The sequence below is a fragment of the Platalea leucorodia genome (assembly GCF_965183815.1).
Source record: "Platalea leucorodia genome assembly, chromosome: 1".
NCBI lineage: Eukaryota > Metazoa > Chordata > Aves > Pelecaniformes > Threskiornithidae > Platalea > Platalea leucorodia.
The window spans coordinates 56,562,987-56,623,934 of record NC_138823.1 but is presented as its reverse complement, the minus strand read 5'-3'; the positions used below and the strand labels follow the sequence as shown (position 1 = coordinate 56,623,934).

General features: G+C 40.5%; 1 protein-coding gene across 1 annotated transcript; it reads right to left on the bottom strand.

Annotated features, from left to right (window-relative positions):
- Nucleotides 1-577: 577 nt before the first annotated feature.
- NDUFV2 (NADH:ubiquinone oxidoreductase core subunit V2) lies at nucleotides 578-14,969 on the bottom strand. The gene is made up of 8 exons (XM_082316230.1): nucleotides 14,785-14,969; nucleotides 13,063-13,128; nucleotides 7,068-7,130; nucleotides 6,867-6,983; nucleotides 5,070-5,238; nucleotides 2,602-2,711; nucleotides 1,624-1,700; nucleotides 578-713 (listed from the first exon to the last, which is right to left on the bottom strand). The coding sequence occupies exons 1-8, from the start codon at nucleotides 14,899-14,901 to the stop codon at nucleotides 620-622; spliced, it is 813 nt and encodes a 270-aa protein (XP_082172356.1). The 5' UTR covers nucleotides 14,902-14,969; the 3' UTR covers nucleotides 578-619.
- Nucleotides 14,970-60,948: the final 45,979 nt, after the last annotated feature.

Genomic DNA, 60,948 nt, shown 5'->3' with positions numbered 1-60,948 from the left:
TGTTCATTCTTTTATTAGAGTACTACTGGTACCTGGGGGGTTTTTTTGGTAACATAATAAGAAGATAATTTTCACATTTTTCCTGGTCACTGAATGGTAGTAAGAAGAATTAGACTCAAGAACAACCACTTCTTACTGAACCTACCAGATTTTTTACATGACACAGTTTGGGTCACCCTTCCTGATTGTTTTGTTTGTTTCTTTGTTTTCAAATTGCAATTAAAAGTAACGTGATGAAGTTTTGTCAGATAATCTCCTTTCAGTTTGTTTCCTTGTGCATTTGCCAGACTTTTAATTTACTCAGTTTTGTTACTTCTTCAAAGAACCTTAGAAAAAGTTGAAAGAATTTTCAATGACAGATCAAAAGATGCAATTTTCATCTCTTAGTGATCCTAAGTGGACTCTTTCAGTGAGCCACTTTACAGTCTGCAGAACCACTTTTCTTATAATCTAAAATTATGATTATGCTTTGCAGTAGTTAAAACCATGGTAAGTTAGATATTCAAATTGCTGTTGCTTTCTTCATTTTTTTAAAGAAGTACTAGAACATACATCATTTTTACCGAGATTAAAGTTACTTTATTGTTTTCAGACAGTTCATCTTACATTACAAAAATCCTTAGAGGTCAGCTCGAACTCCAAAACCTGGTCCTTTGGGTGGTTCAGTCAGAGAAGTAAGGCCACCAGCTGGCTCACAAGAAAAACGTCCACTCCTGAAAAATGAAGAGAGTTTTATTCATTGCTGGTATTGTTATAGCCTCAGATACTGTTCAATCACTGGATAGAAGACAGTTACAAATCTGACTTAAGGCTGAAGCCACTTTTTTTCTTCTTTCATTCTTCCTATTCATCCTTCAGAAATGTGTGATGCTACTCTTAAATAAAAAGGATTCCAAATTCAAGTAGTGACAGAGTTTCATAACTGAAATGCAAGATAGGACCGCTAGTTTTCTTATTTACTTATAGGTTGGCCAGACAAAAGTGATGTTGATTCCAGTAATACCCAAGGCAGCATCATATTTTTGTTAAAGATGCTTCCCTGTGTTTGGAAACTAGCTGTTTTAAGATTATTGGGTTTGTGTTCAAAAAAATCATTATAGAAACAATAGGAAGAGGTAACACACACAAGTCAAATTAATTCCTCTATTCACACAAACATATGTGTAGTTGGGTTAACAAAGAACAATGGGAAATAATAGATAAAGAAGTTCAGAAATAATAACCCTGTCACAAACTTGCAATCTTCCTGGTTTTTGCCAGAAATAAAAAAACCCAAACAACTCAGACAACCAACAGGCATTTGTTGATTTACATGATCTAGACAACAAAAATCCAACAGGTGATATCATTCCCCTATTAGGTACTAAGCCAAATCAGAACTGACATTTTCACATTTTATGCTCCTCTAGTCAGTCGTCAAGAACATGAAAAATTCTCTTCTCAGTTCCTTCCAGTTCTTTTTGGCTTTGAATATATAGAAAGGCACTGAATGCATGCCATTCTGTTCAGTAATTAATGCTTTTTAGCTGCAGGTTGTGAACTGAAATCACCGGAACAGAAATTTAGTTACTCTAAAGGATCAGCCTTCAGGTAGTTGGCCATTATTATGCAAATATAGCATACCTTGGGCCAGGTTTGGGAACTTTGCCAGCCTTCAGCTCATCAATTATGTCTTCAATATCTTTGGGTGTCAAATCTTCCTGTAAAAAAAAGAAAAAAAAAATCAGATCATTGACAAAACAGAAAAAGTCAGCAATGATGCTCACTGCAGCATTCAAAATCCATCAGATAGTGGCTCTCTTAGGTGTCATCCTAGCATAGGTAATTTTGATCCTGTCCATTAACACAAATACTGGTTCAAAGAATTAGGAAAATCAAAAAGCCTACTGTAATCTTAATGATAAAATTTTTATTTTACATATAGTTGCAGAAATTATGTTAAAACTAACCATGTTGATGTGGGTCATCTATAACATGGGTTTGTGTTTTCAGCTTCCTTGGTATATTGGTGAGCTGGGTCTCTGCCTACCCACTATACACATGCCATTGCACATACTACAAAATGGTGTCAGCTGTGACAAAAAAACGTTGTGGGTACAATTCTTAAAAAATTAATCAAACTGTGATAACAAAATAAAATATTTTAAAAATAAGTTTTTTTAAAAAGCTGGATTCAGTTAACACATTAATTCCTTTGGTCTGATGGCATCCAAGTGAGCCACAATTCAGAAGTCTAAAAGTTCAAAAATAGTGTTAAACCAGTCCATACTTTCCAACAGACTGCTTTAAAGTGCTTTTAAAAGCTTATCAAATACCTATGTAAAAATTCCAGATTTACGGGCACACCACTATCACAAAAATGCATCACCCCACTTGTATAAATCAAGACGGTAATTGAAAGGAAAAATACACGGATACACTGTGATACAGATGAAGTGTTCTAGGAAGATGACAAGAAACTAAAAGATGCTCTAGGTCATAAGTTGTCCCTGCCAATAGCAATCTGAAGTAACTGACCAAACCTTCAGGTTCTGAAACAAGTGAAAATACAGGTAACACAGCAAAGAAGTTTAATCTTTTAAAAGGGAATATCATACTTACATAGTAATTGTCATTTATTTGTACCATCGGTGCATTTACACAAGCACCTAAACATTCCACTTCTATCAGCGTGAAGAGTTTATCAGGTGTTGTTTCCCCAACTTTTATACCTAAACCAATAAAGAATATTAGGTTCAGGAATGGTTACTGAACAAGATTAATAAAGCATGAGTCTTAAGTACTCCATAGTCTTCTCATTACTTGTATTTTGGCCTTAAAAACATTTGCATAGTTAAATCCTCTTAAATGAGTCCAAAATGTTTCCATTAAACAAAGGATTCTAATAAACTGTGAAGTCAGTCTTCGGATACATTTTTGAGACCTCATTTACAGGTTTACAGGTAAAATCATACCAGTATGATTTACTGAAAGAAAACCCATGAAATGACAGTTCTAAGAAACAGAACAGCTCTACTCAGGAACATTTTTAGTAATCAATAGAACAGAATGGAAAAAATAGGGAAAACATTGCTTTCATGTGCTGATACGAAATGCATTAACATATAGGGTTGAGTACTGAATTCCCAAATTAACCAAGATCCAAGCATTAACGTTGTTAGCTACTAATTCATAAGCAACTTCCAAGCTCATACACAAAGGCTTATTTCCTGAACAACTCTGTACACATACTTAGCTTCCATGACACATTATTGTTCCAGTGATAGAGATACAGACGTTCTCCAGAGGGCAGGTTAGCCGAAATAACATCAGAGTCTGATCCCGACAAAATACTCCATGGAAGGAAGAATGCTGAAAAGCAGTTTTCCTTCATACTTATTAGAAGGGGGGGAAAAAAAGCTTAAAAGTCATCTAAGTAAGGCCTATGTCTCAGTAAGAGCTCCACAATCATCCCTAATGCTTTGATTTCTCAAGCTAAGAGTTTCAGTTAAAATTAAGCTATCTTTGCAGTAACAAACCAAGACAAATTTCATCTAAATATGCCTTTTCCAGACAACAGAATATATGAAATGCAAGATAATAAGCAGCTGTTCTGCAGCTTTATCACAGTGGTTCTCAGGAAATGTTAGCACAGCTTGTGACTTCATAAAAGGGGAAGAGTTGTTAGTTGCTGGTCTTATGGCCTCTTCTCCCCACAACCACCCAACAAGGAGGAAAAAAAAAAACCCAACCCCACACAAAACCCATGGGTTCTCTTTACATCTCGTATGATGCAGCACTCTCAACTGACTTTTTCCATGGAGAATTCATAAGTTGCGTTAACATCATGTTTGCCATCCAGAGGGACCTTGACAGGCTAGAAAGGTGGGCCCACGCGAACCTCGTGAAGTTCAACAAGGCCAAGTGCAAGGTCCTGCACCTGGGTCAGGGCAATCCCAAACATGGATAGAGGCTGGGCAGTGAGTGGACTGAGAGCAGCCCTGCAGAGGAAAGCCTTGGGGGTCCTGGTGGACAAAAAGCTGGACATGAGCCGTCAATGTGCGCTCGCAGCCCAGAAGGCCAACCGTATCCTGGGCTGCATCAAAAGCAGCGTGGCCAGCAGGTCGAGGGAGGTGATTCTGCCCCTCTGCTCTGCTCTGGTGAGACCCCACCTGGAGTGCTGCGTCCAGCTCTGGAGCCCCCCGCACAAGACGGGGATGGACCTATTGGAGCAGGTCCAGAGGAGGGCCACAAAAATGGTCAGAGGGATGGAGCACCTCTCCTATGAAGAAAGGCTGAGACAGTTGAGGTTGTTCAGCCTAGAGAAGAGAAGGCTGCGGGGAGACCTTACAGCAGCCTACCAGTACTTAAAGGGGGCCTACAGGAAAGATGGGGAGGGACTCTGTCAGGGAGTGTAGTGATAGGACAAAGGATAATGGTTTTAAACTGAAAGAGGGTAGATTTAGATTAGATGCTAGGACGAAATTATTTACTGTGAAGGTGGTGAGACACTGGAATAGGTTGCCCAGAGAAGTTGTGGATGCCCCCTCCCTGAAAGTGTTCAAGGCCAGGTTGGATGGGGCTTTGAGTAACCTGGTCTAGTGGAAAGTGTCCCTGCCCAACGCAGGGGGGGTGGAACTAGGTGATCTTTAAGGTTCCTTCCAACTCAAACCATTCTATGATTTTATCATCTTACTTAAGTAAAAAACCCCTCACAAAAACCTTTCGTATAGCATATACCTTAAAAATCTTACTTTGCATATAAAAAAGTGCCATAGCATTCAGAGTCGTCTCCTATACATGGGATAGGGCTGACTTTCTCAGTCCAAGGGTCGTATTAGAATACGCATTTCCTGGCAAACTGCCTTTAAAACCACTCCAGACAACGGCCTTTTCTGCTCTACTGTACTGAAATCTTTAGAAATAAAGAATAAATGCCATATCTGAAATTTGAAGTATTTAGTGTGTATTCTCCAATGATTTCACTCTGTATTTTCACTCTGTCCCCACCATATGAAAAATTTTACTTCAGTATCATTAAACAAAGGTAAAAAAAATTACAAAAAGTATATCACAAATTTGTGTCATACCAAGTTTCTTCTTAATGGCTTCTAAAATGCTATCAGAGTCTCGCAGCATGCAAGGCGTGGTAGTGCAGACCTGAATATGGTATTTCCCAACAGGTTTGCGATTATACATCGTATAGAAGGTTGCTACTTCATACACTCTCATGGGAGGCATTTCTAAAATTTCAGCAACCTGTGACAAGGGGAAAACAGACACTGTATTGAATTCTCACAGGGCATCAGTAAAGGCATTTAACAATAAAGTCACCTGTCCTCTGTCTGCAGTAATGGATAAATAAAGAGGGAGGGGATGGGTATTGAAGCATAACTGTATTCGAGTGCCAAGGAAAGGCACCTGAGTTACTCCGCTTGGAGTCACCCTGCTGAAGCACAAACTCCACCAGGCCACAGATTAGCACAGCGAGGAGCTCCAGTCAGTTCCCTCCAGCGTCTAGCATCATACAGAAGCCAGATGCGAGGAGTCAGCTGGGTTCCAGCTTTCATTGTCAGCTCCAGCTCATACTGCGCTTCTGCTCTTTTGCTGTATGAATGAACGAACGTGTACGCATCTGCCCACGCTAACCCACGTAAGCCGTTTGGTAAGGGAATACTTACAGGCTGGTACTACGCTCACCTAATTCAAATACAGCAGGCCTGTCTCGGGTTCTGTGACACACCAGGGCTGGCCTTAGAAACGCCACCGCAACATCTGCAGATTGGCGTCACAGCTAATAAATAGGGAGTGAAGCACGATCTCCATGGAGCCAGTTGTGGTGTAAGTATCCCTGACCTCATTAACCTGGAACCCTGGCAAACTGCTCAGGTTGAGAACTGGCTCTGTCTTCAAAAGTGTAACTGTTTTATGTTCCAGTCTCTATAGCAGGCAAATAACAAACCACAGAAAATATTTGTTCACTTAAAAATCTTAAGATCATTTAAAACAGAATATCAATCCGAAACTTAGAAAAAATAAACAAAAATACTTTTCCCATTCGGTATTAACGGCAATTTGAGGCTTTAGGCTACACTGTAGAAACAGCAGCAGACATAAGCTGCCCTTCTCTAAATGTGCGTTTAACTCCTTCAGTAATTTCTGTAATGCTCACAATCCTCACTTAGCATATCTTGATTGAATTTAAAACTTTTCACTTTAAAACTGATGACATGCCAGACTGTAACACAAAATATGATAGATTTACTCATATGAATACAAACCAGAATTTTTTATTTCTTGGTATTCGATTACTGTCATGCAACTTACCACTTTGGAGCAGTGTACTTGCTTGCTTATTTTGAAACAATTTTAATAAATAATTTCTCAAGTCATCCTGGCACTTGCTGTGAGGCATTATAAAACACTCACGACACATACCACACTAACACTGCTTTGCAGAAGTTTTTACAGGCCTAGAGATTAAGTACAACCCTGGTAACGTGTGTAGTGCCACTAATCTGAGAGAAGAAAAACCCCACTATTGTTCTCTTTTTTTCTTCCCCCAAATTCAGCAGTGAACAAAATTTTTCAAGTTTCTGTTCCTACTTCCAGGATGATTCTGGGAAAAGAGCCTATCTAAATAAGGCTCATGTAATTTTTGTTTTGTTCTGTCTGTAGTTTCTAGCAATGGGCTAACATTATGTAAACAGCAGAGCCCAGAGTTCCCTGGGTTAGTTTTCCCTTCTGTTTTTTAAAATGTAGTCTCATAGGGAATTCTCACAACTCTGTGCCACATGTACGCTTTGATAAATAAATGCCAATAGTCTAGTAGCATACGTAAAGAAAACAGTAAAATTATGCTTGAGAGAGAATTAAGTACTAAGTACCTTGTTCATAGCCGATATGGGCAACCATCCATGCTGTCTTTGGGCCAAATCTAGTACTGCCATGACAGCTGCAGACTTGTGTCCCCCTGGGTAGTTGTTTATGATTGCTTCTATTCGCTTTTTAAAGGGAAAGAGGAGGAAAAAATATCAGTACTGATCTAAAGACAAAGTCTGTGTGTTTAACTTTTTTTGTCTGCATACCTTTTGGTTTTCAGGTGTGAACTCAAATGGAGTATCTGGATTATTTTCAGGACTATCTCTGTGCTTCAGGAAAAGAAAGAGAAAATATGTAAAAATAGGGTTGTCAGGAAATTATTCAGGACAGATTTACTGTTGTAAAATATCTTCTCATTAGACAGTTACAGTTGAGTGGCTTGAATAAAACCAATATATTCCAGATAAAAATTTCATAGTACTCAATCATAAATGATTAAATATCTCTGGGAAAGTTATCAAAAATACCGGTAATCATTTCATCACTCTTAAAAATAATGACTTATTCCTGTTATTTCCTATTTTAAAAAGTATTTCTTGAGGAGTATGGTATTCTTATCAAAATATACATTTTTTTAAACACTGTTAATACAGTTTGGCAATTATGTTCAAACTCATCACAGGCAGAATAAGTGTCCTCTGGTTAACACCTTAATAAACAACAAGGGACTAAATCAACAGCCCATTTCTTCTTTTCCCACGAGACATTAACTATAAAAACTTGAAAATCCATCAAGAAGCTTGCTATATAATTAAAATATTTGCACATTCAAACACACATTATTAACCCATTTTAACATATTCTTTTGATTTGCAATGGATTTCAACATTTTAATTTTAGATACATTCTGAATCAGAGTGGAAGAAGCAGAATTTTGAATTCATATCTCCAAAATAAGGTATTCTATCATATTATTTTTAAGGTGGTTTTCTAGGGAAACATTGAATTGAAATTAGTTCTTCTATTTTCAGAAAATAGAAATTTCGAAGTCTTGAAGAAAGTGACATTTTCCTATAATAAAATCTTAGTTCTGACAAAAATCTTTATCCACCAGAAAAATTACCTGCACAAAATTTTCAGTTATCTCTAAGCAGCTCATTTAGGGTGTCCCTGAAATACTCCTAGCTAAGTTTCATTCCAATATACAGTTTTCAAATTGAGAAAGTTTCAAATTAAATGGAAAGTCTGGGGAAGAATGCAAACTATACTTGAGGCTTGATGTTAAAAGTAACCCACAACCAGCTAATAATAAAAGCTTTAAAAGTATATTTATGAGAAAGAAACCCATTCCACTGACTTCCACTTTGATCATTTTCTCAGGTAACCTAGGGTGATTTTGCAGTTTCCACACTGCGTTACTAAGCAGCGAAGGATTTAATGAAAAATCTTAACACTACAAGATACTTACATACTGAAAGATTGTCATTAGTGCAGAACTTAAAATACGTATAGTCCATAGCTATTCCTGGATTTAGAAATTTTAATATGGAAATATCAAAAGGCCAAATACTTAACTTCAATTACATTTGTTGGTCTAGCAAGAGATTCCCTTCGCTCATCCTGTCCGTATCCAGGAGCAGACAGTACTACTGCCACCATCAATTTGAGAGCATGTACCCCTACCACAGTTCCAAGTCAACTGTAAAAGTACTACTATATCTATTTCTCCACCAAGGATGACTTTCCCCTAATAACAGGACTTACAGAAAGATGACAGATTCCCTTTGAACATACTAGTATTTTATTAAGTATGAATTTATTGCTTATTGTGTGGTCTACAAGATAACATAAAACAGCTTTTAGGAACACAATTGCCATTATTTTAGACTGACCCTTCCAGAAAAAGGGTTTGAGTCCTCATATGTAGTGTTGGTGAGGGTTTTCTATGAATTTTAATGAAAGGTCTCAAAAAGAGGCTAATGGAGGAAAAACTGATTGGAAATACTGTGCAACTTTTACTTTCTTTCCCCTTACAGACCTGTTCTGTGTCTTAGCTGCACAGATCAAATCCATGATTCATGATAGGTATTTCCAGAACTTAACTTTTCCTTCTCAAATCTGCATGCCTGTTTTATTTCAGGCTGCTATTTTGCCTTCCAGATCTATTTGATACAGTTACAATTGTACTTGATCTCAATTTCTTTTGCAAATAAGTCTATTTGATTTATTAAAATCTCCCTCTTTGTCTAGAACAGCTGTTCTTTTCAGTGTATCATCTCTAAACTGATATCCTTAAATACCCTACATGTGAAGAGGAATAATAAAGACTTTATATCTGAAGCTACAGTTTGGCACACAGTTCTGTGCAGCAGGGCTCCAAGATACATTGTAAAGGCTACAGCACAGATGAACACTAAATAAGATCACGTCACCTTTTTTTATTTTCCTAAATGGGCTTCACCTAATTCTGTGCTGTGGAGAGTTTAATAGTTCTCATTGAGAGCTTACAGAGTTCTAGACCTACAAAGCTGTTAGGAATTTGTCAATCACATGTTCCCTAGTATTCCATCTGTCTGACGATGCACCATTTATCTGACACTTACATGAGCTGATTTGCTCCTAAATGGTATCGGTGCATTTCTGCCTTTTTTTAGGCTACAGGTTCTGCAGAACAAGATCAGAATTAAGGACACAGTATTGGAAGGAATGCTGTGTTACATCACAGAGTGGTTGAGGTTGGAAGGGACCTCTGGAGGTCATCTGGGCCAAACCCCCCTGCTCAAGCAGGGACACCCAGAGCTGGCTGCCCAGGACCATGTCCAGGAGGCTGCTTCTGAATATCTCCAAGGTTGGAGACTCCACAACCTCTCTGGGCAACCTGTGCCAGTGCTCAGTCACCCTCACAGTGAAAAAGTGTTTCCTGATGTTCTCTGAGGCCATTCCCTCTTGTCCTGTCACTGGGCACCACTGAAAAGAGCCTGGCTCTGTCCTCTTTGCACCCTCCCTTCAGGTATTTATAGACATTGATAAGATCCCCCCTCCCCCAGCCTTCTCTAACAGTCCCAGCTCTCTCAGCCTTTCCTCATATAAGAGGCACTCATAAAAAGAAACCAATATATTAAGGCTTCCTCCGTACACAAACTAAATACAAACAATTATGTCTGTACCAACTACAGCAGTTTGTTGAAAAGCAAAGTCAAACTCTACCCACACATTTTTTCAGATTCCCTTCTCATGCTCCCCAGTTTCCTGAAGTCTTACACAATATGTTTTCATTCCATGCATAGCTTGACTGTATCACATTTGTATTGCAGCATTCGGCCTAACCTACTTATAGCGTGAACAACGGCACTCTGAAGGCCTACCCAAGCCACACTGTCCCCACAGATGACGGTACTCTCCCACGGACGGTACTAAGGCTGCTGAATGTTCATCCTTTTTGCTACACCAACCTGGGAGATTTTATTATTCTTTTTCAGTGATCTAATCATCTTTCTTGACAGAAAGATGAAGAATTACAATATAATAACTAGAATAATTTAGCTTTCATGTATACTGCAAAAAAGTCTGCCTGAAACTTGACCTATGCCCTGTGGTAAACACCGGTCCAAAACACTGTAAACCAAAATGAGAGAACCATGTGGTCTGCAGGGGAAAAGATGTTTAGAGCAACAACCTGTTAAAAGTCCATATCAAATCAGCAATGAAAAGAAATTTATTACTTCTCCTCCAAAGGGAAAGTACCCCACATTGACTATTCCAGCAGAACTCAAGATATAAACCTCTCTTCAATTAGGAACGGTTGAAGTGCTCTCAGACCCAAGTATTTCACTGACCATCTTCACAAGTAACTAAAACTATAATATAGCAATTATCTAACGCTCTGTACTGAACCCCTGTGCAGCCCTACGACAAAGCCCAGATCAGGGCAGTTGATGTGTTAAGGAAACTCAGTCCATGTGTTGAAAACCACAAAGTAGAAGAGTTAAGGTTTAGCTGTTAAGCAGGCTAAAGACAGGTAAAAGTCAAACATAGAGAAGGCATGAAAGAAAGAAAGGTAACTATTGTAAATAAAAGTATCTTTGAAATCAGGCCTTCCCTAGCCCTCAGAAACGTGATAAATTTGGAGCAGCTCTCTTACGTTACTACGGACAAACAATCTATCTAGTTTTAAACTTGATATACTCTTTCTGGAATTGTGATCTAGCTGCCTGTGATGGCACCAAACTGAGTTTAATGGTTGAGAGAAAGTATCTTCTTGGCTGTTTCAGAATAAAAAGAAGTTTCGGTAGAAGTTGTCTTGTTTCTGGTAACATGTAAGGAAAAAACTTGCATGAAAAAAGTTTGCAAAGGGAGGCATAGGTACGCAAACCAGAACTGCCTTTTAATACTAGATTTTATGACAACCACGTCCCCTGCTAGCCTGTCCCCTGCTGTTACAAAACGAATATGCTGTATGCATTTCCCTTCCTCACATATAGATTTCATATATGGAAAGTGCAACAAGAAGCACCAGTATCCTTTGCAAAACAAAACCAAGACACTTGTGTGTAAACTGACATACAAAGAGGACCACCACAACAGGTTAGAGTTATTCCCAGGTAAGCCTGCTGTTCCTCAAGCAGTTTTTAACAACCTTTGACACTTCATCTGCTTGTAATATTCCAGAAGGCTAAGACTTTTTTTAAGTTGGGTTTTCTCTAGAGAACTCTGGGCCAAAGAAGTCCCATTTTCTGACTATGCAAACACCTAGTGTTGATTAAAATAACACCTTCAGCTCGGATCAGCAGGACGAGTTTCCCTTGAAACTTGCTGTGAAGGTTTTTAGTTGTAGTTAGGGCAAACAATTACACACACACACACACAATGACATCCAACTGTCTTCTGCCTACAGCTTTTTACTTCATAGAAGAGCAAATATTACCCTATTAAAAAAAAAAAAAACCCACACACAGAGAAACAATTTCCCATGCTCTTCTAGCAAAAATTCTGTTGCGGAGTAAAAATAAAAGTCGTCAATGACGCTATTAAATACACAGCTGCAAATCACAAGTAGCTAACTAAAACACACAACTTTACTTTTCTACTTCCTTTTCTCTATTTTCAGGCTCCTCCCTCCAGCAAATAATTTCAACAGTTACATAAATCTTGAAAAATGCCTGGAGAATTTACAAAGCCGTCTAGCTTCATATGCCAGGCACCAACATCCATTAGGGTGCCAAAGACACCTTTTGCCTGTCTTCAACAACCTCAAACCATATGTGAAGTTTCCTAAGTTGTCAGCCTACACTGTTTCCTCTATTCCTTGAATACAGCTCTCACTTCATAAATCATCAGTGCCTGCTCAGGTTTCCGGAAAAGTATATGAAGCATGTATTATAATCCCATTAACTTCATCTTATGGGAAAAACTGTAGAGACAGCTGCAGAAAGGCAACAACAACAACCTGTCCAAAAATGCTGAGCTGCTGAGCACCTGCTTTCAACGAAGTGGTCAATTCTCTAGTACAATGCAGATTTTTACCCCATGTTGGAAGAATGCCAAATTATTCAGCTGTTAAACTGCAGACTACATAAAGCTCTGAATGGAGCAGAATGGGACGATACACCTCTCAGAGATGCTTCAGGTTCTCTTCAGAGGTAGACAGACAACACATCTCCTTTACACATTTAAATTTGAGGGCTTTTTCTTTTTTGCAATCACTATTACTATTTATACATATTATGATAATGCCTAATGGCCTCAATTGTGAATCATTATGCAACATGCTATATCACATATAATATGAACAAGAACTGTACTTTTCAACTCCTAGTAAACAGGGCTAGACCTGGACCTAAGGGCAATTCTGCGGCAAATTTTAGAAATCAAGAAATTGCGCCTGCAAAAAGTTTCATGAGCTTCAATTACAAACTCAATTAACTCCAGTAAAAAAAGGAAACAAGAATGGTTTTATAATGAAATGAAGTTTAAGGAAAGTCTCATCTGCACCACACACAAATGCTACTAATATCACCATTACTATTAAGAACAGTTTTTACTATATAAGGAAAGAAACACAAGGCCAAAAACTAAAATAAAACCTTTTGATACTCCATCGTAACTCTAATAAAAAGTTCTACTGAAAAACCGCTTCTTTGTAAATGCCAGCAGGCTTCTGTAGCAAAGTTCTGCCCATCAGAAGCTTTTAGGCAGATTAAAAAAGCACATGCCAAGCTCTTTTTGCACATTCCCCTAACAGTAAGGTAGAAAATTACGTACCACAAATAATGCTCCTCCACTGGCATTGCACACTGCTGTTCTATGTAAGTATCGGATTTGTCTTATCTACGAACAAAATAAAGTAGATAGTATTAATAATTTACATATTGCTAGTGGCTGCTTTCAGAACCAGCTTGATTTCTATTCTAATTGTAAGCCATTAATTCTACTGTCATCACTAATAATTTAAGTCAAGAAGAGACTATTAAGGGCTCTCCTGTACTATCAGGAGAGCCAACTCACCTTAACCATTTCAGACAATGTAGAACTTAAAGGATTTAACTTCAAACAGATAATACTCTGCCACAGCTTAAATTAAGTACCTTGAATACAAATTCTCATCAAACATTTCACAAAGAATTTTCCCATTTTTTACTTTATATCCTACGTGATTTAAATTGAAAGTCTGCAGAAACTACCATTACTACTGGCATTCTTCTCTAGTATGCATTTACATGCTTCTTCAGCTTTTGTCTAACTGAACAGTGGGAAAAGGCATAAGAGGACAAACGTAAAGTAAACACAAATGTGAAATATAAACAGAACACAGACCCATATGCAAGTTCTGTTCAGCTATTCTCTGTACTCTCTGTCTGCATCCGTCATGCCAAAACAGATCAAGATTTCTAGATTCTGTCCAGTATTACTAAGATCATTTGATAATATTATCTTGTCATAAGTAATCACTCCATAACAAATTTAGTTTTATATTCATTTTTACATTGAATTCTAGATCGATTTTGAGATTTCTTGAAGTATAGTGTATTAAAAAGAAAAACCCTCCTTAACTACTTAATTTCTGTTACTGTGTAAAATTTGTGGGACTTCAAGTGGGTCAGCATCAAACTAACAAAAATACTGTCCCAGGGTCAGATCTGAAATCCAAGCCTAAGTACCAAGGAACTACAGTCTCTGCTCATCTTTAAGAGCAACATGATCAGCTCAATCTTTTCAGCAGCAGATCACGTAGTTTCACCTGCAGTGTAGTTTCACACGACGGCTGCAGTCTTTCCCTGTCATATGATCAGTCCTTCCAGGAAGCACTGGATTTACTATGCAATTACATGTATTACATTGTATGTATCCACTTCCACTTTGTGCAGCAGCCAGGAAAGCAATTAATCTGCCATTCTGTGTCAGAGGCCAAAATGAACTCTGGGATACACGGATCACTCTGTGGACTGCAGATTGTTCCTGAGTGCCACCTTTTCCAGGAGACTCTCAGTCTAGTGTCTTTATCGACTGATGTGAAGCACATCAAAGGAACTGCATTGCCATGCCAATTTGAGTGCTCTCAGTGAGCCAGACAACGTATAAAATTCAGGCAAAACACTTAAAGTGTAAGTAGAGCATGCAAATACAACTGAAATTCTGCAGACAACGCTGAAAGGAGCATATAAATGAGGATGTGATGCTCTGGTATGAATCATACTAAGTAAATAAAACACATATGCAGTGTTGCTTCACAAAGAAGCACTTCAGATGAAAACCCTTTATTCCATCCGAAGATATTGTTCTGTTTTCAAGAACCACAGATGTAAATTCCAGACTTAAAGAAGAAATAGGATGAACCCCCGTTTTTTGCACTGATCTAAAGCATTTCAATTGGTGTCAAGAGTTGACTCAAAAACAAATTAAGGGGCTTCCTTCCCATGGCTAGTCTTACGTATATAGGCAAGTCGGGAATTTTATTTCCACTTGGGAAGCCTCCCAATAACCTACCATAAGCGCCAAGCAGTTACTGCTGGAGCCTTTTCCGCCCGACACAGGCAGTGCAACTCCGGAGCCGGTCAGGTAACCCCGGCAAGCCCCGGGGGAGACACCCGGCAGCGACGCCATTCCACCGGCTGTCCCGGGCCTTTCTGCCCCGCCGCAGGCCCCGGCCGCCCGCTCACTGCGAGGGCAGCACCGACCGACCTCCCTCCCACCCCCTTCCCCGCCGCGGCCTCCTCCAGCCGAGCGGGCGCCCTGCCCCAGCCGGCGAGGAACAGCCGTGCCGCCGCCGCAGCAGCCTCCCCCCTTACCGAGCGTGCGACCCCGGCCCGCAGGGGAGCGCAGAGGAACATGGCGCCGGCGGCAGAAGCGGCGACCCCCGCCGCCCGCGGCTTCCCTCTCCTTGAGGCCTAGGCTCGCCCTCCGCGCAGCGGCAAGGAGACGCGCCCCGCGCATGCGCCGGCCACGCACGGCTGCGCGCGCGCGCCCGCCAGGCGGGCGCCTCGGCGGGAGCGCGCCAGCCGTTGGCCGTTGTTAGCGCCGTTAGCGCCGTTAGCGGCGGGAGGTTTGTACCTTCCGCTGCCGTGGCCGGTCATTCCCCAACGCGTGGGTTGCTGCTCGCTTTACTCCGCTAGCGGGTATCGTGACTGCCTGTTCTGGAAGGAGAAGTCATCCAGACTGTCCCTCCTGCAGGTGTTGGATTCCTGCCCTGTCCGACGTGGAAGGTTTGTGTCAAATAAAGGAAGCAAACCACAAGATCCGTATGAGAATTTTCAGTGGATTTTAACCTTTTGTGACATATGTCAGTGGGAAAAAACAAATCCCTTTGGACGCAAGCGTCTGTAATAAATTGGGGAAAATTGCAGAAACTGGTGCGGTTATTTTTAGTCCTCCCTTTTCCCCCTTTCTACCCAGTTCTGTTGATCAGGGTATTTAATGTTGGAACTGCTTGCGTCTATGTTTTGACCTCCCTTGATCAGAGAAAACAAGACTAAACATTTGTCTTCTTGGCCTTTGATAAACATTCTCATTTTACAGTATCATTCAGTCAGTACAGTACAAATATTGGAACTGAAGAAAATCTGAGTAACACAGATTCTTCTTTGGATGCAATAGGTTGTTAGAAACATCGGTCACAGGTCCATCCTTGTGTAGACTTGTTCAGGTCTTCCGATGAGGAATGCAAATGTATCTTTTTCACTGTAAAATAAATTCACATTTTGCGAATAACAACGAAGAAGGAAGTATTTTATACCGATGAATACTCAGCATTGCAGATTTGCAAAGCATCAGCTGATGTTCCAACATCTCTTACCCTACCCTCCTTCTCTCTCGGCAGGAATCTCCGCTGCGCTCCCCACCCTGGCTTTCAGTGATGCAGCCTTATTAAATTCATGCAGTGCACAGTGAAAATCTATCCACATATATTTTACCTTTGCAAAAATTGTGGTGATCTGCTAGTTGATGCTCTGAGTATCGAGTACTTTTAGTAAATACATGATAAAACAAAAATTCAGCCTTCCTTACAGTGTTCTCCTTCATCCAAAATGTTACCTTATTTTTCATCTGCTTATTTGTGTTGAAAGACCCTTTTTAACTTCATATAAACATTCAAAAGGCAGAACTACACTAGAGCAAACTGAATTTTATTAAAACGATTTCCTGACTGCATTATGGATTCGTACTGGTAAAATAATCCGTTGGGGCACTTGTCGGGACAAAAGGCCAGGTTAGGCAGAACGACAGTGGCTCTGCCCTGTAGAGTTGGACCTGGAGGGCTCCTGTAAAGAAACCTGTCTGCATGGCGAGACAAGAGCCCCGCTGCATCTCAACAGATAGCTCTAGACAAAGCCCAGAACGCTAAGCAATGCACATATTAGAACAATTTAAGATGCTGAGTTTATTACTCTTTCACAAGAGTAATATACACGTATATGTATATATTTGCACGTATGTATTTGGCAACTGTTAGTGTAATTAATGTCCTTTTAATAGAATACTTTTCATTCACACAAATCAGGCAGGATGTGGTGCTAGCTCTCTGGTTAGATTACTGCCTTTTACATTTGGGTTTACTGCAGTCAGTGGTTGTTTTCCTGCTCCTTATTCTTCATTTCCTCAATGCTGAGAGCTACTATCACCATTTTTAATTTAAGTGCTGCTACCAGTATTTGATATTTTCATTTATTTGTTTTCACTAATTATTTAGTTGCTTATAAACCTCATTTCTGTACTTGTATACTATCCTGAGATGAATTCTTAAAACACTTGAAAGACTGCCTAAAGCAGAGCAAGTATAATGGTGCAGGCGTTCAAGCACAAATTACACATTCTGTTGCTAAGCCAAATTTTTATATCCCATTGAGAATCTGCCCTAGGCATACAGTCTAAGAATAGCAAAGGCCATGTATGATTAGATTCAGGCACTGTTCCTGTGCGGATAAATTAATAAATATTCATTTGTATACTATAAAATATATAATCACAGTAATTTATTAAATATGTAAGTTAGCTCAATATGCATTTTTCAGTTGGACTTCATAAACATATGACTAGACAAGGGGGAAAAAAAGCATTTGGAAGCATTTGTAATTTAAACTCAGTCTATTTATCAGATGACAATACTAAAAAAATAAATAGGAAACAGCGTGGCCTTGAATGGGAGTCTGGCGTCTGCAGCGATCTGCAGACTTGCGCGTTGGCTTTGCGCGTTCTGCCTTCTGCATGCACTGAGCCGAGGTGCCAAAGTCCTGCCCGCGCCGGGCCTGATGCGGCACCGCAAAGCATGTGCATACAACTGCGCAAATCGCCAGTGACTCCGAAGAGGCTCTTTTATGGACCACGGCGATTCCAGACAAGTGCTTTTCCAGCGTGACCCACCCGTAAGGCAAGCCGCATTCAGGAGAACAAGGCTCCCGGTGTTGGCTCTTTTGGTAAGGGTCTGGAAACGCAGCAGATGACGTACTTGCGCCCGTGTCTCCAACAGGGCAGGTGTGCACGGGCCGGTGAGAAATGGCCAGAGCACCTCTTCCTGTAACCTCGCACCCTCTCCCCAGCGGCCCCACAAGCTCTAATTGCATGGGCTAGTAAGGGAGAGAGGGAGAACACTACGGTTTTCTGCAAATGTAGGCTGGAGAATTATTCTTGCAATCAAATAATTATTTACCGTGTCATTGGATTTCTTTGTTAGCATGCATTATGCCAAATAATTGCTTTCAGGCTTTTGTTTTAAATGGAAATACACTAGGGATATTTAACAACTGTTACATTACTCTCCATCTTGAAATACAAAAATAAACAAATTGGCTTTCATTAATCTTCAATCCATTATTCATGTACAGGCATTCGCTGTGTATTTTCTGACATTCAAAAGTAGTACTTCCAGCCATAGCAGTACAAGTAATATTAACCAATCATACGTGAAAACATTCAATTTTAATTATTCTATGATACACGCTCTAACATAAAGCAATATAAATAGAAGTAATTTGCAGTGTAGGGACTGTGAATGTTGGCGAGCCATTTGAAGAGATTCTTCTGAAAAGAGGTCATCTGGAGAGAACATAAATACTATCAAATAGTATCACAGGCTTCTTATCACATTAAAACACCTTCAATCAGTTCTGCTGTCAGCTATGGAAAAAAGAAAAAGAAAAGGCTATTAAGATCTTTCTGAAACCTCAGCATTATACACTGGTATGTTCATATTTACACCAGTACAGTGATCTATTTTAGGAAGTGTGAGAACACAGGGGACAAACAGAAGAGATCATATTAAATAATTAAGACCTAAAAACATTGGAAAATAAAACATTCTCAGTTGCGATCTTCACATTGCAACACTGTACAAAAAACTGGCTTATATACCCAGGAGTGTTGCAGATGAAAAAGTGTTGCTATCCTTGTGACAGATTTAATTAATCAAAAAAATATATGTACTACAGAGCAGAATTAGTGTGAAGTATGATCTGAGACCCATTTCTGTAAGCAAAGTAGAGACAAAGCAGGCAGTGAACTGCCTGCCTGTTCAACACGCTCACCTGAGAACTGTAAATATTAGAACAGATATTTATTAGCATTATCGAAGGAACTCTTCCAACAAAAGGTGACTGTATGGGTAGTGTTGAGGTTGTACATGGAACCACTTCTGCGGAATGTTTTTCTTTAGAGAAATAACTGGAGAAGGATAGAGACTGGAAAGAAAATGAGAAGGCACATGGAACATGGAAAAAAACCCCAGCCCACAATTACTTAGCCGCAGCGCTGAGTAACAGTTAAGAACCAAACTGGAAGTGAACACCAGGGAATGCTGCTGTAGGGGAAGGCTGGCTGGGATGATAATAATCTTTACTACACCAGGGAAACCTGGAAGGTGTAGTAGGTGTTATAGCACCTGAAAAGATGCCTCTAAAGAAGGAGCATGACACTGCCACACGTAACTGGCCATATATTCTGTGCTGGTGGAAAGTGGTATAGCTCCACCGAAGGAGAGAGAACTGAACTGATTTTCCTCATCCCAGGACCAGGCCTACTGGTTTGTGAAATATGAGCTTTTACGGCCCGTTCTATACGACAAATATATTGCAGTTCTTTTGTTGATGACCACTTTACCTCTGTGGCTTGAATACTAGAGACGACTAATTTGCATGTCTGTTCTACAGTTTGCTTGAAGCAAATGGTAGCAGGACCAGTAAACGATGGAGAATGCCAATGAAAATAGGCTCAAGCAGTACTGGGTACCTAATGCAGATAAAATGCTTGTAACCTTGGCATTCTTTATACAACACCCACGGAATGAATAAGAGGAAGTTTTGCATTAGCTGTGGAGACATGAACTCAGTAAAATATTGATACATGGTTTAGCCAGTTATTTTGTTTTATATCATAAAGGTTGATATATATTTAAATACAGAAGTAATCTGTGCTTAAATTCAAAGATGACTTGTTGGCATTCCTTCATGATATAGCCTGTTCTGTATACAGATGGCATTACAGATTAGCAACACGATATGTTTTTTTTCTTTACAATGTACTTCTTTTACAACACACTGCACTTTATTCAACCTGCTTACACATTGCTTACGTTCCTAGACGTTGCTTTAGTGTTACTGACATCTAATGAGCAAGCCTATACAGTAATATGAAACACTCTTCCACTGACAGAATAAGGGATGGTGAAAAACATCTTAATGGCATTTACTATTTGCACAAAGACATTGTACAATTTTATAAGTCTCTTGATTAGATTTGTACTGGCTACAAATGCAGTTGTTTCAATATGCTGTAGCAGTTTAAATTTCACCTTTATGTGGAAGTACATTTCATATTATGTATGAAAGTGGAAATGCCCTTAAAGTTTAGAACGAATATTAATTTAAACTGCCCTTTATTTCTACTACTCACATTATTTAGAAATATGTAATAATACCTTAAATGTGCCCATATGGATAGCTATTTGTGCTGGGAATGAAATAATCGTCGTTGGTATATAACTAAGGCTTTGTTATCCAAAGATGAAGACCTCTTTTAGAATGTGATTAGGAATTATTATATTTATTTCACAGATAGGAAAATGTGAGGCAAATGTGCACTGGCCACCAGTCAGTCACAGGAAATCACCGAGAGCCGGAAAAGAACACAAGTCCACTGACCTATAACCTGGCCTCCTATTCTGTGGACCACGTTTTTCCCCTAGTCTGAGAGAAATTCAGTTCCCAGTGATCAGGCATTCGTAATCCCTGGTTTGCAGCATGGGAAGGGCACTAGGAACAAATTCTTCTCAATCAAACTATTAATAGAGAGGGATGAGGAGGTAAATGCATTCGCACACTTAGCGTTAGACACTTAAATGCCCAGGATGGGAACTTGCACTCCTTCCATAGTTAACTGACTCTCTCCTGACCACATACAGAGCCTGAAGAGCTGCTTTCCTAAGTTAGTCTCCCAAGTCAGGTACCAAAAGCTATAAGGAAGAACGGCTTCCAAATAGTCCACAATTTAATTTTACTTCTCACATTGGTTCTGTATTCAGGCTAGATATTAATTTAAGCTTAAGAATGTTTTGATGTGTAAATAAACTGCTGTAAGAGACACTGCTTTTCTCTTCAACAAGGCTATGAAAGGCTTGTGTGACTTTCATTGGCATCTCCCGACTTTCCCATGTTAATCATCCGTGAAGTTCAAACACCATTCAAAAAAGGGATCAGCGTCTTTTTGCAGCAGCTTTGAACTTTCTTTATTCAAAAGGGCAGCTAGAACTATAATTAGGTACAGCTAGTCTTCATTATTTAGCTCATTTATTATTTATGTCTTCCTCCCACAGTGCCTGTGAACCTCACGTCTTGTGGGGGCAGAGATGGGAATCTGAATGTTGCTCTACTTGCTTTCGCAAGCTCCAAGGAACACAGCAGTCCCTGTGGCATGGCCCTTGATTCAGAAGCTGGCCTTCAGGGTGCTGACCAAATGCAACCAGTGATGTTGCAGCCTTTAGCATCCCAAGCAAAAAATTTACCAATGCGCTCTCTCTACCTTTCAGGCAAGCAAGCAGAGATGAACCCCCCTCTACACAGTTAACACCTGGATGTACTGTAATTCTTGTCACTCCCTCACCACAGTCTCTCCCCACCTCATGCTGGGTAAATTATTTCTGACATTTTGTGGGTTATTGTATTACCAAGTTCTGCAGGTCTTTGGGGCTGGAAGAGAGGCAACTGTAATTTTCAGTGGAGATAAATGCAGGAGGGACATAATGGGATGGAGTTTTAGGCTGTTTACCTTTTGGCTTCTGACGATCAGTGTGTTACTGGCTTTTTACAAAGATCGTGCATGACCAAAATGGTGACAGCTTTAGTAACAAGTTGCGTTGCCTTGTCATACTCTTTAAGAACAAGTTTCCTTTTTTTCTGCAGCATGCAGCTTTCATCTTTCTGGGATGCCTTCCTCCCTGAATCCTTGTCTGTGAAGGACTAGCAGATGGAAAGGCAAGAACTTGAGAACAGCCTGGTGGGTCTTGAGTGGGTGAGGTTAAAGTGGAATACAGTAGAATTGCTAAAGTAGATTTGAAATTTCTGCAGAGCTTTTTTTGTTCTATTCTAAAGAGAATAAGTAAAGGTTTAGACTATGAGTTGTTTTAGAAGGAAGGCAGTGCAGAAAAGGAAAACCAGTGACCTACTTCAAAAGAAATTAAAATGCATTAAACCTCTTGGGGTTGAGGTTACAAAAACCCCAAAAAACGCAACACAATGAATGTGTGCATGAAAGGAGACAACATCTTCATTTCTTCCCTAGAGACAACAAAATTCTACCAGGAAAGAATTTGACTTCTGGTCAAATTATTATTATGCAGTTGTTATTATTATGCAGTTTAAAGGGATATTTTTACTTTGCCTAGTAAGAGTTTTAGGGCGCTGACTTTCTAATGTGTTAGTATCTTGTCTGAAAGCAAATGCTTCTCACCCTGTTAGGTATCCTAGGGCACAAATAAGTTTCTGCCATCCTTGTCTATTATCCTGTTTGTTATAACAGTTATACTGTATTTCAGTAACTTTTTTTTTTTCCTTTTTTTCCCCCCTGACTATTACATGAACACCATCCTGGATGACCAGAAGCTGTTTTTTATTTATCCGTTAATCTTTGATCTGTTCACCTTGGATGGTCCTTCCGGGACTTAATGCTTCTGTTGGCATAGCCCTCCCTATCACCAGGTCATATCAGCCTTTCCCTTGCATCAAAGTGGATCCCCAGGGAAGGAGTCTGTTTTACCTAATGTAAATCAAAACATGCAGACCTAGTCAGAGCTACCTCCACAGCTCTATGGATAATAATTACAAGCACAGGAATTACATTTGTCTTATATCCAAAGCTTTGAGAGTAATTAGGCCTGTTGGGAACAGACAGGCCGATTTGATATTTTTGTGGATTATTAGGATCCAGCTGTTCCGCACTTTGATACCCGTGGTGAAACAAACTGCTGCCGAGTTGACAGGAGCATCCTGGTGCACAGGTCCTGCTTACAACATGAGAGCCTCCTACAGGTTTGTCCTCTGCACACTCACACCTTTCCAGGACCCAGCACCAAGCCTGGGTGCCAACAGCATGACTGCGCCAGAGTCTGGGCCAGTCTTTCACCACCAAAGCTGACCCAATGATTCACGATCGCCAGACTGGAACAGGAGATAGAGGAGCCGTGTACCAGACCCAAAAACATATATGCCTTTACCTGTCTTCAGATTGCTATTTCTGCCACAATAGATGCTGAGGTTTCAAATTTCTCATTTGTTTTCCTCTTCTGACCGTGTTTCTAAGAACTTAATCTCATCCTTTCTTTCGGTTTCTGATGCCCACTCATCACACTATCTTTAATTATCTTCAGGCTTCTCCTCACTCTTCTTTGGTTTATCCTCTTCACAGATCTAGGCATGATTTAACCTCTCCCATCTTAATCAAAATAGTGCCCTTGAATTCATCTGCCTTTCCTGCTTATTGCCTCATCACCCTTTCTCTTTTCATCTCTCAGCGTACTTAAACAGTTTACAATTGCTATCTGGGGTTTCATCAAAAAAAACACTCTAATGCAGCTTCTGCCCTTGTATTTTGCTGACACCTATTATTTATTTCTGTAACTGTCACATTCTTTTCTCTCTCCTGAGTAAATGTCCTAGTAATTTCAATCTTTCCCCATTCACAGCCATTCAGAATATTGCTGCAAATACTGTTTCTCCAAATTTGGTCAGAAAATAAGGGAAAGTTCTGCCTTTCCTTTATTCTCCAAAGGCTTTTTTTCACTTTCAAGGCCTCTCCCCCCTTATAAAGCTGCATTAGCAATATTTTTATTTCTTCTATTCAATCCCCATAATTATTTTGATCCAATTGTATAACAGCTATTTCTTTGTCAGAAACTAGGTGACAACAGGAACTATGGGACCAACAAACACACCAGGTATCATCGTGCAGCGTAGACTGCCTGACAAAATCCATGGTCCGATCTGCACTACACTGCTAACTGTCGCTCCTCAAAGGTAAGCAAGGACATACCTTGGCACTGACTCATCAACAGAAATGCCTGTCTCCACTGCAGGTGCTGTCGTATAGAAGAACGCTCTCTCTGTCCTGGACATTGTCCTCATACAGAGTGACAAGAGATTGCTTGGCTTGGAATTGCCATCTCATGTTTGGCATGAATTCAGCCATCTGGGCTGCAGGATGGTGAGCTATGCACCAAAACCAAACACGTGGGAGCTCCTGGGCAGGCTGGTGTCGTCAAGGCAGTGGTTCTATGGAAAATCTCCTCTTCTGTTACACTATGATGCCAGTCTGTGTTGCCCACTTGTTTCATGCTTTCCCTGTGCTGCCTACTGGGGAGAAGTTTCCTATATGTATGAATATCTAAAATAACCTTCCAATTCCTTGTTAAAGTTCTTCTTTGCTCTGATATCTAAAAAACCCATGACAACAGTTAAGAGTGCTGGAACTGATACCAGTCACGCTGATGAATACTGTTGTGTTGTTTCCATGTGCTTCCCCATCTGTCCCATAAGCACTTCTGTCCTCTCCTGTTTAATGCTTTGATTTAACCTTCTGGAGACAAGGATGGGACGTAAGAAGGGCTTTACTCAGAGGAACTGTTCCAGTAACAAAACTAGTTCTAACATGGGTCCTTGCAGAAAAAAAGCTGTATTGGAAATTACTGTAAAGGCTTGAGTGGAAGCGTGGTGTGACGGAAAGGGGAAACAAACCCCAGTCCTATTGCAGATTCATTCTTTTCTCTCACGGTTTCTCATCATTTTGTGATGTGGATGATTCTAAACTGCCAAATGTAATATTTATAATCTCAAAATCTGCTCAAATCAGTAGATGTTCAGTGCTTAGAATGCTGTCTTTCCTATTTTGCATGCTCTAATGGTAACTTGTGTTAAGTTATTCCTATTTATTCTGAAAGTACAAAATGTGTTACTTTGCTCTTAATCTGCACAGACTGGAATCATCTGCTGTGGTTCACAGTTGAAGAACAAGAGATTATAAATTCCATCTAGTATTTATACCCAGCCCTCATTAAACAAGTAACCGTTACTGCTACCAAGTTGTAAGTCAGACAAGTGTACAATTATAACCTTACATTTAAGCATGTGAATTACCTATTCCCTTTAAGAAAAAAAAAAAAAAAACAACAAACAAAACAAACCACCAAAACATTTAAATACACATTTATCTTTTGCTTCTACCTAGTATTGGGTCTGGCTGAGATGGAGTTAATTTTCCCCACAGTAGCCCTCATAGTGCCGTGCTTTGTATTGGTGGCTAGAGAGGTGTTGATAACACACCAGTGCTTTGGCTACCGCTGAGCAGTGCTCACAGAACATCAAGGCTGTCTCTCCAGCATTCCCCCCTCACCAGTAGGCTGGGGGTGGGCAAACTCTTGGAAGGGAACGTAGCCAGGACAGCTGACCCAAACTGACCAAAGGGATATTCCATACCATACAACATCCACTTAGCAATAAAAGCTAAGAGAAAGGAGGAGGAAGTGGAGGCATTCGTTATTTATGACGTTTGTCTTCCAGACCTACCACTACTGGTACTGAAGCCTTGCTTCCCGGGAAGTGGCTGGACATCGCCTGTTGATGGGAAGTAGGGAATAAATCTTTTGTTTTCCTTTTGGTTCTGCATGCAGCCTCTGCTTTTGCTTTTATTAAACTGCCTTTATCTTGACTCACGAGGCTTTTTCTTTTTTTTTTCCATCTTATTTTCTTATTTCCCCGCCCTGTTCTGCTGAAGAGAGGGGAGTAATAGAGCAGCTCGGTGGCACCTGGTGAGAAGGCAGCTTTTAGTGGCTCAGGTACAGGAGGAGTGACTCACCTGAGAACAGGTGAGTCAGTGACTCTAACTCCATGCTGAGTAAAAGATGATTTGACAAAAGAAGGAAAATCATGCTGTACTCGGTTGTGGGATCTGCTAGTTTGCCTCCAGAATGGCGGGAAGCAAGAGTCAGCAGGGATAGCTGTGCAGTGAGAAGACCTATTTGTGAAATGTATTTTGTTTGCATTGTACCCAGATGTACTACAAGCTTGCTTGAGTTAAAGCAGAAACACGAGGCATCCTGTTTGCCTTGCATCCAGACACACCACAAGACTGACTGATTTAGGGTAGGAAGTGAAATATTGTGTAATATCTGTTTGCTTGGCATAGTTGCACAAAAATAGTAAAGCTAAGATAACTGTACCCAGTCTGCAAAAACTTGAAGGAATCTGATGGCCAGCATGCAGTCTGCAAACAGGTAACACCTGCCTGAGGAGGCTGGACTGGACCTGCACGCAGAAGAGCGTAAAATCTGTCTGACAAGCCAGAACAGACTGGTTCTGACCTAGGGAAAGAGGAAATAAAACTTCGGACCAGACTGGTCTTGATCCACGGGAAAGCTGTATGTAAACATGAGCGATACACAGTGGAGCTTGGGGAAGGGAGAATATGCCCCCTTTGGTTGTGGCTTCCCCTGCCGGAGAGCTCTCAAACTCAGCCAATGCAGCCTTGGAGGCTAAGAATTGTCAAATGATGTAGCCATCAGAAACCACAATGCAGCGTCAGTCTCACAGTATTGTAGACATAAGGCTTCATGTTTAGGTCTGTATTTTTAATTAATGCTTGATTTTTGGTTGTTAACAGATGGATTGCCTAAAAGCTGAGTATAAATAGATGCCTGCTTGAATTATTGACTGGCTCATTCTCCCAGAACTCTCCCATTATGGTGGTCCCCAGGTCCCAGCCGTAACAGTTGGGGAAGGGCTGTTTCTGCTACCCACACCAGTTTACCAGGCTTTGCAGGGCCTGAAAAGAAACTCCTGCTGGGAGGAATAATACCACACAAAAGCTGAGGAGAGGAACAGGATATCTGTGAATCCAATGGACCAGGTCTCCTGTGCAGGTAGATACTGGAGTGCTTTTAATCCATGCAGTGGACACTAAGTATTCTCATTGGTTTTGGATATTCAATATATGTAGATAGAATTGTACCCTACACTTCACCCATGCCTACTGTCTGTCATCCTCTGGCGATCAAAATACTGATTCAGTCTTGGTCTTAAATCCACCTAAATTACACCAGAGGTGAATTTGGTCCTGTCGAATTGGTAAGTAGATTTTGCTTCTGTCCTAAATAAACTAGAGAAAGAAGTAAGAGCAGCAAGGCTAAATGTGTTAGAGCAGATTTGAATCCTTATTTAGCTTTTTTTCCATGATGCAAGTCTTCAGCTCACTATCTACCCTTATGTTTCCTAAAACGTATTTTCAATGATGATGCTGCACGCTTTCTGGAACTGTTTACTCGATTTATTTGTTATATTTGCACAACATTTTAAAAACAAGATAGGTCAAATTTTTTCCTGTTGACATAATTCGACAGGCTTCACTTAGGTTTGGCTAGAAGGAATTTGGTCCAGTTAGTTTTGTTTACAGATTTATTCAAAATTAGGAGATGCTTTTAAACTCTAGGTCTGTACCTAGCTTTCTGGTTGACCTTAGGACTGGAAAATGCCAAGGCCCATTTTTCGCTTGTGAAAAATGCCACTTATGAACAAATGTAAGAAACTTCCAGCTCCTTATCTTGAGATTTTTATTGTATTTTCTGTAAAAAATCTGTCAGCCACCAATTTTAGGCTGTTTTCCAAAGGAAAGTTCTTTCCCTCATCCTTTTAAGAGAACAGATTTCCCCATAATTACACTGGTTTGACTTCTAGAGGAAGCAATACACTAAGATCTAAGCTGTTGAAAGGAGGAACCACAGAGCTTCTTGATGGATTTAATCTACAGTTGGTTTAAAGAGACTGAACCTTTTGCTGTCTTTAAATATATGACATGTATTTTGTGTCATAGAAAAGGTTTTAGCAGAAGGGGATGATACAAGGCAGTGTTGTGACCCTCTGAGTGCCCCAGAGAGATTTAAACAGCATAAATTACAGGCAGAGTTCCTCAGTCACAGACACCCTCAGAACTGGGTAGGTGTAAAACTATCTTAACATCTAAAGATCTTGTAAGATGATTCAAGCACAGCACAGAATCTCACCTCGGTGCTTTATATCACTGTACTTCCCATATGTCATTATGAATATAACACTTCTATCTCAATCTGGAAAGGCCTGAGATAACGAGCTTTATCCTCACAGCATTTTTATGCCTGGATAAACACTATGATAGCTTGGTTCTAAAGGTCTTAGCCTTTATAGCTAAGCCTTATAGCTTCTGTAATCACCCGACTTCAGACAAGATATAAAATATAATTTAAGCTCCTTTTATCATATATGATGCAAAGAGCATACGTAAGTCTGGTTAGGCAGCCCTCCTATCTGATTTAAAAGTGTAAAACTTCTCTCCTTGTATGTAATACTGCAGCATCATACTTGCATCCAGCAATACTCTTTTGGTTAAAAACAAACACCCAGCAATACTTTTTTGGTTCAAAACTATCAAAAAGTGATACCTTTTCAAGCAACGCATACTTAAATGTGGAACTTACTGCTATGCAGAGCAATAAATGCCAAACCGTACACACGTTGAGAAAATGTAAGTAAGACAAAACCATTAAAAAAAAGAACCAAAAAACAACACCAAAGGCTATTGAGCACAAATATCACCTCTGTGCTGGCAAGTGCCTGAGCTTCAGGCTGTTAGGAACTGGAGGAATTTGCCATCAGTATTTGTTTCCCCTATTACAACGTGCCCCGTGCTCTACTATTGGCCACTGCTGGACTGGAAGGATCTTCAAGTGTGACCTCCTGCAGCCATTTCCACTTTCATATGTTACGTTTTTTAACATACACGTGCAAAACAGAGATCTATGGTGATACCATATTTTAGGAGGCAAAATCATAAACACTAAGTCCCAGTGAGGATGTTTTTCAGATGTTCAGTTCACTTCAAACAACACAAGAGGGAAGCTTTTTAAAGCCTTAAGGTTAGTGTTCGTTAAAGGACTAGGTTTAAGTCCTGAAGAAGACGTGTATGCTTGAAAAGCTGGCATTTGTGAGACTGCACTACTATCTACTAACAGATATGACTCTTCTTACAAGCCTTGCCTTTCTTTGTTTCTTTATGGTGAAGACTGTATTTAAAACAAGGTTTAATCAACAACTACATTAGAACTTCTTTGTGAAGGTTTGGCTGATCGATTTAGTCTGACTTGTTATCATGAAACAAAAGGATGAAGTAAAGGGCAGGCTTTAAGAGACGGATAGTCACTCTGAGCAAACTGCTGATTTCTGTTAGAGGCGGTACCTTGTTTTGCCACAGCTGGCGTCTCCATCCTGTGATGCTTTTGCATTGCAACAGAAGAAGTACAGTGCTGCATTTGTGAATTTTTAAAGGCCAACCTGATAGAAAACATACAGCTAAAATTCAGAATATTCCGAGGAATATGCACAACTATGCCAGTAGCATCCTGTAACGTTTTAGATTAACCCAGCTGGTTACGCTGCCGATAGAGGACATAGGGACATACCACTCCACAGTCTTGTTATTTATTGCCACCCAGTGGACGTTTATGTCCATTGCTCAGGTCTGCGGTTACCTGGGCAAGATGCCACGTTTGAAGAGACCAGACAAGATCTGAGCTGGTGCCTTAGCTGAAACCCATCTTCAGCATGAGTTTAACCGGAGCTATTGCGCTGTGTACTGAAGGTGAGGAACGAGCACCGCTTTTATTTAGCTGTGGGGTAACAACTTCTCCAGCTACTGCTGTTTTCTAAGTCAATGTGAGCCTTGACACTTCAGAGGTGAAGAGAAAGAACCAGCCCTATAGAAATACCTATAGAATCAAAACATATTGAGCTGGTAGAGCAGGCTTCAGTGTTATTTGGATAGTGGCATTTTTCATGAGATTGGCAATCAGGTGGCAGGCACCACCAGGTTTGTTATATAAGCATGCAAAATTTTAGGAAATAAATGGCAGCATGAAGTACTAGTCAAAGGGTTCATCGACATGAATTTGAGAAGACTACTTTACTCACAGTAAGCGTGTGAATTATGCCCATCATCCTAAATGAATGTCATGGTATGCTGCATGGTATTCTATTATGTATGTGCTATAGATATAACTATAGGAAGAAAATCCAATTTCTATAATTTTGTAAATGTCCTAGTTAAACAACTGATGACTAATTATTTTAACCTGAAATATATTGAACAGAGTGTCTGGTAGCTGGTATTATGCAAAAATTCTGTTTCCATTCATCTATGATTTTCTTCAGTGATTTCTACTTTTGGATTCACCCTGGCCTTGTATATGCCCATTTTAAAATATTGGTAATAAAGTATTTCTACTTTAACCATAGTAGCATAAAGTCTCCAGACATGTCTAAGAGATATTGTTTGTATATTCTTAATAAATAAAGCGTGGTGGAGTAGATAATTCTGTTATGTAGTATGCCATTTATTAGATACATTTTCATTAGGTAGATAGCTACGAAGTTAAACACTAGAAAGAACCTAAGCCAAACATTAGGAAGAAAGCACTGTACAGCCTTTTTTTCTTAACTGAGCCATGTTCTAGATTGCAATGCTTAATAGCTAAAAGAATCACACTTTTGAGCTGTGGGGGTTAGGTCTTTTCCCTCTCAAGAATGCATCACTGAAGCATGACACTTACCAAAACAAAAACTTGTGAACAATGCCGGTCTTCTGAAGAAGGCACTTGAACTCCCAAACTCCCAAAGCATTCTGAATGTCAGAAGGGAGACATTATTTTACCACCCAATCAATAGATGGCACTGCTCTCTCCTACTCGGAGAGGCGTTCTGAGAAGGGCCTCCTTGGCAAAAGGTGGGAGCTGTCCCAATGCAAAAATCCACTTCTATAAATTTTAGATCATGTCTTGATATGCAAAACACATGCCTGCAGTAGACAATGTACAGTATTTGCAAGCTACAGAACATAGGACGCAGAAGGAGGATGGCTACTAGGGAGATGATGTTGTCCTTGACAATATGCAAGATAAAATAGACCAGGCACCAGATACTCTTCACCTGATCCCGTGGCTCCCTTCTTTGTCAGAATAATTTGCATTATTTTGAATGGTTCCTTTCATGAAAGATGTTAGAAAAAACTACTGTAAAAATTAAGGGCTATTCACACAGATTAAATTTAGCCAGGGAAACTAACATCCTTTTGCTTATGCTATAGCCAATGGGATGAGCTAACTTCTTATACAATCCAGAACAGCTGAAATACTGTATAAAGGAACTGACTATAAAAGAAGCTCTGGGAAATTAGTGCCCTAGGAAAGAGCTAAGAATATCACTGATTATTATGACCAAACTTCATAACTTTAAAGAAAAATGTGTGCACATTGCTCTGACCCTGCAAAGCTCTGGCAACAGATTTTATGCTCAGGAAGAACTCTGAGCAAAGTGTAAGCTGGTATACAAACTTGTCCGCTTAAGGAAGTGCTATGCTTCAAATATATGCCTATTTGCAAAGCATATTCTTTTCCTATTGCCGCCTTGTGACCAGGAAGATAATTTACAGCAGTTCTTGGAGAAGAGCGTGCACTGCTTTACACTGCTTTGCCAACAAAATGGCTATCCGAGATTTTATGGGACAATTCCACTCTAGCTGGAGGGTCTCTGCAACAAATGCTGCCTGAAACAATCCAACATGCCTTCGGGGATTCAGGGAGCGCAACGGCACTGCAGTGTTTTGGGCCAGCATAGAATGTTTGGGTGTCTTACCATCCAAATGATAAGTAGTTTCCCAACTATGGAGACAATTTCTCTCACTTGAATGAGCCCAAAAGGAGATAACATATCAGGCCATATATTATTCGTATTTATATTAATTCATGTGCTTAAATCTTTGCAGGAAACTGAGGTCTATAATTTGGTACAAGACATACTTATGCTTTTACCCTTAGTGACAACATTTTTCATGCAAATAACAGATATCAAAACATTCAGCTGCAAGCACAGCTTTGGGATTTGCACATGTAAGCACAGATGTACGCATATGGAGCTCCACTTATTGAAAATGTGGCCCAGTTAATGCTTTGGTTCATATGGGAGGAAGAATTAAGAGGCACTAATTTGCATGTAAAATTCTAGGGATGTGCAGCTCCACATAATAAAATTTTAAAGCAAACTAAATAATAGGAACATATTGCCATCAGTTTGAAGTCCCGTATCACCAGAAGAACTCTTAGACATTTTCTTTATCGTTGTAACATGTTAATGACTCCCATAACATCTGAATGCATCCATAAGACGTCGGACCACTTAATCATTTATAAATGTTCTTTTCCACATGGTTTTTATGTTTTGAAAACTGAAGTGTTGTGAGAAAACTGTAAAACCTGGCTGAGTGAGGACCTCAGCATTAGGTCTTCTCATCTTGCTTTTCCTTCTTTATTCTGCAGGTAAGCAAATGGATGCATACTGTTGGAGGTTGAATACTGAGCTCCAGCACCGCTTTTACTTGCCAAGCTCATGAAACTCTGGTTCCCTGCTACTGCAATCCTTTATCACGCTTAGTGCAAGGAAGAACAGTCATCGACAGGCCAAGCTCTCTACATACATGTTGGGTAGCTGGTTTTTCCAAAATACCTTGAGTTTGTCAACCAAGAACTGGCACTTGACTCATTTCTTCAGTGCTGTGTCCTGACTATCCTTGGAAGATGCCTCTGATGAAGTTCTAGCTGTGTATCCCACTTCCCACTGAAAACTGACTTTTCTTAAGACAAATGGAAGTATTTTAAGCATTTTTTTAAATCTTCACAGCCCCTAGAGTTCCTAAAAATCTCCAAGCAAAACTAAGTGATTTATTTTCAGAGCTCAGCAGTTCCTCTTATTTATATATGTGTGAGGACACTCCTGGATGTGTAAGAAATCTTAATACAACCAAATCTTCATCCCCAAAATGGCAATGAAGAATACTGCCTAAGTCAGCACACATTTTTATAAGCTAACCTTTGCAAGGCAGTAGCTTGTGAATAGCAATTTCTCACCTCCCTTGCTATGCTGCAATTTAGTCCTCTGGAAAGACATTTTAGGTAAATTTACCAAAGGCAAATGTAATGATGATGATATATTAAAAGCTCCCAAGCTGGTTAATCTTTAGAGGCAATGGAAATTTATTGAGAGCAATAGAACAGCCTGCGCCAGCCTCCGGTCACAAGATTAAAATGTGTTTATTTTTAAAAACCTGAGTGAGGGTTGAACTTCACAATCTATTATTTTCCACACTATTGCACTGAGGTCAAGGAACCTTTGGTGCTAGACAGGGAAAACTCAGCAGCCTGGATGCCCAGTGCTCCCCAAACACCAACAGGGTCTCAGTGTCAGAACTGAAATACAAATCCCCAATCAGGTGAGGTAGGGGGTAACTGTTCCTCTGAGATGCCTGTATTCAGGATTGTCGTGATAACACACATAGATGCAACACCCACTGTCTAACCATCTCATTCTGTGGGGTACCATGAGCTATAACAGCTTATGTGATAGCAAGTTTGTGTTTTGCACACTTTTTTTGTTAGTGGGGGAGAAAGAACCTCTAATGCAGAACTGAAGATCTTATTTAAGGCTGTTTTTCTCTGGGGAAGTTTATCATCTCTATCGGTTTAATTATATCACTGAGAGTATGTTAATTTTAGTCCCCTTGTGAACCTCTATGTGATTTTAAGCTTGTTTTCATTTTGGCTTAAAGTGCTTTTGAAGAGACGTATATTAAATGGAAAAGAGACATTCCAAATCCTGAGAGAAACTTCCTATAGAAGTTGTCGCACCGTCTCAGTAGTAGCAGTGAACTGTATTCCTATAGCTGCAAGGATAATTTGTTTTTTTTTTTTGCAAGTTTCTGCTTTGAAGCAGAGACTCCATATCCAAAAACACTCCCATTTTATTTCCCTGGGGTAGCAGTGGTCGGATGCTCTACTATGACTTGTGAACCAGTTACGAGGTGGGGAGGGAGAGGAATGTTGATCCAACACTGAGTAGATAGTTATGTTGGCTATATAACTAATTTCACTAATGGAAATTTCACTAATGGAACATAATTTTTCACTAATGGGTTCCCACCAGAAATATTTTAATCGGTAGCAGCTCTTTCATAATACACCATTTCTGACTGTGAACAATTGCAAATTACAGAGGGGCTGGAAAATACACCAGAACACCTGATTTTCTTTCATCTTGAAGATACTCAATGCAATTACTGTACATAAAAAGACCCCAAAATAGATGAAAATATGATCTACCTTTAGACAGAGCCTTTACGCCACCAGAGTGACATAAGCGGCCTGAGAGCAGGAAGAGCCAAGTTTAGAGTAGCAATGGCTGTAGATAAATAGAGAAAATATGGTATTACTTGGGAAAGCACTAGCAGTTGAGAAATGAAAAGATGTAAACCAGGAGCTGTACCCAGTACATTAAAAGGATTAAAAATTGATATCTATTCTTCATATTGTTATAATAATATTTGTTCATGAAATTGGTAACTGCAATTGCTGTAAAGATTAGGCATATGAAAAAGACAGATTAGTGTTTGTTTGAAAAAGATCATTAGTGCTTTAAGAAGTGTGAAAAAAATTGAGCATCTGAAGCGTGATATCGCAAAAACTAGTTTAATGCTGGAAAAGGCAGAAATTTAAAATATCTCATCTATAAGCTTTCAGGCATTGCAATTTCTAAGCAGAGAGGCAATCTCCTAAACCAGGCCTCTGCTAAGCCCAGGAAGAAAAGAACAGAAGTATCAGAAGTACGTGTCTGGCAAAAGGCTTATTTTACTGCCCCAAGTTTGTGATTGAGGGAGCAATATATACATATAAGTATATAAAATAAGATGCAAAACTGTGTATATGTTTATTTATAAGTCCAGTGATTATACTTTACAATCAAATAAAAGCAACATCAAGACAATATTACTACTGAAATATCCAACTTCAGCCACAGCTTTGGTATCTAGGTATATAAATACAGACATGTACATGGAGCTCTATCTTCTGAAAATCTGGTATTGACAAAATTCTTGGTCAGGTGGGAGGAAGGACTACAGAAGCATCAGCCCGCATGTAAAATCCTAGTGAAATACAGCCCTTAATAATGTAAATATGGACCATACGCCAGGCAACCGTAGTTGCAAAAATTATGGTGACCGCAGGCTAGCGATACCAGCTGTTTTCTGTCACAACGGGGAGTTTCACTGTGGTGGTTTCAAATTCAAACAATCCAGAGATTTTGTTGCTATGGCAGCATCAGCCCTCCACTGCCGAAGTCCAAATACATGCGGTACCATCCAAGTCCTTTCACACGTGCCCATTTTATTTCATAAGAAAACCTTGGAGAGCCAGCATTTAACCATGCTAACGCAACCACTGTGCTGAGTAAAGTTAAGGTGATTGCTTTTAGGAAATGCGTTTCACGGCATTTAGCTTGATGACAAGAACCATGACTCATAACACTGAAGAATGTTTTCATGGCTAATAATAGGCTGCAATTAATATTTTTCCTGAAAAACAGTTTCTACTGTTACATAAGTCTGCAGGTGATGATCTCAGGGCCTGTATGATATTTTTGTTTCAATCAGTCAGATGGTAGAATATTCTATAAAAATTGAACTGGGTGTTATTTATACTTATGTGAGTCCTATTACTAGAGGAGCACCTTGCATCTTCAGTGTATTCATCCTCTCACTGTCCCTGTGAGGCAGGACAATGTTAATTAAAAGCTATTTTAAACCTGTGGATCTTGCTTGCACATTTGAAATATTTCTGCAAAGTGTGACATTGATATATGTGACATACATGTATGTATGTTGGCTTAGCCAGGAAAAATAGCCCTTCTTTTTTTAGATGATTGCCACACTATTAACCTGTTTCCTGCATCAGGGAACTCACAGATGGAGATTAAAAGAGATTTTTACACGGTCACGGAGGCTTGCGAGCAGGAAAATTGTTCCCTCATTTCTCAGTTTCCCATTTAGTGCCATAACACGAGGCTGCTCTGTTCAAAGACTGCAGGTGGGTGCTGCTGCACTGTCCTTCCACTTTACAAGGAAACCAGCGGAGCTACATCACTTTCTTGCCATGCTGAACTCCCTGCAACTTCAGAAAGCCATTTGCAGCTAGCTCATTTGTTTTGCTTGATGGACTGAATATTACCACTGTGAGCTCTAGGCTTTCCTGTACCCACCCAAGTACAAAATCAGAGGGTTTCTGCATGAAAACATCTCACTTTTGACAGATTCCTCAAGATATTGTCTGAAATACGAGAGCTTGGGCTGGAGGCAAAGCATTGCACAATGTGGGTGAAGAAACTTTCAAAATAGCGCATAGAAAATTCTGTGAGATCTCTCAAGCTGAGGGACTCCTGTGTATGTTTTTCTCTGAATAAGAACTGCAGGGTAGCGATAAATAATTTGTACATACTTACGAGTAGCTTGGAAGCATCTCTTAATTCCTCAATCAGTAAGTCACCAGATACTTCACTTATAGAATCAGATTTCAGTATATGTTTGGGTTTTTTTTCTTTGTATAATGAATTTTGTTGCCAGGACTTGGCAGGTCTTTGTAAATGCAGCGATGAAGACCTGGGCACCTCAGTATGTTCATGTTAAGACTGCACCGCACTTTATTCCTGTCTGTTTCCATAAGAGAAAAATGGCATTTACCTTCAGGTTCTGGTAGAAAGGACAGCTTGCCACTTTCTCTCCAAGACTGGAATTACTCAAGCTAAAGGGAAAAGAAATTTCCATATTTAGACTTTCTTGAATTATTGCTCTGAAGATAGTATTTTTCTATCAAGTACAAGGTCTGAGATCTAAGAGAAAGGGAAGTAAGTGAAAGTGGAAGAAGAACTGTCAGATGACTGAAAATTATTGCTTGGAAAGTGTCTATCTATCTCAAACTTTTCTTCCAGTCATGAAGTATATAGTATCTTGCTGATTAATTCATTATTTATATCCTTAAATCTAGACATTTGTTTAAATGAATACAAAGGTTGAGACAGTTGCAGCCAGAATACTGAAGTCTTTTTTATACATAAAAAATAAAATCAGATGCTGCATCTGTCTTTAAAAGAGCTACAGAGCTTGTTCTGAGGGCAGTAAATCTGACTTTCGTACCAAGCAAAGCTGTAGAAACTGTAAGAGAGAATAAGATCAGTCAGTGGGTGAAGTGTAAATATGAGATATAGGGGAAAAATCAGCTCAAATTTCTTTTTATTTGCAAGTTTATTACAGTCTTTTGAAGGTGTCAATGAGCAGATGATTACAGTTGTTCATACACATGGATTTTCAATAATCTTTCAAAAAGATTTCTTACCAAAGGCATGCAAAGCTATCATGATCTAAACCAGAAGATGTCTCAGGGGTTAATATTGTGTTGAAAAATAGGAAACAAATGGTAGGAGTCAGTGTTCTGTTTTCTCAAATATACTTCACATTTAATGAACTTCTTGTCATTCATCTTGAAAAGGTTGTACTTGAGCTGGGAAGGATGCTGAGAAGAATGGCAACACTGATCTGCAAAGTGGAACAACTTCCACAGAAAAAGAGTAAGTAATCTAGAGCCCTTCAACTTGGAAAACAAACAGTGGGAGGGAAGGCGGGCATGTGATACATTTTATAATACCATGAGTGATAGAGAGAAGGTGATTAAGGAGTGGCTGTTCGTTATTTCTCACAGCATGAAAGCTACAGAATACTCAGTGAAATTATTTGGTATCAGATTTAAGAGCAAACAAAAGCAAGTTCTCTTTCCATAGGATGCATGTTTAAATCATTAAACTCAATGCCACTGAGTCCAAAGTATAAGGGTCTTCAAAAAGGATTTAGAAACACTTATTGGAGACCCTCTAGCTCATGACATCCTAAATCAGGTGGCTGCAAAATGAAGCAGGTAATTAATGACTTTGAAGACATTGTAAGTTCAGGATTTTACCTCTGACGTTTATGACCTGGTAGTCAGTCATTTTGATCTAATGTGGCATATTAATCCTGTAATTGTTCCCCAAGGAGATCTTTTAAGTGTTGTAGGTGAAAAACAACTGCAGTAAGACACTGTCACCTTAGTGAACGCCTGTAAGTGAGCAGACTCCAGAGAACTGCATTGCTTGAGAACTGTGAATGCCCTTATGGACATTGCAAGTCATTATTTGTGTTCTATTGCTGTGAATAAATACATGCCTCTTGCTCAGCTCAGTTCTGCAAAGACATCTTTCCACACAACTACATATGAGATGGATGGATTTCTGGTTTTGTTTTGTTGTGTGCATGAAACACTACATACCATCCTAATCTTCTTTGGAAGAGACTGGCTCATTCACCGCTCCTTCGGCTAACTAAGAAATGACGCCAGGAAGTTTTAAAGTCAGTCTCTACAGTGATTTTTTTAGGCAGATTAGCAACAGTCACCTTTTAGAGACTCATAGCAGATATTTTTATACTGCTGGAGAGCAAAAGGGAGTGCAAAATATCACTCTGAAAGGCTGAAGCTAGAAATGTGGGTGAAAAGAAATACAGGCTTCTTTCTTCCACTCTGGCTCTGCACTCTTCTTGCCTGACCCAGTCCAGAAAGATACTTTTGCAGTTTATTCATTTGCAAGAACTATTAGTTCCTAATGTGGAAAAAAGCTGCCAGTTTGGAGGCATTTAGATTCCTGAGGCATTCAGCTGAGCTGCTAATGCGATGAATCACCTGCAGTATACAGTGCTGGGCTCAGCATCACTTTGCATTCAGCCTTATCAGCCTGCTGAAGTTTGGTCCCTCATGTAAACCCACGAGGTACAGGTATCATCTTATATGGGCAACACTCCTGCCTGTGAAGTGGGTCATGTCTAAATAAATCCAAATGCACCATCTGGCATTTGAGTTAGCAGCAGGTATTGGCTTCCTCTGAAGCGAAAGAATTCAGTTTAAAAACAGCAAGCACTTTCCTTGTTTTGGGGTAAAACTGAGGGAAGTCCACAGATTTGTTAAGGGCTTAATGACCAAATTAGCTTTGGCAAAGGAAAGCAAAAGAGAACAATGCTTAGAGTAGGATTAATCTATCATGTGGAGTATATACGTTAGGACTCCAGAATGATCTTTTCACAGGGTATTTTTCTTATATGTATGTGAAAAGCAGATAGCTCACTGGTTTTGTTTTCCTCCTGAACTCTGGCTTTCTTACTCTTTTCCCTAGTTTTTTGTTCAGTCTGGCTTTCCTCTCTTGCAGCAGAATCATGGTTTACTCTTTCCCATCCCAAACATCTCTTCTTGACCTTATTTGTTTCTCCAACCCCTTCCGCATCTTATTTCACCTCACTACAAGTGATTCCACATTCTAGATCCTATTCATTATTTTCAATCATCTCATTTGCAACTCCTGGCTCGTGGAGGTTTTGTCCAGCCCACTGCCTTCCTTCTTCCAAGTCACATCTCAGAACCAGTGCTCCTTCATTTTCCTCTGCCTGGTCTAGGGAGGTAGACTACATTTCTTAATGGTTGGGATGTACACATGTACGGGGGAAGGAGAAAGAGGGAAACATCCACATTCAGACTGTGGAGCCTGCTGCCAGAACCAGGCACCATGCTTATGGCTGCAGCCACAACCTCTTTAAGTGCTATCATCCAAGGAATACCCCAAGGTCCTGGCCTGGGATTTGTGGAAGGTCGTAGAGGGAGTTTGTGGTAAGGAACTGCAGGCTGGTCAGGTAATAATTTTAACCACTGCGACAATTTTCATCTGACTGTCACTTTCTACAATTGCTTAGCTTAGAAGATGTAAGAAACGCACAGCGAGAGGCTGCTGGCCTGGAGAGGAGGATCAGTAGCCCTTTTAATTTTTGTTCTGCTCATGTAACTGCAAGTGGTATCAATAAATGAGGAATACTCTGTAAAGGCTGCTAACCTACCTGCTTTAATAACCTCTGAAATATTGAGATTAATAACTGACACTTGGGGGAAGGGAGGGAGAGTAATCTTATTTTGCTTTGTAAATCAGAGTAAATGTAGAACTTATTGAAGAGTAGCTAATGTAGAACATCAATCTGTTGTTTTTAGTCACTGCTTAGGCTGTCATTGACATTTTGAAGCCCCTACATAACACTGCTGATTATAACAACTATTAATTAAATCTGGTTTTTTTCCCAGAAAGTTGCCGGTGTTTTTTTAAAATGCATTCAAGAGCTCATCACTCCATAGATGTTTTATTCTTCCTGCAGAGGAGAGTATATGCAGACACAAGCAGAAATATTCTGAGTTCCCTGGAGAAGAGCTGGCCATACCTGTTTATCACCTGCAACCCAGAAAGAGAGAAGCCTGCCTTCTGCACAGTTTGAAGCAAGGACAGAGCTGGTCCCTGAGTGACTAGCAAAGGTAGCTGTAACACGCTGCTGCAGTGCAGAGTTTATGGTCCTGCAGCCTGAATAACCATCATCACAACATGAGACAGGATTGGGAATGAGAGACCTGGCAGAGGAGGAAGAGGGCAGGTGTCATCCTTGTTTGGGGGTAAAAATGGGATCCTAAACACCCCACACCCCCACACCCCCCCCTTCACTGCTTTTCTCCTCAAGGGGTTTTTAATGTGGAACATGTATTTGATGTAGTTGTTAGTGCTGAGAAATCAGAAAAAGTTGCTGAACAAGCATGCTGTCCTTTTAGGTATTAGCTTAATTCACCTAGAAGATTTTAAAGCAAAATTCCTTAGGTTTTCATCTTGCATAAAGGTGACTCAGATGAGATCTTTACCCTTGGGCTGCAGATTACAATTCAGGCTGCCAGTGCTCAGGGAACATAAGAACTGATTATTCCTTCTGCCTGGACAATTAAGACTAATGTGCAAGGCAGGAGCTGAAGTGCCATCCTAAAGCAAGGCTAGGAGCTGTAATAGTTCCTTCCCCTTGAGTTATTAACCCACGGCGTAGATGCCCAGCTAATCCCTTGGTCAAGTATGGTAATCTCAGGCAGGAGATGTCTGATTAGCCACCCATTTCTTCTGCTATGATGGTAAAAGACTACCAAATGACACAGGTATAAAATGCGTATATATGAGAGGAAAAGTTAGGATGTAAACGTGCAAAACAAAAAGGAAGTGTTCTGGCTCACCTTGGAAGTAGGTACCTGCATAAAATTGTGACCAAGGGGATGAACGAAGGAGTTGCTTCCATGGCTTTTACAACTGATTTTCCTAATGCATTTGAAAATAATTCTCTTTGACCTGTGGTGCACAAATCTCACAGGACTACCACAGAACTCAGTGCTGCCCCCAGATGCTCTCCATCTCCTTTTGCTTCCTTTGCTGCTGTATTCAGAAATTAGTTTGGAAGTTACTGTCTGAGCAGGAATCCTGGGCCCAGAGATATCTGGCATGCTTTCTGAGCCCCTTGAAACTTAAGTAAAATGCCTGACATCCTAGACTTGACTTGAGCCTGCTATTATCAAGAAACAACCCTGCTTATGGTAATATAAAGGTGAAAAGATGAGCTGAGTGTAATGGATGAAATCTTGCTCTCAATTTCATCTGTATGACCTCGTTTGCCTCACTTGCTATGAAAAAGCATAAATGTACCTTAGGGTCAAACTTCTCTCACTGTGAGGAAAGAAGAGGAGCAGGAATGCTAAAGGCTGTTGGGAGTTAATGAAGTCCTGGAGAGAAGGGTGATGGGTGGGTATTCACTCTGTAGCTTGCTGTGCTGATAGCAGGCTACAATCAGTTTTTTAAGCTAGTCTACACCTCCTCCTTCAATAGGCATGATACGATAGGCGTGTTAGCCGTGCTTTGATGCCTTACACACTGAGCCCTTGAAGGAATTTAGACAAGGGAACATCTTTGTTTCCAGTTCTTGATTTGAGTTGAGCTTGATCTCCACATAAAGACCTTATCTGATTTTTCATGGATGCTTCCTTCCAACGTTCTAGGAGGCATCCATGAAAAATCAGGTAGATGACATTAACCTTCCCTGTTCTGGATGCCCTGTTGGGCTTTTTCAACATGTCACAAAAATGTGGCAGACATCACTACGTGCAGTCTTGTCTGTTCCATGTGTAGAAGTGATCACACACTAGCTTGCCATTATGTCTCAGCCTTCAGGTCACTTTTTCCCTTTAAAAGTAGTTCTGAGTGAAGAATTTGGTGTCTATTAATAGTCACATTTATTAATAGTCAGTCATATTCCTGCACTTTGAAATCCCCTGTCTACCGGGACAAAGGCAGTACAAGTCAAATGTCCACAATTGCTCTGTCAATTACTTTTTTTTCCCTGGCGCTAGATGGACCTCCTTCAGAAATCAGAGGACAGTTTATTTTCATGCCCTTTGGATTCTCGGTCTGTTTAACAAAATAACAAGGAGCCCACCTGTTGGGTTTTATAATAATGTAACTATACTATCTCTTGTTTACAATATCTCTACTGCAGTTTATCATCTGCCATTTGTAGTGCATCACAGCAAAAAGGTAGAAATTAGGAAATTATACAAGAAAGTTAGAGAAAAGGAAAAAGATAATCAAAGATCCCAATCCACCACCACCAAAAATCAGCGAGCATTTTCCATTGATATAGAATCATAGAATCACAGAATGGTTTGGGTTGGAAGGGACCTTTAAAGATCATCTAGTCTAACCCCCGTACCACGGGCAGGGACATCATCCACTAGATCAGGTTGCTCAAAGCCCCATCCAACCTGCCTTTAAACACTTCCAGGGATGGGGCAGCCACAACTTCTCTGGGCAACCTGTTTCAGTGTCTCACCACCCTCATCATAAAAAATTTCTTCCTTATGTCCAATCTAAATCTACCCTTTTTCAGTTTAAAACCATTGCCCTTTGTCCTATCACTACAGTCCTTGGTAAAAAGCGAGCCCACTCCTCAAGCCTGTCAAGGTCCCTCTGGATGGCGACCCTTCCCTCAAGTGTATCGATGTCACCACTCAGCTTGGTATCATCTGCAAACCTGGTGAGGGTGCACTCAATCCCACTGTCCATGTCATTGATGAAGATACTAAATAGTACTGGTCCCAGTACGGACCCTTGAGGAACACCACTCATTACTGGTTTTCACTTGGACACTGAGCCACTGGCTGTAACTCTTTGGATGCAGCCACCCAGCCAATTCCTTATCCATCTAACAGTTCATCTGTCAAACCCGTATCTCTCCAATTTAGAGGTAAGAATGTTGTGGGGGACCATATCAAAGGTGTTGCAGAAGTCCAGATAGATGACATCTGTAGCTCTTCCCTTGTCCACTGATACAGTCACTCCATCGTAGAAGGCCACTAAGTAAGTCAGGCACGATTTGCCCTTGGTGAAACCATGTTGGCTGTCTCTAATTACCTGCCTGTCTTCCATACATTTCGCCATATCTTCCAGGAGGATCTGGTCCATGATCTTACCACACACGGAGGCGAGGCTGACTGGTCAGTAGTTCCCAGGGTCTTCCTTTTTACCCTTTATAAAAATGGGCGTGATGTTTCCCTTTTTCCAGTCACTAGGGACTTTGCCTGACTGCCATGACTTTTGAAATACGATGGAGAGTGCCTTGGCAACTGCATCAGCCAATTATTACCTCAGCACCCTGGGATGTATCTCATCGGGTCTCAGGGACTTATGTATGTTCAGGTTCCGCAGGTGGTCTTGAACCTGATCTTCACATAACCATGAGTTCTGAATCAGCTTCTGAGGAAATTAACTACTTTTTAAATTTGGTATTTATTCCCAACTCAGATAGATACACTTCTGAATGAATAATAAAAAAATCTTTATAGTTTTCAGATAGCAGGATCATCAAACCAAACCTATAATTAGAAAATAGTAATTTTCTGAGTTTGTTTTACTATTTTCTGAGTATGTTTAAATCAGATATTCTATCAAAATCTAAGATCTGTTGAAAACTGTGAAGACAGCTCCTTTTACTTTTCATATCTGGTAACTGCATTATACTGTCTCAAAAAGTTAAATGAGAGAAAAGAAGATACCAAAGTCTTAAGCACTGATGGTATAAATACTTTATTTAGGATTTTTTCACTGTCTTATTCCTTTAGTTTTTTAAAAAGATCTCCAGCTGAAAGCTGGCCAAAATCAAGCATGTCAAATGAAGCAATACCAAAGAAATTTTAACATGTGTTAGCTTGACCAATTGGGAATAAAGCCAGGTGCTTACTATAAAAATATGGCCATCAAAATATATCATGCCTTTAAAAAACAATCAAGAGGCTTGTTAGTCTCATCATTTAGCAGGAGGGAGAAATATAAAGAGAGACTTAAGAACAGATTAGGTCACTTGAGAGAGGGCAGTCTTGAGAAAATGTGACCCATTGTGTCTTTTTTCTGCCCTTATTTCACAGAAAGGTTATGGCTGTATTCTAAGCCAACAAAAGCAAAAAAAAAAATTGAAACTACTGAGCATAATTTTTCCATGTTAAAACCCAGCTTCATTGGAGGAAACACCTAAAAATCAAAATATAGTTTTCAGAGTCTATGCCCAGGGATGAAGAGGGTAGACAGGAAAGCTATGGTGACCTTTCATCTGCTAGCATGAGTTGTTCCCTATGGTGTGTCCCCAGGTGCACTAATTTCACCTTAAGCATCTCGGGTAATGGGCTTTCACCACACTCTGAACACTTTAAGAGAATGTATTGTTGGTTTATAATTCTTGTGTAATCAAAATGGATATTTTTTCCTTCTATACTGTTTAAAATCTTTCTTCCCCAGCGTGTTTTTAAGTACTTTCCAAACAGCTCTTCTTTCCTTGGTATTTTTATCCTTTCTAGATGAGACTGTCAAAAACTCTCAAACTTGGCTTATTGCTGTTCTTACCAGAGTCAATAGCTAAAGCACTCAGTGTTACAGCTTTTCGTCTGTTGAAGTCAGTGGATGTGACTACTTGCCTGACAGGTGCTATGGAAAATCTACACTGTCCTTTTTGGATTCAACTTTGTGTGGAAATTTACAATTGCTTGCATTTCTGGCAACTGCAGCAGCAAAAAAGAAGCTTGCACTTGGATGCAGAAAATTTGCTGTGACCTTATTTTGGAATTTAAAACAGAATGACACAAGCTTGGCTGAAAAAATACAACACCCTGTATCTGCATTCCTTCCATACAGTTTCACGAGCAGCAAACGCAGTCTTTCCCACTGTGAGAGCAAGGCAAATATATAAAGTAAATAGAGTAATAATTATTTTCCACCAGGAATGCCAATGTTGATTTGCAGTCAGCACAACCTATTCCAACACCATGCATAATTTAGCCATTTTAAAGGTATTGAGCTCTAATTAGATCCGCTTCCATGTAAGTAGTTAGATTACCTCTATACATTCTGCACTCAGCCCTCTCTGAACTCTGCCTGAGAGTTAAGCTATTAAGACTTAAGCTATTACCGCAAAAATAATGATTCAGACTTCCAAGGAAACCCCCCTCTGAGACAGGGACATCTTGCTTTCAAGTGCCTTTTCACACTTGCCTCAAAAGGCTTGTTTACCACATTAAAAAAGAATTGTGTCTAAAATAAGGAGAATGTAGCAAATTAATATAAAATATGTAATCCAAGGGCCTGGTCCCATGCACATAAACCACAGATTTAACTTTATTCCCAGTGAACTGCTTGGTTCAATCAATGGTTTACTCATAAGAATAATACTCTGCACCTTTTGCTGTGTGCAAGCTCAGAGCCTTCTGTTTAGAAAATTGTACTAGTTGAACTGATCCTTGATAACAAAGGATGAAAAGTCTTTGTTTCTTGTAGTTTCTATATTATTTAAGTTATTGCCAAATGAAAGAATATAGAATTTTATGGCTATGACTGTTACAATGAATTTCTACCTTAGATTATCTCCTCAGGTGACAGGTTATGATCATTCAGAGAGGAACACAGAGTTTTTCATTACTTCTGATAATGACTGAGATATTGGCAAGAGACCAGGAATCTCTTTTTATACTGAGTTTTCAGGAGGGAACAAGAAAGCCATTATAGTTGTCTGGACCAATAAACTATGTAAAGCAGCTAGAAATCTGCATCAGTTCCTCAGAGTAGACCCAGAGCATTCAAGGACTGTGTTCTCCCAGGAACTTGGTGGTACTCGTTCCAGTGCTAACCTGATGACCCTCCTAAGCACTTCCATCTTCCATTAGCAATTTGATATTAAGTACCACTTTTGGAGCACAGGTGATCTTGAGTCTCTTTTGGAAGAAAAGGATGAAGATACGAGTGTCAGGGTCTGGATTGCACTAAGAGGATCTGCAGCTTCTTCCCTCCTCACCCCAAGGGTTCAGCCGCCTGTGTGTTGAAGGCCAGCCCTGATATGGTGTAGCTGTGTATCCTGGGATCAGGCTGCTATGAAAAGAGCTCTGTGGGAAACCTGTGAGAAGCCTTGTCAAGGGCCTTCCCCTTCTTGGCTCGGGAGCTGCATTTCAGTTCAGGCGCTCACTTTGGTCGTTGCCTGAGATACATTGTAGGTATGTCTGTGCCTGCTCTTGTATCTTGCTGATTCTGACCTTGCCTTGCTCACTTGGCTTCCCAGCTTGACCTCAAACCTGCCTTGTCACTACAGACCTCCCTGCCCGTTTGCGCTCTCAGCTGACTTAGGTTGATGTCACTGAACTTGCTCTGCTCTTTGTGTTTGGGTACTGTGGGACTGCACTCTTGTTGGTGAGGTCCCTGCTCCTGCCTGCCTTGCTGTCACTCTTGCCTCCCAGCTTCCCTCCCCAGATGGGGCAAGCTGCTGCTGCTCCTGGACCGTGAGGGCTGTAATAGAGCAGTTTTACCCTCGCACCATCTTTCCGAGTAGCAATACTGCACTAAGGGACCCTTCAATAAATGAAGATGACCAAGGTAGCTGAAGGGGATCACCCGGTGCAAGCAGGAACTGAACAAGACGCTGCTCACGATGGCAGTCTTCACAGGGACCCCGCTCCAGTCCTTATTGTCAGTAGCAGAGGGCAGAAGTCTGGCAATGAAATTTGTAGCAGCTGAAGCCTTGGCTTGCTGGAAAGAAACCTGTATTTTAAACGTCCATACTAGGAAGTTGTGTCAAAGCCAACATTATGATATCCAGTTGTGCCTGGAGAAGGAAAGAAAGACAGATGTGCACATAAGAAGCAGGAGCCATGAGCTGAGAAAGAAGCCCCATAATGCGTTCAAATTAGATCAAATTAAGGAATGCAAACTAATGCTTTGGAGAAAAATAATCCTACCTATACTTGCCCAATGATGGGTTTTTAATTACCTGTTACCACTGGGGAAAGGGATCCTGCAGTCTCTGCATTTAGCTCTTTGAAAACATCAGTGGAAAGCACAAGGCAAATCAAATGATAGGAATTATTAAGGAAGGAAAAACTCGGCAAACAGGAAGCAACATTATGCTCCAGTATAAATCTGTGAATAGAGTGTGTGCTTTTGGCTCCCTGATCTCTAAGAAGGTAGAGTATAACTAAAAAAAGAAAAATGGAAAAAGGATGATCTTTTTCTGGCATTAGCCTTGGTATGGTAGCAAATATCTTCCATGCTTTTTTTCAGTGGCCCAGATATGCTTTTTAGCAGTTTTAATCCCTTTGAAGCTGGCTTTTATAGCTGTGGGAGGCACTTTGTGTTGAGTTGGGCTCTTTCTCTCCAGGCCATTAGACAGCAATTCTTACAGTACTCTTGAGGCAAATCTCACTAGGCTGAGTTATGATTAGTGCTAATTTTGGAAAAAGTAAGTCAAGCATATAGCTGGGAAGTGATTGCAACTATCTGTGATGTGTCAGCCATATAAATAAACTTTCAATTTTTCTTTTCTTTTACTAGCAAAACACCATCAGGACACAAACTCATCCTATTTCATGGCAAAATTTCCGAGCCCTGCTAGATAGTTGAAATTTCTCAGAAATTCTCCTGAACCAAGTAGGAAATCAGCCTGCAAAACCCACAAATATGGAGTTGCAGCATCTGCAAAATTTCTGCATCAGTACAGTCCAATACTTGAAATGTAGCAGCAGGGCTAGTGGCGTACCTGGCTGCAAGCTACTGGCTCGCTTGCTCCCCCTTATTTGACAACTCAGCAGAAATACTGCATCTATCTTGCCAGAGATGGATCTTAGAAGAAACAGTATGACACACGGCTGGAAAGCAAGACTAGCAGGTAAAGCCAAAACTGGGATGGGGATTTCCTCTCATATCATCCCTTAAATACACCTGGTTTGACAGCATTTGGGCTCTCCAAATGCTCAATGTTACCTATACATGCTTTTATGCCCTATATGGGGCACCCTCATGCAGAAGAGAAAAGGGGGCTGCTGGAGTTACCAGGGATGTGGAACACGATTGAAATGACAATCCTTTCTCTTGTACGGAATTTCTGATCTTATTGCAAGGCACATGTATTCAAGCTAACATACTCATGCACTTTATAAATATTTTAAGTAAATACAGACTAATAATAGTTGTTCCTTTTTTGACTAGATCTTTTACACCCATCCAGATCAGGAGCCACAGTCTGATCTCACAAATTTATAACAGGATAAGTTCTGTCTTTTAAAATTTAAGTTAATCCTGATTTATATAAGAACAAGAGAGACAAGGATCAAGCCCCACATCTCCAGCTGGAAGCCTTTTTATTAAAGTTGTCATTCTAGCTTTCTCATTCCCTGTCTGTAAATTTCCCTGCAGCAGTTGCAATATTAGTCTTTATAAGTATTTGCACAGCATTGAGGAAGCTTCTAATAGTGAGCTACCAAGTTAAAAAAATATGCTTGTTTCCTTTTCTGCAACCCCTAACCCCTCCATTAAGCAGGTCAGATTTTTCATCAGGTGCCATGCTCCATTGCACAGCTGCTCTCTAAAGAAATCTAGCAGCAAAAAATGGGAGCTGATACTTCTGGCAGTCAAAAATCAAGCAGATTTAAAAATGTTCTAGGGAAAATATTTTGTGAAGACATTACTGTAGTATGTGCGATAGCATGGCAGGTCGCAGATGGCTCCTTTGTTCCGTATCACCCTGTGAAGTCTCTGCTTACATGGCCCCAGTGTAACAATAAGGTCGTAGCAGTAATCAAAAACAGAATAATAATTGTGCTTGCACCAGAGATACCTGTGAAGTGGAAAGTAAACAAGACCCTTGTTTTTGGCTTTGGCAAGTCAATTTTGCATGGCCCATTAATATATTCCATACTTTGTTGGTACACTTAATGTATACTGCAGAGTACACCCCCTTCCTTTCAAAATGTCATCACTTAGCAAGATGCTAAAAATGGCTTGAGAGAGGATCTAGCATCACTACAGCACTATTTTTTCCTCTATGTGTATGCCTGTGTGACAATTTTGGCATCTGCCTTGGAAAATCTACTGTACATTTTTCCTCCAAATTATCTTTTTTCCTCCTTCTCATTTTTTAGAACCATCGGTTTCACACAAAATTAGCTCCACGGAGGGCAATAGCCTGTGTGGGTTCAGGTGAGATAATACTGAGAAAGCAGGTTTTTTTCTGTTTACTGCTGCTGGTACCAGAGGTGCCAAATTCTACTCCCTCTGCTACTCTTCGCTCAGCAAGTGGCCCCAGCCATTTTCAGGCATTGGGGGTCACTGAATTCGGCTTTGTGAATTAGAGCAGTGCAAATCTGGAAGCCCACAAATAAATAGCAAAGACTGAGGGGCAGAGCCCTCAAAAAGACCGATATCTGCTGAACTGCTCATATTCAGAAGCCAGAAATAGGTAATACTGGATGTGTGAAAAAATTCCCCTGTGAACAAAGGGTTTAGATGGGAGTTCAGTCCTTATTCTGAGAGATACTGTTACGCCATGGAAAAGAGATACAGATTTAGGTCCAAAATAATTATACCACAGTTTTAGAAAAATAAAAGTGGAAGCAATCTCATTGAAAACTCTTTTTATAAGCAGTAAACATACACCTCCAAATTTGAGTGAAAACTATTGCTGCCCTAAAATCTCTATTTTTTTGAAAATAGAGTTTAAATAGGACAGATCTGAACTGAGAGAAGAACAGAAAAAAAAATCTAAAAATAACTAGCCACTATTAGCCGTTGCCAAACATACCTTGGAACTGTAACATAATTCAGCCTGGCCTGGAACAGAACCCTTCCTGCAAATCATAGTCCCCAGGTGCCACGGTAATAATGAGATACGTTAGAAATCGTACAAAAATAAAAAAAAAAACCAGATGATACCAATGGGCACACTGAGAAGATGCAGAATTAATGACACTTGGAGGGCTCCAACTGAAGATACTCTCTCTACACAGCAGAGAACAACACTCTGAAACCTGTACCCGATGAACCAGGTATTCACCAGCTTTTGTCTATTTTCAGGCAGATTCGGTTGAATCAACACGGCAGGAAAAACTTGGGAGTTCAGTACCTCGAGAGGCTTAAATGGGTTCTTGAAGAGATCTGGAAGTCATTAAAGAGGTGGGAGTGGGAGAAAAAGTTAAGGGCTCCTTTCCCTATGGCAATGTGATTGTGGGTGTTGCGGGGAACTTGAAATAGCAAATGGGAATTTGTTCGTAGGCATTTTCTCTGAAGGTAGATTTGCTCAGCATCAAGGAGTAGGTTTGCTATTCTCTCAATAGTGATGTGTGTTTTAGTTACTACTTGTAACTAGAGTAATTGTAACTTGTAATTCTGCACCTGGGAGGGTATTCTGCACCTGGGATGGTGTAATCCTGGATGTACGTGTAGATTGGGAAACAAGAGGCTGGAGTGCCCCCTGCAGAAAGGGATCTGTGGGTTTTGGTTGTCAGTAAACTCAATGTAAGTCAACAATGTGCCCCGGTGGCCAAGAGGGCCAACCATATATATCCTGGGGTGCATTAGGCACAGTATAGCTAGCTGGTAAAAAGAAGTGATTGTCCCATTACACTCAGCATCGGTGCAGCCTCACCTTGAGTACTGTGTGCAGTTTGGGGCTCTACAATATAGGAAGGATATAAAAATATTAGAATGTGTCCAAAGGAGAGCAGCAAAGATGGTGAAAGGACTAGAGGGCATGAGGAGCGGCTGAGGATACAGGGTTTGTTCAGCTTAGAGAAGAGGAGCCTGAAGGGTGACCTCATTGCTGTTTGCAACTTCCTCATCAGGGGGAGTGGAGAGGGAGGTGCTGATCTCTTCTCCCTGGTGCCTGGTGATAGGATGCATGGGAATGGCTCAAAGCTGCATCAGGGGAAGTTCAGATTGGATATTTGGGATAAGTTCTTCACTGAAAGGGTGGTCAAATACTGGAACAAGTGCCCCAGGGAAGCGGTCATGGCCCCGAGCTTGTTGGTGTTCAAGAAGCATTTGCGCAACACTCTTAGAGATATGAGTAAACTTCTAGGTTTCCCTGTGCGGAGTCAGGAGTTGGACTCGATGATCTCCGTGGATCTCTTCTCAGTATATTCTGTGATTCAATTCTATGATTCAGTGACCGTATTTCAGCATAGATGTGGGAAGGAGCTGAGATCAGGGGCCCATGGTGGTAGACACAAAGTAAGGGAACAGCCTGTAGTCTGAAATTTTACAGCGTGGCAGTCTCTGAGCAGAACTAGAGGTGAAGATCTCAGTTCAGGCTTGTACAATGAGGTGTCTACAGTGTGAGTGTCTATGTGTGAGTTTGGTGGTGAAGGTGCCATTATAAGCAATGGTGAGCTACTGTAGGATTCAGTTGCGTAGAAATGGGCTCCTGGTACTGACTGAGATGCCTCCTCACCTCTGGGACACCCATGCAAGACTGTGGGTATGACGAGGACCCACAGGAGACATTTACTCTTCTGGAACAGCAACTGGACACTAAGCAAGATAAGGTACTTCTAGTGCAGACACTAGATCCAGTGTCTATGAATCCTCCCTGCGTCTCCTGGGGAACCTGCCCTTGCAGTGGATGAGTCTACAGGGTTATCGAACTGATGTCAGTGTCTGCATTCCCAACTGCATTAACTAGGGACATGTTTCAGTTGCCTAGACAAGGATATCTGCATCACCATTCAGTCACCCTCATCCATTTATCTAGTGCCAGTTGAGGTGGCCAGGGTGCCTTGCCTGGACAAGCATATTTATCTGCTGTTTCAGAAGGGCACACGTCTCACAGAGGTCCTGTGCGATGTCTTCCAGCCTTGTACACACCTTGGATTTCCTAGGGCATCTCAAATAGTAATAGATGCTCATGTGTGTAAATGGAGCTCCTAGCCCAAGAACATCCTGCCTGGCCTCTAGCAGGATCTTTGCCCCGCAGCAGGACACAAATTGCCTGTGAACTCTGCGTAATAGCTGCCCTTGGGAGTCTCAAATAGCACAGGACACCAATGATTTAGGAAGCTGAACCGACCCTTTGACCTCCTTTATGATAATGGTGCCATAGACAGCTGCCTCATCATAGACACCTACACTGTACACACCTAAATTTAGGTGTCTGAATCACGTCTTATAAATGGATTCTAATCCCAGCACTAATGCTGCCTTCTTTAGTTAGAGCACTTTGCTGCTCCACCTCAGTTTTGGTATCTGTACAGCACCAATGTTCCATAAACCATGCAGAGCTCCAGTTCATCTCGTTAGTCCAGCAGTCTGCATGGGATCTGTATGAAGGGAATAAAAGAGAGAGTTTGGGAAAGAGTCCAAGAGCCGGTCTGTGAGCACAGGACTGGAAAGCTAGCTGCAATCAAAGGAATTCAGGAAATATTCATCTAGGTTAAAAAAAAGGAGTCTTTTCCTGGTATTGTCCCACACAGTTCATGAAACAAATTAATAGGAAGAGCTGTATATAACTAACTGGCAGTGCAATAATATGTTGAGATATGAGCTGTTGCACAAGTTTCTTCTAACTTTTAGAAAGTGTTTTGAAGGTACTTGTTATTATTCAGGTGTGACAGAAGGGTTTACCCAACTTGGCATGCTGTGTTTCCTTCCCTAGAGATCTGTTGGACAGTCACATGTTGAATCTTCCAGCTGCTCTCATTAATGTGGTTGTGATGCCATATATGAGTTTAAAGCTGCAGGTGGTGCTTCCCAGAACTTTTATTTCTGCTGCTGGTGGGACTCATCTCTCTCGCGGATGGGAAGGGCACTTGTTGAGGCACCAAGAACTCACCTGCCACAGCTTGAGGAGAAAGTCCCATAAACACTTTCTGAACTGTAGGGAGCTTTAGCTTTCACAGAAGACTCCAACAGCAGAAACACAACCTGGCAGAGAAAGGAATGATTAAATACTGCCATCACCTCAACACCACATGATCAGGTGTAGCTGCACGTAGGACTGCCCAAGTATAAAGGAACGACTCAGAGCTGGGCCCTGTGCTAAGGGGGTATCTAGGCCCTCCTAATACAGCAAGATGGGTCTTACTTACCCAACTACTTCTCAGAGCAAAAGAAACAAGTTAGTCAATCTAATTAGCTTCAGCAGTGGCCAGGAGGACTTGGTCCAGCAAGGTGTCTCATTGGAGCTGCTCCCCTAGCTTTCTGTCACTCTCCGGTGTTGGGTCACCAACACCGCACCAACACAGGTGCAGTCTCTGGCAGCCGGTCTGACACTCCCAAAAGCTATTCTGACTTCCAGGAATGGCTTTGGCGGTGGGTATCTGGTACCGTGCTCCCCGTCTCCAGACAGTAGGGGTAGTGGAGCAGGAACTGTCTACCCTCCAAAGTTGTAAGATGAGCTCTGCAGTGGCGAGTTAAGGTGACCAGTTAAGTCCTTATGGCAGTTTTGTGCTGATGAAGGGAGCAGTGCAAAGCCTTGCTGTGGGACAGGATCTAGCCCTTTCTGTTGACTTGTCCAGATGTAATATACAATGCTTCCCCAGTGAATGGACAGCGTATTTATTCTGTCCCTAACCTGTGCTACCTGTATCTCCACCCCCTTTCAGTGTTCGAAAGTATTCCTCAGAGATAAGAGATCACAAATGTACACTGACAAGATGTGTGAGCTTCTTCATATACACCCAGAATTTGTCCCAACAGAAATTTCTGGAGTGAGTTCTGGAAAAGCCAGGCTGATTTTGTCCCTGTTCTGTTCAGTGTCGAACACTGGCAGGTCTCTGTTACAACAGTTTGAAGTAATGTAAAGTTATTGGAATTCTGTTCTTAAAGTGATTAGAAAATGACAGGAAAAAATAATGTAAAAGAACATGTCCTGTAAAATTTCTGTCACCCTATGCTATGGACATCCTAGTAAGTTTGGAGAAGCATAAAAGACTTCTGGCTGAGCGAACCTCGGAACTTTTGCACATTTGTTCATTATTTTTTTGTACTTATTAAGACCCTTATATTGCTTTAAGACTCTAACTGCTAGTGGAGCCCTTTTCATTATAAAAGCCTAGAAAGAAAACATGTCTTCTCGGAACAACTTACAGTTTACACAGGTGAAGAAGACAAGTGTTGTATATTTTCTGTGTATTTCCCCTGATGGATGATCTGTTGCAAATTTAGAATGACTCGGTAGATGGGGCTGGAATTATTTCCAGTTAAACTAAAAGCCCAGTCAGACTCCATATACTCAGCCAGCAATATGTTTGCGGGAAAATCTATTTTTAAAAGGATTTCACAAGAGATATTGGAACTACTTGCTGTGCTGTGCAGATGACTGTGTGACAGAATACTGCTGGACTTGTTTTGAACACAGATTTTGGAAGATTTTTATATAGCACTTGGGCTCTGAGTGATTTCTGAACAACAACCGAGCTTATCTGAATCATATGAAGGAACGATAACCTGCAGCTGTCTTGTTACCACTTACGTACACAGCTCCTTCAGCTGCTGTGCTGATTTAGCATACAAAGTCAAATGATTTACGTGGAATTGCAATCCTGAAAGTTTCATGTTCAATTAATTTTTTCAAAACTTAAAAAAAAAAACCAACCCTGGCAAGGATTTGGAATTGCAGTTTAGTATAACAAATAGTGAGTGTGCTGAAAAAATTTAGCAGTTTCCTCCTTTTGAACAGAACAAAAAAAAAAAAAAAAGACTTGTAAATTCCACAGTATGTGTAACCTGCTGTGTCTGTGCTGGGATCATTTAACTATTTCTCAAAACTTTTAAAACCCTTGCGCTTTCCCCCTACCTCCTGTGTTTCTCAGCTGTTTCTGCGACGCAGCCTTACAGGAGAAGAGCCATATTCTTCACACCATAGCCTTCACACCTACAGTTATTCTCATCCTTTCACAGCTTTCTACACAGATTTTTTTGTTGGCTTTGTTTTTTGAGCAGAACTGCTCGTTGTCATGCAAATATAAAAATATCTAGGTTAATATGGCAGGTCAGATTCAGAGCTGAAGAGGAAAGCCGTATACATTTCCCGACATGACATGCCGGTAAATGGGCACCCTCAGTAAATTCCCAGAGTCTTTGGGCAGCTGGCTGGAGCACGGCAGCAGTCCACCATGGACATGAATGGGGACAGGAATAAAGAGAGCAGTGACAAGGCCCGGGCACTGCTGCCTCCCCAGGTAGCAGTTTGGGGCTCCCTGTGCACAGTGTCCCTCCGCTTTTGCCTGATGGCACAGAGCTGGGGCAGAGCTGGGAGGCACAGGGGTTAGGCTGGGTCTCCTGGGCTGAGCAGACCAAAAAAGTGAGGTGAAAGGGGGACATGGCTCCTGTCTACATGAAGGTTTTGTTATGCAGCTTGTGGCATCAGGAAGCCTGAGGTGTGAGAAGACAGGGTTACATTTTCTCTGTGCAATTTTTCTATATAACTTCAAGAAACTCAGCATAGGTTTTTAATCAGACTGTTAAAAAGAATCACGCAGCAAAGAAACTAGAGGCAACTGGATATTCCCCTCTTTGCGTATTTTCATTTATGCTGAAGTAGAACAAATCATGAGGATCACCTTTGACAACAATTCAGGACGTGTATTTCAGGCACCAGGAATCTCAGCATGAACAAATTATTTGAGTCAATATTTCAAGCCTTTCTCTTCTCAAATGCACTCCTGATTCGTGAGACAGACAGACAGACAGAAGGATCTGGGATATACTTATTATTGCTAATGAACTCTTTTAAAATTGGAATTATTTTTAAGAGGATATTTATTAAGTTATTGTCAATAGAACTTGTTCACCCTACTGTGACAATGAAGCCTGTTTGCTGCTTCATGAAACTTTGCAAAGAAATGTAATTTTATCTATACTTTTTACTTTGTGGTAGGAATTAGCTTCCATCTCTTTCTTTCTTCCAAGTTTCATGAAGACTTAACCACATGAGTATTGCGAGAGTTGCCAGATGGTGTTTTTGCAGGTACTGTTTACAAGTCCCGTTTAAACGACAGTGTACTCAGACCTCGAAGAAATAATTCTTTTAATTGGGCTGTAGCTGTTTTTAAAAAGCAATGTTAAGTTGCAAAAGCCAGCAAGGCCACTGAAATTCTTTCAACTCGTTCAGCCCAAATTTTGGACGTGATCCTCTAAGAATATACGTAAGGACCATTGTGACTAGAGCCAGACTGAAGCAAGTGAACAAATGCTTTCCCAGAGCTGGGCCTGTTCTCCCCTAATCAAATCCCTTTTAGGGCTCGTCCTGTGACTGCATCCCATAACCCCACAAACAAACATGCTCTCAGAGCATGTTACGATGTAAGTTATAATGTGACTAATTAGGAGGCACTTGCAGTTAAATTTTATATTTGCTTTTAAGTGGCTGTTTGCCAAAATCGGCAACAGTTCTAAAACGTGTATATAAGAGCCAGAAATCCTCCAAATAGGCATGCTCATATGTACATGGAGATAAACCCAGAATAGTTATTAAAATGTGGTTTTGTCCATTATGGTTCTAAACGACATCTTTCAATTATTACTGAAGTAAAAAACATAACAAAACAATGGTGTGCCATAAATAGGACTTTTGGATAAACTTTTGGCATGCAGGATTACATGATTTAGCCTCTAATTTCCAACATCTGCTTTAGATTGATTAGCAGAGATAGCCAATACTAATTATTTTGAGGTTTAGCAGCTATGTAAAACGTAACTGTGAATCTTGATAATTTCATGGCTCTAAGCCTTCAATTTCTGAGCTGTTAGTAACCACAAGGCATTTAGTTGACACTTGGTGTTTTATTAAGTTTAAAGCATATGCAGATTGAGACAATCTTCTGATTTTCCTCCTGATTTCCTTCAACTGGATTATCGCACAGTTTGCATTACTTTGCCCAATAGTGGGTGAAATTTTTTGTGTTGGTGACCTGAACGAAAACCAGCCGCAGAGAACTCTGTATGACGTTGACATTGGGAAAAATACTTGCCCACAAGAAAAAGAGCAGGAGGTTTTTAGTGCCTTACTAATAATTTTTACACTTCCAAAGCTCAACAGCCTTTACTTACCATGAGCAGGACTCAGCATTCTGCCTCTTTCCACTTTAAAATTCCGAGTCAGATCCACCACACCTCTTTGCAAGGGCTGGCTGTCAGGCAGCCTGCAGCTCATCAGCCCTGCTGGCAAAGATGACAATGGCACGTACAAGGGCGCAATGACCTTGGTGTCAATGACAGTGCTCACCAAAGACTGGAGGCACCGTAAAACATTAAGTTTTATGGCTTTTTGCCAGCTGGCAAATGTAAGCTTTTGGAGGACTTAATCCATATGGATGATTGTGGAACTAAGCAAAGCAAAATGACACTCTTCCCGGGCCTCAGCGAGAGGAAGGCCAGTATGTGATCAGTTTGATCCGTGCAAAAAGCTGTAGCAGGAGGTAAATGTAATAAAGTTCATGGGGATGTCTGAACTCTCTCCTTAGCAAGTACTCATCAAATTAGAGAGAAGTGTTGCTCTGTGTGGGTCACCTCCTGGTGAAGTATGAGCTTGTGAGGAGCAGATCCTTCCTTTCGCACTCAAGTTTGGCAACGTGTCTTGTTTCTACTGATTATCTTCATATAGAAACTGCAGATCCAAAGTTGTAAATCCTGTTTCTCAGAGGTAGCCCTTGAATATGTAAGGGTTCTCACAACAGAAGCATACTCATGAACAAGGAGTCACATCCCTGTCCCTGGTATGGCTGGTGATGAAAGAAGCTATTTAGGACTTTCCCTGCTGTTGGAAGTGTTATGGAATAGAGATTCAAATTCTGCTTTCCATCTGTCCTCAGGAACTGTGCTTAGGAAACTCTCTTTAGCACCACTACCTTTAAAATCATCGGAGATGGGTATGACAGAGGTTGACTCCAGGTCAACAGTCCCGAGAGCTGAGGGGGCTCAAAGCCTCTGAGTGGAGAATGATGCAAACCACACTCCATGAAGGGGAAAGCGGGCGTATGGAGGGAATCCTTATCTGGGCGAGGTAATCTGTGGTGCTCAAATACATGCACCATTACATATGGAGAAACTGCAGCTAGAGACATAAATAACCAGAAATAAAAAATCTAATATTTATATAATATCGTAACTCCGATGTTCAACAGAACATTACAGCTCCTTGCAGAAAACCATGTATCTTCAGCACAGTTAGAAAATTAAAAGAAAAAGTATTTTAACTCAAATGAAAGACCTCAAATATATTTAAAACTTTTTAAATATGCATCATTGCTGTTTAAGACCTTGTTTTCCTCTAAAACGTAGCAAAAAGAGAAGGCAAGTATAATTAGATGTCATGGAGCTGTGATTGTTTCTAATTCATTGGACAGACTAGCTGTCAGCAAGAGAAATGAATCATCCATAGATAACTCATATTGCCATATTTATATGAGTGGGATTGAAAAAAGAAAAGCAGTCAATAAAAATTAAATTGAAAATGAAAATATTGTTGCGAGACAGTTTTCCAAATGCATGCGAGAAGTGAAAATAAGATGTGATAAAAAGTGAGATGTGCAGTCTTTCAGTTCTTTCTTCTATTGTTTATATGCTTTATTGTTTTATTGTTTATATGCCAAGCATCAGCTCGGCATGTTGGCTCATGAATTTTATCTGTTTCTTATTTAGACATGAGTATAAAATGGGTAGATTTTCCAAAGAACTTTTACTAGTGCTAGTAGCAATGGAGAAACAAGTTTGTGAAGTTGAAGGAAGACACATAGCTGGAAGATTTGGGCATTTATACCAGACATTTTTGAAAAAAAAAAAAAAAAAAAAATCCGATCTCCTCAATGGAGGGTACATGATGTTTAGCAAGTGGGAAGGTGAATAAGAGATGATCAAAATATCTAAGAAGACTGAGGGATGTTGGGGAGAGAAGTCATGAGCCAACCTGACCAGAAGGGAATAAAGTTCCCATGCCTGAGCAACAGAAAATATCCCATCTTCCCTTTCCCTCCAGTGACGTGAAGGAAACACAGGCAAGCCTTGTGCAGCGCCACACTGGACGTATTGCGTGTGTCAAATCTCTTTGACCAGATTTTCTCTTTCTATTCTTAGCAATTTTGTTTTCTAACACCGAAGTTGAAGGCTGGTCTGAGAGGCTTGAGATGTTACACCCATAAAACATTAATCAGGAATCAGAATTTAGGGAAGAACATCTCCTGTAGTGTACACTGCTGAATTGATATTTGTGTTGTAGACTCAGGAAGTAAGAAGTCTTAAGTAAGTGTGGGAAGGGTGTGGTGCTCCTCAGATGTGGAAAATGCTGAACAAGCTCCAAAAGTCCATCACTCCACGTAAGTACCTCTATAGCCCAGTAGCCACCTAGTCACGGTGCCGAGTCCAGAGGAAGCAGCAGAGAGGGTGTTACGTTACGTTACAGCCCATCGCACATGAGCTCTGGAGGAGAGGGTGCAGGAAGTTTGAACACAGAACCCATCAGTCAATGAAAGAACTTTGAAAACACCCTGAGACCAACATCCCTCTGCGTGGATGAATCAAAAAATAACAGAATTTCTAGGGGGTACTTCTAGTGGGTAGTCTTACAAATCGTCAACGTAATGCTGAACTAACTTGCTTCAAAACCATATATCTTTTATATAAAGAGTGCTGCCTCTTCTAAGCATAAGAGGCCCAAGTCTGATCCCATTCACAGCTCAATGAATCAAGACCACTCCCAGCAAGATCCGCAGAATTTCTTTAATGAAGACCAAGTGAGTGACAGACTGCATCCTGGGCTCATCCCCGGAGCGAAGCATGTAACCCATAGTTGAGTCTTATTCTTTAATGGTAAAAGGCTTTTTGAAATCCATTTAAGTCTATTAGCGCTCCCAGAAAATTGTGCACTCACTCATTTTCTCAAAATAAATATCCTGGACTTAATGGAGCGTAGTGTCCTTTCACTACCAGTACCCAAGAACTCCAATTATGCATTATTAAGCTATTAAACTGAACTGAACGAAAAGAACTGGCACTTACTGGCAAGATCACTGTTCTAAAACGCTCAGTAATAAGCTATGGAAAAATTAACAAGCGGTTATAAAACTGCCATCTCCTACCAGCTGCTATCATTTCGTTTTCTCTAACAGTTAGAACATATTTATGAGCGTATCTTATGCACGCACACGTATACACAGAGGAAGGCGCACGCAGAGGTCTACCTGAGCTGTCACAGACCGAGCTGGCAGGGGATTTCAGCAAGCCAGCTCACTCTTGAGCATGTGTTAGGTTGGTTCCTGCAGCATTTCCCTCATAAAGACAGTGTCCCCTCCGCAAGTCTCTAAAATACCCTCAAAAATCAGATAGCATATAGGGCTCTACAGACTTTAGGATGTAAAGCAAAAAACTCCCTGAGCCCCCAGATAGCTGACAGCATATTTTGATAACAAGTGAATCAACACCAGAGCTTCTTTCTGTTTATTGTTCCATTTGGTATGCAGGGAAGGTGGCAAGGGGAAAAGTCAGATGCTGTAAACTTGTTACACTCTTGTAAGGTGATATGATCCATAAACTCGGGATTTCCAATAAAAAGCTGATGGCAACATTATAAAAGGCTTCAGGGATGTGCAAACATCACAAATGATCATCTAACGCTTCACTTGCTTGAAAAATGAAAGAATAAGTTATTGTTGACTTCAATGCTAACCTATTCAGCCCCTTGCTCTATGCCTCTTACTTAGAATGCTGTTCAAAATCCACAGCCAACCTTCGTGGTCTTTGCTTCACACTGTAGATTTATGGTAAAGCAGTGCCTTCATTGTTTTGTCTGCAATGCTGACATCCATTATTATATATTTCATTTATTTTATTACTCTTTCTATTTTTATTTTCTGACATCAATTTTATAGGTGACAAACATTCCCTTGAGTTATGACTGAGTTGCCTCCTCACTCTTGCCCTAATGCATGCATTAAAAGCACATGTTTGGATCTGCTTGCTCAAAATTGCCACAGTATGGAGTGAAAAGAGCAAATAAAAATGTTAATTAATT

Excerpts from the sequence above, each read along its gene's own strand:
- NDUFV2 (XM_082316230.1), bottom strand. The coding sequence starts at position 14,901 with ATGGCGTCGCTGCCGGGTGTCTCCCCCGGGGCTTGCCGGGGTTACCTG. Across the intron at positions 6,984-7,067 it reads TCACACCTGAAAACCAAAAG|CGAATAGAAGCAATCATAAA; the intron begins GTATGCAGACAA and ends CCCTTTAAAAAG. Across the intron at positions 714-1,623 it reads GTTCCCAAACCTGGCCCAAG|GAGTGGACGTTTTTCTTGTG; the intron begins GTATGCTATATT and ends TTCATTTTTCAG.